General features: G+C 43.4%; 3 protein-coding genes across 3 annotated transcripts in view; all 3 read left to right on the top strand.

Annotated features, from left to right (window-relative positions):
- The window catches only part of LOC308293659 (extracellular calcium-sensing receptor-like), a gene marked incomplete at both ends in the record, with an annotated part of 30,358 nt that extends 18,843 nt beyond the window's left edge, over positions 1-11,515 (top strand). The window contains 5 exons of the mRNA XM_080736254.1: positions 3,851-4,120; positions 5,251-5,460; positions 8,624-8,851; positions 8,943-9,066; positions 10,611-11,515. Of these exons, the coding sequence (XP_080592380.1) occupies positions 3,851-4,120; positions 5,251-5,460; positions 8,624-8,851; positions 8,943-9,066; positions 10,611-11,515 (1,737 nt within the window). The remainder of the gene's footprint in view (positions 1-3,850; positions 4,121-5,250; positions 5,461-8,623; positions 8,852-8,942; positions 9,067-10,610) is intronic.
- Positions 11,516-17,870: 6,355 nt separating this feature from the next.
- On the top strand, positions 17,871-19,527 carry LOC308293658 (toll-like receptor 13; the record flags this gene model as incomplete). The annotated part of the gene is made up of 5 exons (XM_080736253.1): positions 17,871-17,889; positions 18,205-18,379; positions 18,644-18,846; positions 19,039-19,156; positions 19,311-19,527. 5 exons carry the CDS (start codon positions 17,871-17,873, stop codon positions 19,525-19,527), a joined length of 732 nt encoding a protein of 243 aa, XP_080592379.1.
- A 5,428-nt stretch (positions 19,528-24,955) lies between these two features.
- On the top strand, positions 24,956-53,529 carry LOC308293657 (cadherin-related family member 3-like; the record flags this gene model as incomplete). The annotated part of the gene is made up of 14 exons (XM_080736252.1): positions 24,956-25,337; positions 36,237-36,442; positions 38,012-38,168; positions 39,447-39,532; positions 40,310-40,407; positions 40,860-40,961; positions 41,430-41,569; positions 44,340-44,541; positions 46,440-46,605; positions 48,322-48,424; positions 49,475-49,576; positions 50,608-50,846; positions 51,703-51,871; positions 53,195-53,529. 14 exons carry the CDS (start codon positions 24,956-24,958, stop codon positions 53,527-53,529), a joined length of 2,487 nt encoding a protein of 828 aa, XP_080592378.1.
- Positions 53,530-72,089: the final 18,560 nt, after the last annotated feature.

Genomic DNA, 72,089 nt, shown 5'->3' with positions numbered 1-72,089 from the left:
TGGACTGTGTTCATGTCATATAGACAATACATTATGTTTTTTAAACAGAAGAGCGGAGCCACATCGTTAGGATAGGTAACTATTTTCTTACAAAGGTATTTTGAGCAGATTAGATGGATATGTACTGTACTTGCCCAGACAATATTTCAGTCAATGAGATATGGATAAATTAAACTGTAATAAATGGTTAAGAGGCAAGCCTGATAAACCAAGCCCCCGATTTTTCTGATGATTCCAAGTGATCTCTAAAGCTTGGGTGGTTACTGTACTGTATGTAGTTCTATGTGTTCTTACTGTAGTGTATGTAGTTCTATGTGTTCTTACTGTAGTGTATGTAGTTCTATGTGTTCTTACTGTAGTGTATGTAGTTCTATGTGTTCTTACTGTAGTGTATGTAGTTCTATGTGTTCTTACTGTAGTGTATGTAGTTCTATGTGTTCTTACTGTAGTGTATGTAGTTCTATGTGTTCTTTCCAAGACAGAAAGTTGGAGGATGAAACGTGACTATTTGGTGTGATATTCAGAATGTTTTAGGGATTATAATATTGTTACATTAAACCTTCTGTATGAATCACTGAGATACATACATATCATAATGTTAATAATAATAATCTTTATTGTCCCTGAAGAGAAATTTGTATTCACAAGTCTGTTCAAACACAAAAACAACACATGCCCATATAACAACACAAACATATCACAAAGACAGATCATCAGGTTCCCACTATGCACATAAACCCATACTAGCGAAGGGGGCGAGGCAGTTGGTTTAGCCCTGCAAGGCCCGAATTAATTTCTACTGGCCAAAAAAAATTAAAAAAATTCAGATGGTGTTGTAGGAGTCCTAATCACAGGAAAATGTAATTTAAAAAAATTAATAATGTTTTTGTAAGGTTTTATAGCCATAAATCAAAAAGCATAAATCATGCTCTAATTTGCATATTACAGGCATTTTACTACTGTTTTAGTGAGGAATAGCTTCATTTAAAAAGTGAGAGGTTGTTCGTCCAGACGCTGGAATTTCAACTTCTCTGGGAGGTGTCAATGTCAGCCCCTGTGGGGGGTATTTATATGCAAATATCGTGGCCAATGGCATTGTAATACTAAACAATAGGATTTAATGGTGATGTTAATGTGAAAAAAGAACAGGAAAACTAATTATAACATTTTTTTTAAAATGATTTAAAAAACGTTGCCAAAAAGCTACGCTGGGCCTTGCAGGGTTAGTGCAGCGATGGCTGAGGGGACAAAACTCCTGCTAAACCCAACCTTGTGCCACTTCAGGGTTCTGTATCATCACCCCAATGACATGAGGTGGAAGTAGCGATACAGAGGATGATCAGTGTCATTTATTATTGAGAGTGCTAAGCGTTAAAACAATGTTGAAATAGCCAACACAACACAGTAAAAGATGTTCACGCACAACACAACGCATGTCCTCTGTGTCACAACGTTTATTCAAGGTGTAATCATTGGTCAAAGGTCACTATTGTTGCAGGTGTAAAACTGGGTGAAATTAGTTTTTGTGCAGGTGAAAGGGAAGAAAATGAACCCTAACCCTAACCCTAACCCTAACACATTATCTACATACCGGTATTTACACACATTACCATACAGTATATCTATCTGATGAGGTAAGTACGTGAGGTAAGCAGGGGTCTGCATCATTTCCATACAGGGACAAATGTGTCCGTGGCAAATATGTGTCCTTGTCCGTGGCAGATTTGAGATTTTCTTTTTTTTAAACACCATTTAAATGATCTTATTTTGATCATAAAACCCAACTACTGAATGTCAAGTCTCCAGGTTTTCTTCAGAATATGTTTTTACTACGACACAATGGCATATCAGGAGTCCAAAGTAGTGGTTCTAAAATGTTTCATTTGCAAGGAAGGACCCCCCCTTAACTCAGAGAGGTCCATTTGGTTCCATTTGTACTCTCTGAGTTACAGACCTGCTAGTCATTCAGGGCTAGTTCTTTGTGTTTCTGATAATATTATTGTCCACTCATTTTGTAAGTCTGTGGCAAAATATATATATTTCCACCGCATGCAAGCCAACATGGTGATGATCACGGAGGTAAAACATAAGGCGTGTTAGAGAGAGGTAAATCTAGGGGTATCAGTGAGTGGTGTTTAGCAGAGAGGAGGTAAATCTAGGTGAGAGACAGTGATGTTGAGCTGAGTCACTGGTTTGAGCGAAGCGTGAAGGCCCATCCATACTCCATTGCAGGTGATAACTTAACTCACCAAAGGTGGTTAGAAAACTACAAGAGGACGTCACTGAGCCGCGCTGACAAGGGAGCCGCTGACGGAGACATACAGTATCTCTCTGTTTTTACTAACCGACATAAAGGACATCACCATCACCTTTTAGGTGACCTAAAGTGAAGTATGCGTGGGCCTTAAAGGACCACCTCACATCTGGAACAACCAGATCTTATTTTATTGTTGTTTGGGAGTTATTTTTTGTGTTCAATCTGTGTTTTTAGATATTTTAGTATTTCAGCATGCAACAACTGGTCATATGATGCAAAATGCATCATGGCCAGTTGTCCTAGAAGTGAGGTGGTCCTTTAAGAACAGCCTGGTCAGTCCTCACTCCTCTACCATGCTTTGTTTACAGGGCTAACTTATAATACATAATAATATACATGAAAAGCATTTTACAGAACAGATGTGTGTGTTTTCCAGGTCAGTTACTATGCCATGTGCTCCTGTCTGAGTGACCGGACCAAACACCCTTCCTTCTTCAGAACAGTCATAAGCAACACTGTCCAGGTGAACCTCTAAAGTAGTACAATATCATGTTCTACAGTATATCTTTGACTGGTAACAGTTATTACTGCTGGAGCCTAATGTCTCTGTTGACTGCATCACAAGAGAATCATAGATAGATCGATAGTTTAGATCAGAGTGGTCTAATCAGAGAGTTGTGCCATTGCGGGGTCAGAAACAGCGCTGGTCACGTGGTGGTTCATTGTCACTTTACCCCTCATAGACTTCAATGCATTCTGTAAACTTCCGGTTCATGGTGTGTCACTATACACCAATAGATGTGTGCGTAGAAGACCTGGCCCCATGAAGTGAACGGGAGTGATACGACTCTCTCTGAATGGCTCTGGTTTAGATCATATTATGTCAAACTCGAGGCCCGTGGGTCAAATCAGGCCTGTGAATGAATTATGTTTGGCCTGCGGGATGATATTTAATTACTATTTTAACTGGCCTGCTGGTATATTTGCATGCACCACCATAATAATGCAAGTTTACAGTTTACAGTTTAGGCATTTAGCAGACACTTTTAATCCAAAGTGACTTACAATAAGCAGATAATACATCACTATAATAAACAAGATAATATGTCAGAATATCAGCAACAATATAATATAACAAATGCATAGGAATAACAATCTAGAAAAAAACTAAAAACAATAACATAGGTAGGCCATGCACCTAATCAGTAAAAAAAATAAAAAAATAAAAACGTTTCTAAAACCCTAAAAAAATGCTAACTAGCTTCATGTATGGTCATTGAGTGTTTCAGTAGTGCTATGGGTTTAGGTGGAGTCTGAAGTCCCACAATGCACTGCGAGTGCATTGGTGCGTTGGTGCGTATCGAGGGCCTGCGAGCGCAATCCAGCATCTTCACAATTCATCAGCAGCGGAAGCGTATCGCCTGTGGTCAACTTTCAGCTACCCCAAAAATGTCTATAAACGAAAAGTGAACTCTGAAAACGGGGGTTTTCAAGCCAGTGGAAGGCCAGGTGGGAGGCAGAGTACATGTTTAGATAGACTATATGTGAATAACGTAGTTTAAGCACGTGTCCTTCCATTCTTCATCCAATCAGGTGCAGGCCATGCTCATGATAATGAGAAGGTTCGAGTGGACCTGGTTTGGACTGCTGTACCATGATGATGACTTTGGTCATGATGCCTTCCACATCTTCCAGTCTGAGCTGGCCCAGTCAGGCTGGGGCTGCCTGGCCTACGCTGAGCCTATTCCCCTGGACAGCAACCCGGCCGGACTGCAGAGGATCGTCTCTGTGATGAAGACTTCCACGGCTCGCGTGGTCGCCGTCATCGAAAACGGGATCCGTGCGATTAAACTCATGGACGAGGTTGGGGGTTATGAAATGAGTTATAACTGAAGTGAAGATATCTTTTTATTTTACATTAAAAAATAGGTTTCTATTTAATGGCATTTAGTATTCGGTTCAGATTACCGTGAATGCTCAGTAATTATGTGTTTTTTTAAACTCTCCACACAATAAGCAAATGATCAAACCATTCACACATCTCGTTGCTAAAACCAAATGTTATGTTAATTGCGACCGTAGGTCGCAAATTAGTATGAAAGCCACCAGGTCTTGTCTGTCACTCAAAATCCTGCTTTAATTTGTCACTCTTCTTCCTGTCACTCAAAATCCCTCATTAATTTGTCACTTTTCTGACATGACAATGACATCACAATATAGCTGACCTGTTCAGACATCACATCACCTCATCGCAGCTCAGCAAAAGGATATAGGATATAGCCCCTTATATGGAGATCCCTGATGTCATCAATATCATTCAGAAAAAGGATATAGAATATAGCCTCATATATGGAGATCCCTGGTGTCATCAATATCATCCCAGCTCTCAGCAGAAGGATATAGCTGACCTGTTCTGACATCACAATGATATGATGCTATATCCCGTAGCTGAGCTGGGATGAGGTGTCGTGATGTCTTAAATTCATTCTGTCTTGGCCATTCATTGGCCATTCAGCAGCCCTGGATGTCAGAACAGAAGGTGACAGGTGATGTGCATGTTGTTGCTAGGTGGTGAGGCAGAAGGTGATGTGCATGTTGTTGCTAGGTGGTGAGGCAGAAGGTGATGTGCATGTTGTTGCTAGGTGGTGAGGCAGAAGGTGACAGGTATGTGCATGTTGTTGCTAGGTGGTGAGACATAAGGTGACAGGTATGTGCATGTTGTTGCTAGGTGGTGAGGCAGAAGGTGACAGGTATGTGCATGTTGTTGCTAGGTGGTGAGACAGAAGGTGACAGGTATGTGCATGTTGTTGCTAGGTGGTGAGGCAGAAGGTGACAGGTATGTGCATGTTGTTGCTAGGTGGTGAGGCAGAAGGTGACAGGTATGTGCAATGTGCATGTTGTTGCTAGGTGGTGAGGCAGAAGGTGACAGGTATGTGCATGTTGTTGCTAGGTGGTGAGGCAGAAGGTGACAGGTATGTGCATGTTGTTGCTAGGTGGTGAGGCAGAAGGTGACAGGTCTACAGTGGGTCGCTGGTGTACAGTTCATAGAACACTCCAACGACCACAGTCCTGGTGCCTTCATCCCCTACCTGAGAGGCAGCCTGGGGGTCTCCATCCGGCGTGGAGACATTCCAGGCCTCAAGGACTTCCTGTTGAAAATACGACCCGGAAATGATCCCGACAACAGCCACGAGCATAACTTGGTGAGTGTTTTGATTACTTTGATGTTACAGCTTGTGTACAGATACATAAGAGATACTAGTACCAGTAATACTCCCTAATCGGGAGATAAGCGACGTCAGAAAGCAATCATAGCCAATCAGGAGGGAATATGGGAAATGGGACAGATACATGTTGATGACATGACTTTAGAAATACTGTGTACTGCTTTGTGTGATTTTAGGGCAAAATCTGTAGAAGCATTGTCCAAAAATGTGTTTTGCAAAAATCTGCCTGATGGTGGCGCTAGAAGAGGGCTATGTGAGAAATGAGGGGTGGAGTGAGTTGCCATCCAAGGATTGTGTGTGCAAATGTTGGCATGGATAGGAGCAATGGTGGCCGGAGATATGAGTCTGTGTACAGATACATAAGAGATACTACATAGTATAATTAAAGGGCAGTGCAACACCACACATACAGGTAACTGTAAACTGTTTTGTCAGCATACATAGCTTTACTTTGGCTAGTTGGTTTAAGCATGTGATTGTCCTGGAGAAGAACCTGGAGAAGAACCACAGTCTCTTGACATCATCTGAAAAAAAAAAAAAAAAAAAACTAATTGTTGGGGTGACTAAGATCTGTGATGATTCTGTGAGCTTTGCTCACACAACGTTCATCGTATTCAAGTATGATCACATGTTGGCTCCTTGGCTGTCTGTAGGATGCATTTAGTATTTAAGCTGAAATTCAAATTATAAGCCTTGCTTTTCTTTCTTCAGGTGAGGCAGTTTTGGGAGCACACATTTCAGTGTAAATTTGCACCCCTTCCATCAGAGTGGGTGGATGCTGGTGGAAGGGTGTGTTCTGGACAAGAGGACCTGGGAACAGCAGAAACTAAACTTCTGGATGTGTCTGACCTCAGGGGAGAATATAACGTGTACAAGGCTGTCTATGCTCTGGCCCATGCCGTCCATGATATGTCTCAATGTGTGCCAGGAAGAGGGCCTTTCACTGGGCACAGCTGTGCCAGTTTGAAGACAATACAGCCATGGCAGGTGTGATATTTATAAACAGTTCAGTAGAGTTTCCCGTTGGAATACTGACATACAAGGATGAAACTATTAATACGTTTCTTAAAATGATGTATATTTTACTTTTACTTCTCTTTTTATTTGTTTATTTGTATTTATTTATTATTGTATTGCATGTTATCTATCAATCCATCTTCAACCGCTTATCTAGAGTCGGATCGCAGGAGAGCTCCATCTATTCCCAAGCAACATTAGCCACTTCCGACTGCGGAATCCCAAGGTGCTCCATGACCGATTGTATATGCAATCGTATTCTTAATCGTATATACCGAGAGCTTTGCCTTCTGGCTCAGCTCACCTTTTGACTGCAATACCGCTCCTGCTGCTCCGATTCTCCTGCTGATGTTCCGCTCTGTCCTCCTCTCACTCATAAACAAGACCCCAAAATACTTAAACTTCTTCACCTGGGGAAAAGTGTTGTTCCCTGAAGTGGTGCCATCAGGACCACAAAAAAGAAGCAGTGATGCAAGCCTTAGCTCACCGAACTGAATCTCCATTCACCTCAAGATCCTGTCCATGAATATCACAAACAGGATATATGACAAGGCGCAGCCCAGGGGAGATCAACCCCCACTGAAAATCAATCTACCTTTATTATCCCAAGGGGGAAATTGTCCAGTTGTAGCATAGCATATATATTTACAAAGTTACAGAGAAGTAAGAAAAAAGATAGATAAGAGGAAAAGAAAAAAAATCACACTCGTGTGAACTGAGCGGTGGAGGCTGTGTGTGTGTGTGTGTGCGCGCGCGCGTGTGTGTGTGCCTGGCCTGAAACAGCGCCCCTCCCTTAACATGTGTGGTCAGAAAAGGTACTGCAGGCTACATACAGACACGGACGGACGCATACCCACACACACGGCCACGTATAGGAGACGGTGTGACCACCGCTCAAAAAGCAGTACAGTACCAATAAAGAGAAGGTGCATCAATAGAGGGGGCGAATAATATGTAAGTATATATACATAAAGTGACTTACAAAAAGAGACCGTGACAGTCAATGCTAGTTAGTGCAACAAGTATCTCACTGACATTGTTAAACAAAGCAGAATACTCAGAAACTACCAACACAACCTAATAGTGCAAAGTCAAAAATCAGTGCGAAAAAACTAACAAAAAAAGCAGCTCAGAGAAGAAGAAAAAACTATGGAGCGTGTCACCGCAAGACGCACATGAGCACTCTCCCTGGAAGGTCCTTAGGGGTCAAAGTCAATACAGTCAGTCTAGCTGATTTAGTGCCGAACACAGACACAATTCTCGCTTTGTGTTTAAAGATATTGGATGACCCTTAAAAAGTCCCCCTCTACCCATATTCCCACATCACCTCCCTCAGAACAAAGTTCATATGCCCTCTCCAAATCCACAATACTCCTGTATGCATACTCCAGCATCATTCCTCTTGAATCTGAGGTTCGACTATCAGCCACACCCTCCTTTCCAGTAACTTGGCGTAAAACATCCCATGAAGGCTGATTAATATGAAGCTCCTATAGTTGGCACACACCCTCTGGTCTGCATTTCTAAACAGTGGGACCACCCTGGTCTGCCACTTCTTTGGCACAGTCCCAGACTTCCACACGATGTTGAAAAGACGTGTAAACCAAGACAGGCCCTCAACAGCCAGAGCCTTCAGCATTTCTGGATGGATCACGTCAACCCCTGGGGCTTTGCCACTGGAGTTGCTTAACTGCCTCAGTGACTTCCTCCCGGGAGATTGACGCTGGTCCCCCATCATCGTCCGGCGGATGGGTGGATCTGATCTCATTGGGCTCAGGAGTTCCTAAAAGCTTTCCTTCCACCGCCCGACAACTCCAGTCAGCTCCATGTCTTCACATGTCCAGAACATACAGCCTCTAATCAGCTGATATGATTACAAAATCAATCATTGACCTTCGGCCTAAGATGTTATCCTTGCTCTGGTACCATGTACACTTATGAGTCTCTAGTCTCTATGTTTGAACATGGTGTTTGTTATTGTCAGTCCGTGTCTAGCAGAGAAGACCAATGACAATCCACCACAAAAGATAGTTTATGTGTAAATGCTGTTGAAATACTGCAAGCATGTAGTACTTATGTAAACAGCCCCTGTCTTCATAATTTTGTTCATCACCTTTTCTAGCTTGTGTATTACCTGCAAAAGGTCAACTTTACCACATCAGCTGGTGATCAAGTATCATTTGATGAGAACAGTGAAGCCTTGCCAGTCTGTGATGTCATGAACCTGGTGTGGCTCCCTGATGGAAGCACAAAGGTTCAGAAGGTTGGCTTGTACAAGAAGACAGAATCCGCAGGTGAAGAACTCATCCTGGATGAAGACAAAATCTTCTGGAACTTTGAAACCAACAAGGTGCACTTTGGCTTTCTACCTGATGTTGAGCTCATGATGTGAATGTAATTTGGTTTGGACTGTAACTGACCATTGTTACTTTCCTCTGTAGCCTCCTCGGTTAGTGTGCAGTGAGAGCTGTTCTCCTGGAACCCGTGTGGCCAGAAGAAAAGGAGAACCTGTCTGCTGCTTTGACTGCATTGCTTGTTCTGAGGGAGAGATCAGCAATGAGACTGGTAGGTTTACATTATGTAGTAATGTACAATATATTATTAGGGCCCGAGCACCACACAGTGATGTGAGGTGATATATGCCCTGATGAAGACCCCGAGAGGGTCGAAACATGTCGGCTTTTATTATGACTTGAAATAAAGTACACTGCTTTTACGTCCGTTCCCCTCCTTTTTATTTTTTGAGTGCTCGGATCCTCCTTCTCTTTCTTCAAGTTTTATCCCACTGATCCTGGTAGCACCCGCCACACGTTTTTAACCTTTGCTGGTACCTCCTGAGCACCTAGTTTTTCTTGTTCTCTGGACCCTATTGTAATTGTAAAGATTATTACTATTCTTCTTCCGCTGAATGATTCACATTTTTGAGGTGCCAAACGTACTCCAAAAGTTGCACAACTTTGCATGCACATCACAAGTGGCGAAAAATTACGTATATATATATTTTTTTAAAGGGAATGTGGTCTAATTGCTCAACAGCGCCCCCTACAACTTTTCAACGGTGCAGCCCCACAGCCCCACTATACGGTTTCACCGTACTACATGTACGAAAATCGGTACACACCTGTATCATGTATGGACTCACAAAAAAGTCTCTTGGCGCCACTTCCAAAACCAAATGGGAAGTCAGCCATTTTGACTTCTTTGTGGCGTTTTGACGCATTTTGGGCCGTTTTCACGTGTCACACTTTAACGAACTCCTCTTAGGGGGTTAATCGGATCAACTTCAAATTCGCTCAGCGTACACAAGACACCTTGACGATGAAAACAGGAAGTGCCCCCTCTTCTGATTGGTCGATACTTGATTGTTCCTTTTTTTGGCTATTACTCATCAACCGTTTGTCGTACAGACTTGTGGGTGGTGTCATTTGACTTGTTTCAGAGTCCTTCAGCTTGATTTGTTTAACTTAGCCCCGACCCCTGTTCTGATTGGCCGAAACTTTATTTGGCTTTATCTCGTCAACCGTTTGTCGTACAGACCTTTGGGTGGTGTCATTTGACTTGTTTCAAAGTTCTTCAACTTAATTGGGTTAACTTAGCCCCGCCCCGTCTTCTGATTGGCCGAAACTTTATTTGGCTTTATCTCGTCAACCATTTGTCGAACAGAATTGTGGGTGGTGTCATTTGACATGTTTCAGAGTCCTTCACCTAAATTGGTTTAACGTGGCCCCGCCCCCTCTTCTGATTGGCCAAAACTTTATTTGGCTTTATCTCGTCAACCGTTTGTCATACAGACTTTTGGGTGGTGTCATGTGACTTGTTTCAGAGTCCTTCAGCTTAATTGGTTTAACTTAGCGCCGCCCCATCTTCTGATTGGCCGATATTCAATAGTACCCGTAACTTTTCAACCGTTTGTCGTACAACCTTGTGGGTGGTGTCAGTTGACTTGTTTCCTTGTCCTTAATTGGTGTAACTTAGCCCTGCACCCTCTTCTGATTGGCTGCTGCCCATGGTGACCTTGGTAAAGCTGCGAGGGCCCGGTCATCGCTGCTTGCAGCTTTAATCTTTAGGTTGATTCTTGTCTGCCAATTTAACCTTCTCTTCTTTGTTAGACTCTACAGAGTGCACCAGTTGTCCAGAGGACTTCTGGTCCAGTCCCCAGCGTGACCACTGTGTCCCTAAGAAGGTGGAGTTCCTCTCCTACCACGAGCCCTTGGGAATCTCTTTGACAACAATCTCATTGACAGGCACACTTATCAGTGCCATTGTCCTGGGAATCTTCATCTATTATCGAGACACACCCATGGTGCGCGCCAACAACTCAGAACTCAGCTTCCAACTTCTAATGTCACTGAAACTATGTTTCTTGTGTTCTCTTCTGTTCATTGGACGTCCCAGACTGTGGACTTGTCAGCTGAGACATGCAGTGTTTGGGATCACGTTTGTTCTTTCTGTGAGTTGTATCTTGGTAAAGACTATGGTGGTGTTGGCCGTGTTCAAGGCCTCCAAACCTGGAGGTTCAGACATTATGAGGTTTTTCGGTGCAATACAGCAGAGAGGAACAGTTCTGGCTCTGACTTCCATTCAGGCAATTGTCTGTATCGTATGGCTGGTTTCGGCCTCACCAACTCCTCATAAAAACACTCAATACAAGAGTGATAAGATAGTCTATGAGTGTGCAGTGGGATCAACAGTTGGTTTTGCAGTGTTGTTGGGTTATATTGGTTTACTGGCTCTCCTCAGTTTCCTTTTAGCTTTTATGGCAAGGAATCTTCCAGACAACTTCAACGAAGCCAAGTTGATCACTTTCAGCATGTTGATCTTCTGTGCCGTGTGGATAGCCTTCATCCCAGCATATATCAGCTCTCCAGGCAAATATGCAGATGTAGTGGAGGTGTTTGCTATTTTAGCATCTAGTTTTGGCCTTTTGGTGGCGCTGTTTGGACCAAAGTGTTATATAATCCTTTTGAAACCTGAGAGAAACACTAAGAAGTCAATCATGGGTCGAGGTCAATGATAATAATATCTGTGTGTATTTTTATAACAATGTATTTATAACTATGGATATAATGCTAATCAGGTTGTTAGTAATATATTCAGTTTTTTTAAAGTAAATCAGAAATGCAAACATCTTTATCTTTATCTATAATCTTTATTAAAGGAAGTTGTTGAAAGATTGATTAGCCTTAAAGACGATATGTTTGGTGATTTTAGACCTACTGTAGATTAGAAAGAATTGCACCTCTTCATTCTCTGTGTGTGGGTCAAAGAACTACAGCTATGTAAGAGGTACATTATGTATAGATTTTAAATTGGCAAATATGCTGTTATAGCATTTTCCCAGCTTTGTGTGATATTTTTCATGGTCAAAAGACAATATTCTCTGCATGAAGATTTCAGTACAATCCATCAGACGTCTGTGGTTGATTCACAACGCTGCTGCTTGACTCTTTACTAATACCGAGAAACACATGCTACAGTTGGTCTATAACGCTTTAAATGGTTTGGGGCCAAAACATGTTTCTGATATTGTGCTGACGCTGATATCATAAACCAACAAGATCTCAGTTCATCTTGGATAACGATTCTGCTTTCTGTTCTAAAACCATAAATAAACGTCTTGAAGCAGCATTTAGTTTTTATTCACCATAAAACTGCTGCCACTCTCACACTTTTTTCTTTTAAAACACAAGACCTTTCTTGTTGCCACTGCTCAGAGGGAGGGATACACTGATTGATTGATTGCATATGTTAGCAGTTTGCAAATAGTCGGGGATCCACATGCCCAAAAGCTCAAGGAATAGGGTTGAACCTGTGATTTTCTGCCGCACTTTTTATTTCTGTTTTATCTATTAGTTTGGTCATTAAGGTCCACAGAATGAGAGGCCTGCTCTGCCGGAAACATCGCGAAAGAAAGTTACGGCCATTTGTATATTCACTGTCCCATTGATTCCACTAGAAATATTTAAAAAAGAAAATAAATCTGCTTTAAATAGCATGTGAGGGGTCAAACTAGGGGTTCTTCATCATTCTGAATCCATTGCAAGCATTTGTTTTGCATGAAAAACATTCCTTGGGCAAAATTTTGGCCCCCAAACACTGTGAAAAGTCATCACTTTTTTTCCACTTTTCACAGTTTTGGATGGCCAACATTTTGCCCAAGGAATGTTTTTCATGCAAAACAAATGCTTGCAATGGATTCGGAATGATGAAGAACCCCTAGTTTGACCCCTCACATGCTATTTAAAGCAGATTTATTTTCTTTTTTAAATATTTCTAGTGGAGTCAATGGGACAGTGAATATACAAATGGCCATAACTTTTTTTCGCGAAGTTTCCGGCAGAGCAGGCCTCTCATTCTGTGGACCTTAATGACCAAACTAATAGATAAAACAGAAATAAAAAGTGCGGCAGAACATCACAGGTCCTCTCCCATTATGAGGGACTGGATCCCCGGCTAAAAAGTATTATCAGGATTTTAAACCAAAGAAAGCTTGTTTCCATTGGGGTCCTTTGTACTCAATTCATCAAAAATACACAGGTATCAGAAAACAATCTAAATGAATGAATACATAAATAAGGACAAAGACACTTGAACAAAATGGCTATGGAATATGTTAGTCTGCAGAATCAGTAGTGTTGATGAGTGGATGTGTGTAAAGTATGTTGTTGTGTGATGGATACAAACAAACAAACCAAAGTGTGCAAGGAGAGAGAGAGAGAGAGAGAGAGAGAGAGAGAGAGAGAGAGAGAGGAATATAACTTATTTTAAAGCCTTGAGAGCACTGGGCCCAGGGCTACTCCAGACCACAGCACTGGGCCCAGGGCTGGGCCCAGTGCTGCTCCAGATCACAGCACTGGGACCAGGGCTGGGCCCAGTGCTGCTCCAGATCACAGCACTGGGCCCAGGGCTGGGCCCAGTGCTGCTCCAGACCACAGCACTGGGCCCAGGGCTGGGCCCAGTGCTGCTCCAGATCACAGCACTGGGCCCAGTGGGCCCAGTGCTGCTCCAGACCACAGCACTGGGCCCAGGGCTGCTCCAGACCACAGCACTGGGCCCACTGGGCCCAGTGCTGCTCCAGACCACAGCACTGGGCCCACTGGGCCCAGTGCTGCTCCAGATCACAGCACTGGGCCCACTGGGCCCAGGGCTGCTCCAGACCACAGCACTGGGCCCACTGGGCCCAGGGCTGCTCCAGACCACAGCACCGGGCCCAGGGCTGTAGTGATGTGTCACTACATGAGTGACACATCATGAGTGATTCATTCGCAATCACTCATGAAAGAACAAATCACAAGACAGAATCATGAACGATTCGTTCATTTCCTTAAAATGTAACACTTTCGCTCACCCCTCCCCTCCGCCTTCCCGCACACAGGACGACACACTCAGACAGTGGAGCAGAGTGAGATCAGCGAACATGCATTCATTTGCAATTTGAATTGAAAGAAAGAAGTATTGTTGATTTCTTGTGTTGTGTTGACGTGATTGTGTTTGTTCTTCCTGGACAAAAGACAGGTATAGTGACCAGTTAACACACCACATTTTACAAATATAAAAGTACTAAAGTAGATGCGCATGGGTCCAGCCTCCTTCACGATGATCAGTGGAGTGAAAGGACAGTAATGGTCGCCAGTTAGCTAACTTAGCGCCCTGTCGTTTAACTATGAAATTAAATAATTTCGACAATGGACAGCTAATGATCGTCAGATCGTTGCGGCAGCAGCGAGACTTAGAGCGAGACCCGGCAGGGAAGCGCCACTGAACGGCGAACGTGAACCAATCACTTGAACTGATCATTGCCATGAATGTGAACCAAATGATTCGTTCACTAAATGAACGGTTTTGCCCACCACTACAGTGATGCTACAGATCAGAGCTGATGAAAATGGTAAATGGTGCATTTATAGAGCGCTTTTATCCAAGGCGCTTTACATAGATTGTGCATTACATTCACCCATTCACGCACACATGCATACACCGGTGGCGGAGGAAACCATGCAAGGCACCAGCCTGCTCACCGGGAGCAATTAGGGCTTCAGAGTCTTGCTCAAGGACCCTTCGACATCAACTCAGGGGGAGCCCGGATTCGAACTGGGAACCCTTCGTGCTCTAATAACGGTTTCTCTACCCCTGAGCTATGCCGCCCACATGAAACAGCATCTCTCAACCAATCAGAAGGTCCCATCCCTTTTGAATGCTGGAATCTCACACTGTTTGTTTGGCCTGCCTAGTTTTATATCTCTTTTTGTTATTAGGACAACTCACACAGTTTTTACTGCTGCCTTTCAATATACTGTAGCAGATTTTGGCCTGGGGAGGGAAGGGCAAAGTGGAACTGTTTAAAGGACAAAGTATAAAACCAACAGGGCATGTGTTTATTACCCCTCTCTTATCAGACTTTATTACACTAATGAAGTCAGTTTCCAACAAACACACTCTCATTGTTACTTCCTGGTTCTCTTATCTCCACTCGGCCGAGCTGTGGACTTTCTAAAATGACCCTTCATTCTTCTCACAGAAACACGCTGGAAGGATGAGCTTTAGGAGTTCAGGTAGGATTCAATAATTACATTATGTTTGGTATGGAAATAATTTCCATGCTGCTCTGAAAATCATCCCGGAAACGACTCTTCCTCCTTGTGACCTTTCTGTTTATTTCTATCTATTCTATGATCTTTTTGCTGTAGTTTGTGAAATCAACCAATGAAATTGAACCAATGAACCAATTAAAAATCAACTCATTGAAATGTTTTCTCAGAGTAAAATGTAATAATACAACAGCAATATGAACATAGTTTGAGACACCAGTAACTGGTAATGCACATATATCATTAAAAAAAGAATCCTGTGTGTGTAAAGATATTAGACGTATCCAAGATAAACTTATATATCAACATGACCGTAAAACAAAATGTGGGTAGGTATGTGGGTATGTGGGTATGTATGTGGGTATGTGGGTATGTTTGTGGGTATGTGGGTATGTATGAGGGTATAGCTCAGGGGTAGAGAAACCGTTATTAGAGCACGAAGAGTTCCCAGTTTGAATCCGGGCTCCCCCTGAGTAAATGTCGAAGGGTCCTTGGGCAAGACTCTGAACCCTACATTGCTCCCGGTGAGCTGGTTGCTGCCTTGCATGGTTTCCTCCGCCACCGGTGTATGAATGTGTGCATGAATGGGTGAATGTAATGCACAATCTCTGTAAAGTGCTTTGGAAAAAAGCGCTATAGCAAGTAAGTACGCATAAGCAAGTGCGTGTGTGTGTGTGTGTGTGTGTGTGTGTGTGTGTGTGTGTGTGTGTGTGTGTGTGTGTGTGTGTGTGTGTGTGTGTGTGTGTGTGTGTCCTCTCGCTCTCTCTCTCTCTCTCGCTCGCCCCCCCAAAACACACACCGCCCCAACGCACACACTGTATAGCTTACAATTGTAATGGAGTAAGTACAGCATTTCCCTCTGAGATGTAGTGGAGTAGAAGTAAAAGGACTGAAAATGTAAGTACTCCAGTAAAGTAATACATACCTCACGATTACAGTATTTGAGTACATGTACTTAAATACTTTACACCACTGGGCATAGTTATACAGAGGATACATTTAGAAATAAGGTTTATGATTAAGTATAGCTTTTACTGAGTTATGTATAAAATAAATACCTGATGGTAACCTTTCCGAAGTCGCCGGATTTGACCCAGGGTGAGTGTGTTTTGGGGGAGAGTTCTTGTATTTGTTGCAAGTAGTTGCATTGGTGTGGAGTGGACTGACCTTTAAGATAAAATGAAAGGTTACATTACACTGTAACTGTTTTTTTTTTTTTTTTTGTATCCTCTTAGATCATCAATGCTGAACAGTGTTGTCACCAACCAGTGTCCACAGCAGAGTTACTCCACCAACGGTACCTGACAGTTGACCCTGAAGACAGCCATGATGCTACAGTCAGGAAGCTGGCATTGTTTCCCCTTCTTTATTCTGTTGTTCACGCTTCTTTTAAATCCCATTCTGGCTTATGTCCTGAAAAACTGCACTATTGTTTACTCTGACAATGTCACTGCCGGTGTTTCAGTGGATTGTTCACAACATAATATTGTCAGTGTACCAGACTACATTCCCAGAGACGTCATATCATTAACACTCAGTGTAAATTGGATAAAAGAGATAAACAGGACCGATTTTTATCATCTGTCAAATCTCAGAGAATTGGACGTCAGTATGAATTTAATAACTCATGTAGAGGACGGAGCTTTTGTCAATTTGGTGGAACTTAAAGTGCTCTATATGGGGTACAACCGCATAACAACACTGACAGATAACATGTTTCGGGGACTGTCTAAACTCTTGTTACTGAGCTTGGATGGAAACACATTTAAATTTGTCAACCCCCCTGCTGCCTTCCTGTCACTCACCAGCTTACAGGAACTAAGTGTAGACATGCAAATGTCCAATCAATTCACAGATATCATCACTGTTTTACCACACTTACAGGTTCTCGAAATGCCGATTATTGAGTTAGAGTCTTTTCAGATAAAAGATCTGCCATTTAACATGACCTCTAAACTCAGGACATTGAAATTTCGTGAACAATCAACAATGAAAAGGTTTAGCATCACAACAGCTGCATTTCCACATCTTGAGACAATTGACCTGAGATTCAGGAAAATCTACCTGAGAGGCGGCAAGGAGTGGGAGTGGGACATACCAGACAAGTATTTTCTCAGGAATATAACTAAATTGTATGTTCAAGATGGTATATCATTTAACTCCATTAGAAAGGCTCTACAGAGCCTCGATTCACTAGAATGCCTAGAGCTGATGGACTTGGAGAAGTGGATCAGACGAGGTCTCTTAAATATTGCCTGCAAAATACCCACACTAAGGGCACTCACCATCCGATCCGACCTTACTAGCGTGAGTGAAATCCCGTCATCTTGTACTCAGCTAACCAACCTGGATCTATCACTTAATAACCTGAATGAACTGCCTAAGGATTCAATAAAACAAATGAAACTACTCAGTGACCTGAACATCGCCTCCAATCACCTTTCCAAAGTGCCAGAAGATGTTAAGAATCTCTCCATGCTTCAAATCCTAGACCTGCATAACAATCGTATTTATGATTTAAGCTGCTCAGACTTCTTAAATTTAACCAGACTCACACACCTTCATCTGAATAACAACCACATCACGGAACTCAAACCATGTTTTTTTCAACATCTCACTGAGTTAAAGGTTCTAACTGTGAGTTACAATTCCATTTGGACCTTTGGTGACACATTCAAGACTGGTCCACAGAAACTAGAAATACTTGATTTAAATGGGAATCTTGTTTCAAGGCTCAACCAGAGAGGTTTTACAGGTTTGAAATCACTCAAGCAGTTAGACATGGAAATAGCTGTGGATGGTGTGTGGAACATCACCTATTTTGAAGGACTAGATGAACTTGAAACCCTTATGCTATTTTGTCATGACACCCCCTCACCTCCCCATGAGGTACTGAAGAGCATGACGAGCTTTACAATACAATTCACATATTCACAAGTATATGCTCCATTTGAATTCATGTCAAACCTGCTCTCAAATATGAAACATTTGGAACACTTTACTCTCAAGGATGTCTATGGTTATACTGAACTACCAGACCGAGACACATTTAAACATGCAACACGGCTGAAGACTCTTACAATAACAAACACAATTCTGCCATACCTGAATCCAGAGATATTTGACCCAATACAAGACCTAGAGGTTCTTAATCTCTCTGACAATGAATTTAAGTCCCTGGACTTCCTGAAACAAGCCAACCTGACTCGAGTCTTTTGGCTGGACCTGAGCCAGAATGAGTTGACAGTGATCAACAACGTCTCTGTGTTCGGTTTCCTTCCTGCTCTCAGGTATCTCAACATGGCCGACAACCCTTTCGCTTGCAATTGCTCTAATTATTTCTTACAGCAGTGGATGCTGAAGAACGAACAAACTCAGGTGCTTGGTGCTCACAGCTACACTTGCGGCTTTCCTCTGGCTAAAAAGGGAACCAGGTTTCTGGACTTTGACTATCATTCCTGTGAGCAGATGGACACTAGCTTCATCTGCTACATTTCCTCCGCTTGTTTGATTGTGCTGACTCTGTTCGCATCCTTAACCTACCATTTCCTGAGGTTGCATCTATTTTACGGCTACTACCTCTTCCTGGCCTACCATTATGATGCCAAGGAAAAGAAGAAGGGTACCTGTCAGCGCTACGATGCCTTCATCTCCTACAACGTTCACGATGAGCTCTGGGTTTGCAACGAAATGCTTCCAGTGCTGGAGGGAGAGCAGGGCTGGAGACTCTGTCTGCACCACCGAGACTTTGAACCGGGTACAAACCTGTCTCTGTCGCTCACTTATTCTGTATTGATCTGATTATGTGTCTCGCATTTCTTACACATCTGTCTGTCTGTCTGTCTGTCTGTCTGTCTGTCTGTCTGTCTGTCTGTCTGTCTGGCTCTTATATAAGACGCTAAACTGTTTTGAATATGGTTTGAATAACGTGTGTTTGTTTTGTTTCCAGGTAAACCCATCATAGAGAACATCACAAATGCCATCTATGGCAGCAGAAAGATCATCTGTGTGATCAGCCATCATTACCTGGAGAGTGAATGGTGCTCTAGAGAGTTCCAGATGGCCAGGTAGGGGCACCATTTCCCTGACATTTCACTGCATGTGAAAGCAGTTTGTAGCCTACTTCATGCACTCTCATGTGAAATTGTTGAAAATTGGTGTCTGATTTAATGTAAAAACAGTTAGATTTAGTCTAAAGCTCCTCTCCTCTCCTGTGTGCAGCTACCGTCTGTTTGATGAACAGAAGGACGTGTTGATCCTAGTCTTTCTGGAGGACATTCCAGCCCACCAGTTGTCTCCCTACCATCACATGAAGAGGCTGGTGAAGAGTCATACCTACCTGAGCTGGCCCCAGGCTCAACGGCACCCTGGACTGTTCTGGCAGAACCTACGCAGAGCTCTGGACACACCTGACACAGACCGAGGCTCCAATGAATAGGACCCCTATTGTATAAAACTCTGCAGATTAACTCCCTGAGTGCCAAAAACGTTTAAAACGTCTTTTTTAATGAGGGTTCCTGGTGCCAAAAACCTCTAAAACGTTTTTTTTTTTTTTTTTACTTATATAGGTGTATATATACAGGAAATGAGCGAAAACTTGATATAATATGATATGATATGATATGATATCATATCAATTTTGCACGTATTTCAAATATGTGACTAGGTCTGGTACTTTGTTCCTTATGTCTGCATTGGTCATTTTTCTTTTTTGTACAGAAGCTTTCATATGATGTACAGTGGGTGACAAAATTTAGCGTCGCCAAGTCTAAAATGACACCAGTAAATACCTCGCGATACCTAGAGGTACCTCTGTCAAACACGCCTCCAAATTCTTAGCCGCGCCCCCTAGAAATGTGATATTGTATTTCAACGTGTAGTGTGGCTGTTCAGCCACGGGGTGGCGATTCTTCAATTTGAGTCGGCTATGCGAGTCTATTACTTGTTGGTTACTTTAACTTGCATTGTGAGCTTGTAAATAGTTTCTTTTCTTTTCTGTGAGTTGCCTTGCTTAAATGGAGATTGTTTATATATATTGTTGAAATCAGAGCCAAATGAATCTACAACCCTCAAAATCAACTGAACTTAAAACTTAAAAGTATTTCTATTTCCACAGACCACAAATATAAAATAAACAACACCAGGGCTTTACACATAAATGATGTTGCATTATACTTAAAGTACCAAAAGTAAAATTACTCATTAGGCAGAATGTCCCATTTCAAGTTTTCAAATATATGGAAATCATTTGAAAATAGCCGATCTACAAGTTCCTCATTCGTGGGTTTGCATCTCACTGCAGGCAGTGATTATGTGTGACTGAGGCTACATTAGTTAAAATACATTATAAACTGTTCCTGTAGTCTCGAGTAAGTATTTCCATTTCCACAGACCACTAATATAAAATAAACAACACCAGGGCTGTACCTATAAATGATGTTGCATTATACTTAAAGTACCAAAAGTAAAATTACTCATTAGGCAGAATGTCCCACTGTCTGTCATTGTTTTGTTATGTAAGAAGCCTATACATTATGTCTCCACCTCAGTGGCTCACTATGCTAGGTGTTAGACTAGTGATCCATTTAGTTCCTCATTCGTGGGTTCAAATCTCACCACAGGCAGTGATTTTGTGTGACTGAGGCTAAATTAGTTCAAATACATTAAAAACTGTTCCTATAGTCTCAATTTTGAGAGAAAGAAACAGATTCTTATGTTATCTTGTTGGCTTAGTTTGACAGGGCTGAATTGATTAATGTAGGCCTATGTTTTTTGATAATATTCTAAATCTAAAGTAACTAGTAACTAAAGTTGTACAAATCCACTAGGCCACAGAGTCCACAGTATCACACCACATGTATTGATAATCCTATGATACTTTTTGTGGTCAAAATGTTACTTTTACTGAGAGAGAGAGAGAGAGAGAGAGAGAGAGAGAGAGAGAGAGAGAGAGAGAGAGAGGGGGGGGGGGGAGATTTGTAGTTTACTGTTATGTTATCATGTGTCTTTGTCTGCTTAGTTTGACAGAAAAGGAGAGAAGAGAGTTGGGGGGGAGGGGATTGCAGTGGAACACCTTTGTATATCAGATGGCCAAGCCAAAAACAGGTTATGCTAATGTCTGTCCCACATCCTGTTCTCACCGGCGGCCCTGAATTGAATTGACTTAAGGTACTTATTCTATAATGTTTCGTGAAACATGATTATAGATGTTTATAATTGAGAACTGGCTGTGGGACTAAAATGGATAATTATCAAGGTAACAGTTCACATGACAATGAGCTTATTATCAGCACTTAATAACAGTTCCACTTTTTCAGAGAGAGAGAGAGAGAGAGAGAGAGAGAGAGAGAGAGAGAGAGAGAGAGAGAGAGAGAGAGAGTTTGTTTTATTTTGAGAGTGTTACTCTCAACACCCTTATAGGTATCATCCCATCACACTGTTTCATCTGTGTCCATCTGACTCGTTTCTGCTGCTTCAGCTGCTTTACCATTATTTCCTATGTTTCCTTCTTGACTGACATCTTCTGTATTCTGATCATGTCCTTTCTCCTTAACCTGTCCCATTCTGCATCACACTCTGCCTGCTCTCTCTGCACAATTGTTGGTGGGGGTTGGGAGCTTAATTTCTTTGTGTCCTTGTCCACCTCGCAAAACCAGTTCCAGCCCATTCAGCCCACCACTTGAATGAATGTAAGGCTCTCTATCAACTCAGCTGGGCATGTGTCATATGGAAAAGCTCTGCTGTTCGCCTGTCTGTCTTTCTTTCCTTGTTGGTTTGAAAACATTTGTCTACTATGTTTTTCTTAGATTAGCCAACTAATTCTACCATTTCTTTGCATTTGATGTAATTGATGTTGGTGTAATGATGTATTACCTAAGTTCTAAGAATTACTTAAGTTACTATTACTTGATTTTATTAAACTATACATGCATGCACCAATTTAGCCTTATTTCATACCTAGGCAATTTGAAAGTAGAGATGAGTGGTGGTCATTACTTCACAGCATCTATATATCATTGATTACTGCACCTCTCAGTTCTCAATTATAAATATTTATAATCATGTACATGAAGCATTATAGTGTAAGTAGCTGAAGTCAACCAGATTGATACTGTGACAGTGACATCAACTCACTGTCAAGTCCATGCCTCAGTTCAGTAGGATGCTTGTATAGCAGACTGACATTTGCATAACTATAGGCTTGGCTACCTACAAAGCTATCTCTACACAAAGCAACACACACTTTATGGTGGCCGTAGCGGAGTGCACTTTAAAGAAGTCAGTCTGTCTGTCACTGCATAAAGTAATATATTTCATAATGTAGCAGCAGTTTGCACAGTTATGCCTGTAGCCCTGCAATATTGTAGGCCTAGGAATAAATGCCTCATATGTAAAACATATTTTTTATAGATAGATAGATAGATAATATGGACAAACATCCCACAGAGACCCTGCATGCAGAATTCTGTAGATCCATATTAAACATTCAAAGGAAAACACCAACCAATGCATGCAGGGCAGAATTAGGCCGTTACCCTTTAATTGTCAACATTAGGAAAATAACTGTAACATTTTGGTTGCATCTTAAATCAAGCCCTCAAGACACCCTGGGATTCCAGGCCTTGCAAGCCCAGGAGTTGAAACCTCAAAAGAGTCCCTTATGTCAACTGGTTAACAGTTTTATTGATCACTCTCAACCTCAGACCAGCACTGTTTTGCAGCCACTAATTAGAGTAAACCTAATTATTAAACAAACTAAAGATGCCTATCTCTATCTGGAACATTGGACCAATCAAACCAAAACCCAACACAGACTTAATTGCTATCTGGCCCTAAAACATGAATATAAACTGGCAGAGTATCTGTTTATGGTCAAAGATAAAAAGCGGAGACAGATACTGACCAAATACAGACTGAGTGACCACAGTCTGGCCATAGAGAAAGGACGGCACAAGAAGTCCTACCTGCCTCCAGAACAAAGAGTGTGTGGTCACTGTACAACCTCTGAGGTCGAGAATGAGATGCACTTTCTATTAAAATGTGGCAAATATAATAACATAAGAGCAGACTACTTTAAGAAATTTGAACTGTTAATTCCAAACTTCACAGTTCTAGATGACAATGACAAACAACACATTCTACTAGGAGAGGGACCTGCAGCACATTTAGCTGCACAATATGTGACTGCATGTCACAAACTGAGGGACACGTAAGCAAACAATACACTCATGTGAATATCTTGACAATGGACTATATCTTGACACACACACAGTTCAATTCTGTACATCTGAATCATTATGGCAGAATTTGTATATTTTATTGTATTCATTATGTTCTATATTATTTGTTTTGTCTTTTTTATTTTATTATCATTATTTTCCACTGCACTTGATGCTTTGGCAATATTGTAATTTGTTACAGTCATGCCAATAAAGCTATTTGAATTGAATTGAATTGAATTGAGTAGGCCTATAGTACAGGATTGAATTCCATTGCATTTTACTTGTAGGCCTACATATGACTACAATATTGTTGCTTTAATGGTGCACCCAATTTGCTTCGGCAATTTTATGCGGTGAGCTTGTAGATCAGCTATTTTTCACAACTTCTTAAACACTTGTTTTATAATTTATATGATTTCTTAGTTTCTTCTTCATGAAATTATTGGTAATGATTTGAATTTGTGTAGAACAAAAAATACCCAGTGTTTATTTTTAAATGGACCCTTACAAATACAAATGAGACATTTAATTAACATTTAATGAAAAAGTCCAATGCCAAAATGTATTTTTAAACACCATTTAAAGTATAATTACTCTATAGTATTCTTCTGTGGTTCTGTGGTTCATTACAATCCTCAACAAAATAGTTAAACTAATTGCTCTGCTATGCCATCTAGTGTCACTTAACTGTATTGCAGAAGATAAGCTGAAAGGACAGCCCCCTATTTTTAGACACACCCATCTCCAGAGAGACCGGTGGGTATTCAGAGGTACCTACAGCTACCTGTGGCGACGAAAATTTCTGTAAGGCACTGTATCATTTGTTGGAATTGGAGCATATTTGAAGAAGTTATGGACATTTTAAACTTGTTGCACCATAAACCCCAAAGTGCTTAAAAAGCCATTTGAATGCCAGGAACATTTTTGACACCTCTAGGTCGCCAGAAGTGGGTGTGACAATGGGAGGGACAATAGGTACTTACCTACACCCCTAAATCACTCCCCCCAAGTCAAACCACACCCACAGTGGTAGCTGTCAACTTCAAATTTACTTTTATTTACTACAATTATTTAAAACTACTATTTAGTTGCGACCGTAGGTCGCATTTACTACAGAAAGCTCCACCAGGTGTCCGTCAGTCAGTGAGTCAGTCAGTCAGTCAGTCAGTCAGTCAGTCACACTTTTGCCCTGCTCATACACCACAGTAAAGTTCAGCAGCCATGCAGGACGGTCACTTTTTTTCTCGCTCCGCAAATCCTCGCAGGAGTCGTCGTCACCGCTGCCGGAGTTACCGCGCGCAAGTAAACTACTCACCAGGGACAAAGGGATGGATATTTTTATCTTTTCTAACGTTTCTCGTATGGTTTACCGACTCATGCTTGAGTTCACCGTGGATCCCACATAACTTGGATACGATGGATTATGTGCAGGACAGAGAGGAATCACACAATGATTTTTATCTACACGGTGGGTCGGAATCCAAACACCTTGGCTACGGGAGAATGACTGTCTTTGGTACGCTGATAGCAACAAAGAAAAAAACCCCAATTGGCAGTAATATGGACAGAAGGTCCTGTATTTACTTTTTGCTACTACTTTGTGGAGACATAGAAGTGCACCCAGGGCCGATTGCAACCCGGCAGATGACTCGCAGACTCGCCGCCGTTCTCGCGGCCGCGGATGGTCTCTCCACGGTCGACTCATCACCATTGGCGACCAGGGAGGTTACCAACGTGGCCAACTCGGAGGAACCACGGATCTTCGAGGGAACACCCGACCCACGGAGCGCTCCGGACGACGGTGTGCCCACCCCCGCGCCGGCTTCACCACCCGACATCGTGGCTGCTGGTGCCCAGTTCGCGGCCGTCGAATCCCTGGAGATTACCATCGAGCAGGATCCCCCCCCGCTGGCCACGTCACCCCCCAGGGATCGAAACCAATCGTGGCTGTTGGCAAAGCTCGGCTTTGATTCAATCTGCGGCGACACCTCGCCCCCCCGCGCCGAGGAGAGAAGCTGGATATCCTGTTGCCTAGGGTCTCAGACATCAAAGGGTCTACCCCTCCCCCCCCCCCCCCCCCCTACCCCCACCACCACCAGAGACGGATGTGGACTCACACACAGGGGAAACCTCCCCCCCCCAGCCCTGATAATGGATATTTGGTCACCTCAGACATGAAAGAAACTTTTGTGAAAAGGGGACTGAAAATGACTCATCTCAACGTCAACAGTTTGAAACCCAAACTGGAACAAATCAAAGATATGTTTCTTGATGGTAAGGTACAAATTTTAACCTTCTCAGAAACTAAACTCGATGACTCATTCTCAGATGCTAGCATTGAAATAGCCAATTACACTGTCATTAGAAATGATAGGAACAGGAAGGGGGGAGGGGTTTGCATGTATATTCACAATGATTTAAATTTTATCACTCGCCCAGACCTACACCACAGCTCTCTTGAAACTGTATGGGTCGAGATAATTTTTGAACATGCTAAAAATATACTAATATGCGCTGTCTATAGACCCCCTGACCAGAATGACTTCTTTGAGCTGTTTGAAGAGAGCTTAGCAAAGGTGGACGGTACTGAGTACTACGCTCTGGGTGACTGGAATGTCGATGTTTTGCGTAAAGAAACACCCATGTTCAAGTCCTTTAATGGGTTATGTAATCAATATGGTCTCACTCAGCTCGTTACCGTACCTACCAGGGTAACGGAGCACTCCCAAACCCTCATAGATCTCATCGTAACCACAGACAAATCCAAAGTCACCGCTAGCGGGGCTATTGTATGCGGTCTTAGTGATCATTACATGATCTACTGTACGCGTAAAATACACAAACCCAAAGCTAGTGGCCACAAAACAGTTGTAGCTAGAAGCCTCAAAAACTACTCAAGTGAGGCATTAAATCGCATACTAGCGAATACAGACTTTTCTCCTGAACTGCAGTGTACAAATGTTGAAGGAGCATGGTGTGGTCTTAAAACCAAATTGACCAATGCTCTAGACATCGTGGCCCCCTTGAATACCACCAGGGTTAAAGCCCACCAAGAGCCATGGTATAACTCAGATATTTCCGAATCAGCTAAACTCAGAGACAAAAAGTACGATGAAAAACGTAAGTGCAGCAAAAAGCTTAGGAAAAAATTCAACCCTGATCTCAATATCCAAATCAAACATCTTACTGCTCAGTGCAAGAAACTCAGAAACCAGACGATCGCCCTATGTAGATCCGCCCAAAAAGACTACATCGACACCAAAATCGACGAATGCAAAAATAAACCACGAGACCTATGGAAGTTGCTTAACAACCAATTAGGCTTAAAATCCAAAAACATATGCCACAGCATAAACATCAAAACGGACGCTGCTCTCATTTCTGACAAATGTGAAGTGGCTACCCATCTTAACAAAACCTTTACCACCATGGCCCGTTCACTGGTTGAAAAACTGGTCGCCCCATCTGGGCGGTATGGTAAAAAATTTGTTAAGAAATTCTACAATAAACTGGGCGTCAGAAAAGACAGCTTTAAACTTGCCACAGTGACAACTGATGAAGTGTTTAAAAAACTGAGCGCCCTACCTCAGCACAAGGCCACTGGCCTTGATAAAATTCCAGCTAGATTTCTCAGAGATTCAGCCGCCACCATTGCTCCAATCATTACCCACATAATTAACCTTTCCATCGAACAGGGTCATGTCCCACAGGACTTCAAACTAGCAAAAGTAACCCCCCTGCATAAAAAAGGTAGCAAACTAGACCCTGGAAACTACCGTCCTGTTTCCATTCTTAGCTCCATATCCAAAGTCATGGAGAAAATAGTCTACGAACAGATTGCAAGATATCTCGATGAGAATAATCTGATTTACGAGTTCCAATCTGGATTCAGAAAATCTCATTCCACAGACACATGCCTTCTCTATTTGACTGACCAAATCAAACGCGAAGCGGATGACGGCAAATATAGTGGCATGGTCATGATGGACCTCCAGAAGGCATTTGATACCGTAAATCATTCTATTCTGATTGAGAAGCTAACAGCCATCGGTCTTGACAGCGCAGCAGTGAGTTGGATGCAGTCTTACCTGGTGGGGAGGGAACAGGTGGTGGAGATTAACGGTACCCTGTCCCCCCCCCTCCCAGTAAGCTGTGGTGTTCCTCAAGGTAGCATACTGGGGCCTCTGTTGTTCCTAATATACGTGAACGACATGGCATCTGCTTGTGACTGCAACCTGTTCCTGTTCGCGGATGACTCGGCTCTCCTAGTCTCGGGCAAGGACCACTTGCAGGTTGAGAAGACACTTAACTCTGAACTAAGTAAGATCTGCACATGGCTTAATGACAACAAACTATCAATTCACCTGGGAAAAACGGAGTCCATCCTCTTTGGAACAAATCATAACCTCAAAAAAGTCGATAACTTCACAATCAAAGTGGGTGACAAGGTCATAACACGAAAAAACGAAATCTCTTACTTAGGATGTACCCTTGAAGCTAATCTTTCCAGTGAAAAGATGACTTCTAAAGTAATAAATAAAATCAACCAACGAACTCGTTTCCTACAGAGGATCGCCCCGATGGTCAATTTCAACACACTGAAGACCATAGCTGGTGCAATAATCCAGCCCCTCTTTGACTACGGAGTCCACGTATGGTATCGTGACGCCCCACAAGCCCTGAAAACTAAACTCCAAACAGCCCAAAATAAACTAATTAGGGTCCTGCTTAGCCTTCCCTATCAGACTCACCTCACCGCTACTCACCAGTTAAGAGTGGGGTGGCTCAGAGTAGATGACAGAGTACAGCAGCTTGCAATGGGCCTGGTGTACAAGATACACAACACCACTATGATACCCAAGTACCTGTCAAAATACTTTTTAAACATTAAGGATGTCCATAATTACAACACCAGAGGCAGCGCCACAAATCACTTTCAACCCAGAGTCAAAACCAACAAAGGGTCAAACTCCTTTTTCTGCTATACAACCAAAATGTGGAACGCCTTACCGAAGGCTATAAAGGAGTTTGGATAACTTGCATCCTTTAAAATTGCCCTGAAAAACCACTTACAGGCAGCAGCCGTTCGCAACTGGTAAAAATGAACCTAGCCCAACCCTACCCTCCCCTGCCCCTTCTTTGTATATACTGTTTGTTTAAGAATTACTGTCTTCTTTTTTGTTTTTCTTCACATATCTACTGCATAGTACTGTGTTCTATCTGTCTGTCATTCAATGTTATATGAGATACTTCAATGGTTTCCAGTGGAAATAAGCTTAGGCTTTCAATGGATCTCCTTTTAGTAGACCTTGTACCAGTGAACTGTACCGTCATGAAACTGTACCTTTTCCTATGCAAACTTCTAATAAAGTCCTCAATCAATCAATCAAATATCTCGGCAACCGTTGCCCCCATCCATGCCAGCTTTTGCACACACACTCCTTGCCTGCCAAACTACAACCTCCAAGGACCCCCAGAGCTCCAGGGACCCCCAAGTCCCTGGGGGACCCCCAGGTGTAAAAAAATGTCCCTCCGTGACTCACGTCACACGTCACACTTTTGCCCTGCTCATATCTCCGCAACCGTTGCCCCGATCCATGCCACATTTTGCACACACACTCCTTACCTGCCAAACCTCCAACCTCCAAGGACCCCCAGCTCCAGGGACCCCCAGCTCCCTCGGGGACCCCCAAGTGTAAAAAATGAGCACGTGCAAAAATTACCAAATGACCACCCCAACGGGGCTGCTCACGGGGAATTCCTGGGGACCACCCACCCCTCGTGCTCCAGAACGGATGCAAAAGTGGTGACGCCCCCAGTGGAGGACCCCCTGCCACTGCAGCTCACATAAAATGCCGTAACTCGGGCTAGGAGCGTCCGGGAGAGCCGGGGCCGGTACCTATTCGTCCGCCAAGGCAACGCGGACACCCCACCCCTCATTTCTCACATGGCCCTCTTCTAGCGCCACCTACAGGCCGATTTTTAAAACACATTTTTGGACACTGCTCCTACCGTTTTTGCCCTAAAATCACGCAAATCGCTACACAGTATGTCTACACTCATCCCATCAACATGAATCTGTCCCATATAGCGCCACCTTCAGGCAGATTTTGAAAAACACATTTTTGGACACTGCTCCTACAGATTTTGCCCTAAAATCACAGAAATCACTACACAGCATGTCTACACTCATGTCATCAACATGGATCAGGAAGATTTTGGAAAAAAACATTTTTGCCCTATTTGTGGGCGATTAGGGAGTCTTACTGGTAGTAGACCTGTGGTAATATATTGTGCTATAGTGCTTGCAGCCATGTCAGAAATAGTGGCCAGTGGTCTTTTCTACCTCCTCCCCTCCTTATATGCTCATCCTGTCATTTTCTTCTTTTTGTAGTTTTAATTTTTCACTAAAATAGTGTATTACAAAATTACCTACATTTTATAATTAAGTAAAAGTATCACTCTGTTACAAGTAAAAGTCCAGAATTAAAAATGTACTTGAGTAAAAGTACAAAAGTATTGGTATCCAAATGTACTTAAAGTACCAAAAGTAAAAGTACAAAATGTTTGAAAATAGCAGATCTACAAGCTCACAACGCGTCGCATCGCAATGCGTTGTGAGCTTGTAGATCGGCTATTTTCAAATAGCCTTGGTATAACATAGGGCTAAAGTGGTTTATGTATGTTTTAAACTTTAGTTATGCTTTGTCGATTTTGATTCTAATAGTCCAAAACATACATTAACCACAAAGGCACAAAGTTCTATGGGGCACCAGTTTTCGTCAGTCCACGTTGCTCTAAGGGAATGCACGTGCGCAACACCTTAACTCGTGACCTATCGAAATTGGAAATTGGTTGCTAACTGTGCTATACATGTAACATCGTCAGTGTTTGTGTAACTTCAGTCAGAAGGATAATCTGACGGTTCTGACAGGCTTAACCGCCCGCGTTGTGAGCTTGTAGAAGGGCAACAATAGAGCAACAATTCCAGTTGTGTATACGATGCCTGCGTTTGCCTGCAGCTAGCGCTAGCTAACGTTAGCGTTAGCCGTTAGCCACTGCTAACTGCGTGAAGCTAACGCGTATCTCGCAGCTCGGCCACTAGTCTGTAGTATTTTTAGTTTAGTTTAGTTTAGTTTATTTGATCACTCACATTTTTACAAGTCATACATCCACTTAGTCATTGTTACATGTGGTCAAAAGTGTGCCCGAGAGCGACTCAGAGAGTCAGATCACGACGTATAAATCAAAAAATAAATCCTTCCAGAATACTGTCTTCTGCAAACCAATAACATTAGCGAGATGAAGTTAGTCACTGAGAGAGAGTGTTTACACACCAGATCCAGATGCACCACTGTATGGGCGGTGCTCAGAGCGTGAACACGAGTGAAACCTGAGGAACAATGGATTCCGTCGGCCAATCGAAACGCTATGCAAATCTAAAGAGCTGACTTTTCCGCCTCCAGAAACAGTCTGTAATCTCTCACAAAGTAAGGCAACTTTACTACACCAATGTTAACATTTGGCAACATTAACAAAGATATCTTATGGAATGAAAACCCTCTAATATATTCAAACTGTATTTATATAAAAAAAACGTAAAACAAAGACAAAACTAAATCACTCTTGTTTTCGCGTTTTCTGACTTTTAAAATTGCCGACATTAGGACGGTTTCACCAGCCTCGGACACATATGACATATTTCCTCTATTTTCCTTTTACACCAGATTACATTATAAACGTTTTGGCCTATATCTCCATAACCGTTTATCGGATTGTCTTACTTTTTTTTGCTATGTCGACAGAAAAAAATCGCCGACCCAACCATTCTATGTTTATAGCCCGGCCGTGCACGCTCGTGCACATTAGCCCTTTAGCCAAAATTAAACAAAATGGCTGGCATCAAGGCCCATTAAATAATGTAAAGTCAGGCAATCACTGAGTTAAACTTTCTCATAGTGTGGCGGAGAGAGTCGCAGCCCCAGCCTTGAAGCCTCAAAAAGTCTAGTATCTCCCTCGTTCCATAGGGATATCCCTTTGGAGTGATGGTTAAGATATTGGACTTTTGCGTGGGAGGCCCGGGTTCGAAGCCCGGGTGGGGAGGACCGATTCACCTCCGTTACAATTGCATAGATTGCTTCATAGACTTGTTTGACAGCACTATCATCAGTGTTGTGTAAATGTTTGTTTTATTTTCTGTTTACACATTAATCAAAATGTACAATTTAGACATTTAGCAGACGCTCTTAAAGGGATAGTTTGCTAGGATCGTTTTATTTTTATCGATTACCCATCCTATATATGCATGGAGATTTTAGTTTTTGTCACATTCCTAAGCTATGTTGATGAACAGCAGTGGTTCCCTATGGAAACCAAGAACCTAATACATTTAAACAGTATAAGAAAAAAAATAATAATAATAAAAAAAGAAGAGAAAAATAATATGTACATTTAAACTACCGGTATATACACATTATAAGATACCAGGTCTACTAAAGCAGTGGTTCTCAACTGGCCCCAAAATAATCATATTTTAATTGGGGACCCCCCAACCTCATGAGAGTTGGGGAATTACATTTTGTGATGACACGGTTTTATTGTGAAAATATCAGATATGCATGCTCACAACACCTCGCAACTCATGTAGATCTGATATTTTCACAATTTCTGCCGCTAATATTTGACACTTTGGCAAATGTTTAATTTGTCATTTTAGAGGTATTAAAAAAGTCCTTAAATTGTGACTTTAGAAATATGCAGATACCCTCTATACACTTAAACGTTATGTTGGTTTGTTTACTGTTGAGAGAGAAAACAATGTTGCACATTAAGCTAATCATCTGGGGACCCCAGCCCAGCCACAGGTTGAGAACCACTGTACTAAAGAACATGATATCTGTCTACATAACGTGCTATCAAAATCACATTGTAACCTTTTCTATGTTTGTTTCATGTGTATTTTCATAATTGAATCTCGTCCTCCTGCTCCTGTTCCCTCTACACCAAAGCTCTTTACAAAAAAAAAGAAAAAAAAAAAAGATCTGCAAGATCTCACAACGTGTTGTTAGCCTGCTCAGTGGTTCTCAACCCTTTCAGGCCATGAGCCCCCAAAATAATCATATTTGATCTGGAGACACCCCAAAATAATCATAATCATATTTGATCTGGAGACCCCCCAAAATAATCATAATCATATTTGATCTGGAGACCCCCCAAAATAATCATAATCATATTTGATCTGGAGACCCCCCAAAATAATCATAATCATATTTGATCTGGAGACCCCCCACCCTGACGAGCACTTGGAATTGTAGGAGTTGAGACTATACAGATAAATATTGTGAAAATACCTGATCTACAACTCAGTGTTATAGATCATCAGCCATTTTCAAAAATGTTGCCTCTCACTTTAGACAATTTGGCCATTGTCAAGACTTGATGATAGGGGTTTATAACATAGTCTGTTGATTACATGTGATATAGTAATGATCCTTTTTTTTTCTTTTTTTTCTTTTTTAGTTATTAGCTATTAAAAGTCCTTAAATTGCTGTTTTGCTGTGATCTGGGGACCCCCAAAAATTCACGTGGGAACCCCCTGGGGGCCCGACCCACAGGTTGAGAACCACTGCCCTCCTTGTTGACTTCCTTTGTAAAGTCCTAGTGCTCCACGTGTTCCTGTTTTTATGTTTTATTATTATTACTAAACAGTTGTAAATGTATAGTTTGTAGCTAAACAGGGAACTAGAAAAGAGAACTACAGTCTGTTGACTTTGCTTTATTACAGTAACTGTTACAGTAGACAGATGAGTCACCAGAGAACTGGGCCTGTTCTCTGTTTTACAATTTTCAACCCATTTCTCACCACATATTCTACACATCTTCAGATTATTAAAACAAAAACGTATTCATTGTTTTTGTCTATCCGTTCTGGTTATTATGTTGTTAAATTACAGTAAAATAACTATACAAAATGGTCACTTTAACAAGTTATTGTGGCACGTTTACTAACATGCCAAGTTTAGCTGCATTTGACCAACCATTCCAGGCTGCCATATATCCAGCCCAAGAAACATTAGAAACAGGGGGAAATAAAATATACTTCTTAAAATAAATGTATCATGCCTGTTGCTAAGGTATGGCAACATGACTGGTGTCTTGCACGCTCGCGAAGGCACCAGTCATGTTGCCATACCTTTGCTTTTGCTGAACGGACGCCACTGCTCTCTTCCAGACTTGTATAGCGATACACATTTTTATTGTTGCCTCACTCCTAAGCTTATAAGCCAATCATTTGATGACCAGCAGTGGTTCCCTGTTAGCCTCGTAAAACCACCCACTTCCAGAAAAACGCATTATTGTCACTTCTGGATTTACGGAAGTAGGTGGTTTTACGAGGCTATAGGTTCCCTATGGAGACACAAAGAGTCTCCTCAAATTATGGTCTTAGGAATGCGACAAGGACGAAAAGAATATCCGTGAATTCAAGTCTCCATGGGGTGAGTAATTGAAAGAATAAAACCACACCCAGGGTGAAGTGAGCAGTGTTATTTATGAGTTAATTTCATATAGAGTTCCTGCGAAGCTTGGCCAACGTGGGATGGGGCGGGACATAGGCTGCGTACAAACAGACAAAGCCAGATGTAGGAGCGATGCAGCACCGCTCAAAAGGTCATTTTGGGATGAAGTATCCCTTTAAAGGACAACTTTAGTTTTTTACAACAAGGGTTCATATTTTAGATTGTAATTAAAGAATATAAAAGATGAGTGTTAAAATCATTTCATTTACTTCTTTCTATTGTTTTAGAGATTCTTAGTGGTTGGGGGCATGCGTACAAGTGGCTAAATATGTCATTTTACACAGAATAAGCCCATTCCCAAGATACAACGCAACCTGTCCTTTCATGGTTGGATGTGACTTATGGGGGCTAGAAGTGTTACTGTAAATAGCAATAAAGAAACTGCTGGCTTATTGTGTCTAAAAAGACATATTTAGCCACTTGTACGCATGCCCCCATGCGTACGCATGCCCCACATTTTAGCACGGTAAACGACGTGATAAAACAATAGAACGAAGCGAATGAAAACATTTTAACACTCACTTTTTCTTTTCTCTGATTACAATCTAAAATATGAACCCTTGTTGTAAAAAAACAAAGTTTTCCTTTAAATAGCTAGCAACTCTGTTGCTACGATGATTCAACTAATACACAGAGAGCTTATCAGACTTAAGAGATGAACATGCTGTACATGGTATGGTTTCTATCAACAGAAGCCTCTTAGCAACATTGATAACAGTGTGTCTTCATAGGACCGTCTACTGTACTGTATGTTGTTGTACATGTTCAGTCTATCGCTCTGCTTTCTGCTGAAGATTGAAGAACAGACAGGAGGAGAATGGCTGCACACAGAGTCCATCTGCTGTTGGTTCTGTGCTCCTGGATGATACAAGGTGAGGACTACAGCTGATGGATTCATGGTGTACTTTGTTACTTAATAATAATCATATTTATTAATCATATTTGAACTGGGGACCCCGCTCCCCACCTTGCATCTGGAATCGTAAGAGTTGAGGCATTACATTTTGTTTGACTATCGGTTCTACAGATACCGTAAATATTGTGAAATTAAAGTCAAGCTCACGGTGAGCTTGTAGATTGTCTATTTTCAAAATGTTTACCTCTTTCTTATAGAATTTAGCCAATGTTTGACCAGTTAGTTTGTTGATTACTTTTGATAAAGTAATGGTCTTTCTTGTCTTGTCACTTCACTGTCATCTGGGGGACCCCAAAAAATGATGTGGGGTCCCCCCTGGGGTCCTGAGCCACAGGTTGAGAACCACTGCTTTAAAGTACTTTGTGTACTTGTTGGAAACTAAATTAATCCTATCGTCCCCATTCTGGGCATGTCAATAGCACAACATTCTCCCAAAAAAGCCACCTTATGACCTTGTAGATCGTCTAGTTTTGGTGTAGAGGGGTAAAAAAGGGGGACGGTACATATTGAAATTTAGAGGAGAAGTAAATAAAAAAGAAAAGGAAAACTAAAGAAAATAACAGGGAATAAGGAAAATAGCAGATCTACAAGACATGTTGAGGTTTTATTTTCCCTATATTTTAAACAGTCATATTCTATGTTTGGAAATTGTATAGTGGAGTCAGTACAATATTTGTAGCTGAGTGATTTTTTTTTTAATCAAAAGATTTACTTACATTAGGCCTAAAGGAGTAGTTCACCCCCAAAATGACTTTTTTTCCCCTATTGATTACTCACCCCATGGAGACATGAATTCATGGCTATTTCTTTGTTTTTGTCACATTCCTAAGCCAATAAAGCCCCCATTCCTACCGGAATCAATGGGAGTACATTTCTTATAATCAAATTATTGGCTTAGGAATGTGACAAAAACAAAAAAATATCCATGCATTCAAGTCTCCATGGTGTGTGTAATCAATAGGAAAAAAGTCATTTTGGGGGTAAACTACTCCTTAACAGTACTCAAGTAAATGTACTTAACAACTGTCGATATAGAAACACTCAACAAGGTAAGAATTTCTTTTCTTTGAATTCTTTAATTCACAGCAGCAGCAGTCATGCTTGCATGAACGAGTCACCCTTAGTTATATGGTGTTTACAATTCACACAATTGTTTGTTATACAGAACGTTACCTGATACATGAGGTAATATGAATTAAGTTAAGAAAGGAATTATACAAACATGGCCCCTATTAGAAGGACAATATCAGCCACTAGAACCAAGGACAGGTGTTTTCAATTAATCTAATATGGTTAAAATGGGGTTTTATAAAATGGGGGCATGTCTGATGAAATGAATATCAAAATATCAAAAAACTCAATCAAGCAACTTGAGTAACAGTAATCAAGTACACGTTCTCAGTTCCATTCCTGTCCACCGCTGGTTTTCCAGACATCCTTGCAGAGCTGAGTCTTCCGGGTCTTCCGGCCACAGTGAGCCTGTCAGAGAACAGTCCCGCCGGCACTCCGGTCCACGTGTTCCAGGTGACCCTGCTGACCCCGGGGGTCTCCGTGGAAACGGGCTTCCCTGCCATCATCAACCCTGACCCTCTGACCACCGCCTTCACCGTGTCCATGAGAAACTCCTCCCACGCACTGGTGAGCTCTGTGCAGTACTATCTCTATCTGACCACTGGTGAGCTCTGTACAGTACTATCTATCTGACCACTGGTGAGCTCTGTACAGTACTATATCTATCTGACCACTGGTGAGCTCTGTGCAGTACTATCTCTATCTGACCACTGGTGAGCTCTGTACAGTACTATCTATCTGACCACTGGTGAGCTCTGTACAGTACTATATCTATCTGACCACTGGTGAGCTCTGTGCAGTACTATCTATCTGACCACTGGTGAGCTCTGTACAGTACTATATCTATCTGACCACTGGTGAGCTCTGTGCAGTATTATCTATCTGACCACTGGTGAGCTCTGTACAGTACTATATCTATCTGACCACTGGTGAGCTCTGTGCAGTACTATCTATCTGACCACTGGTGAGCTCTGTACAGTACTACCTATCTGACCACTGGTGAGCTCTGTGCAGTACTACCTATCTGACCACTGGTGAGCTCTGTACAGTACTATCTATCTGACAACTGGTGAGCTCTGTACAGTACTATCTATCTGACAACTGGTGAGCTCTGTACAGTACTATATCTATCTGACCACTGGTGAGCTCTGTACAGTACTATATCTATCTGACCACTGGTTAGCTCTGTACAGTACTATCTATCTGACCACTGGTGAGCTCTGTGCAGTACTATATCTATCTGACCACTGGTGAGCTCTGTACAGTACTAAATCTATCTGACCACTGGTGAGCTCTGTACAGTACTATATCTATCTGACCACTGGTGAGCTCTGTACAGTACTATCTATCTGACCACTGGTGAGCTCTGTACAGTACTATATCTATCTGACCACTGGTGAGCTCTGTACAGTACTATATCTATCTGACCACTGGTGAGCTCTGTGCAGTACTATCTATCTGACCACTGGTGAGCTCTGTACAGTACTATATCTATCTGACCACTGGTGAGCTCTGTACAGTACTATATCTATCTGACTACTGGTGAGCTCTGTGCAGTACTATATCTATCTGACCACTGGTGAGCTCTGTACAGTACTATATCTATCTGACCACTGGTGAGCTCTGTGCAGTACTATATCTATCTGACCACTGGTGAGCTCTGTGCAGTACTATAAATATCTGACCACTGGTGAGCTCTGTGCAGTACTATATCTATCTGACCACTGGTGAGCTCTGTGCAGTACTATATCTATCTGACCACTGGTGAGCTCTGTGCAGTACTATCTATCTGTGTCCATGAGAAACTCCTCCCACGCACTGGTGAGCTCTGTACAGTACTATCTATCTGACCACTGGTGAGCTCTGTACAGTACTATCTATCTGACCACTGGTGAGCTCTGTGCAGTACTATCTACAGTTTCATAAAGATTCATAAATAAATATATGGGTGAAATTAAACTTGATTGCCGTTACTTTGACTTAGCATGTTGTTCGTGTCAAGTCAACCGAGAGCAGACACTTAAAAATAAGAGTGTGTGTGTGTGTGTGTGTGTGTGTGTGTGTGTGTGTGTGTGTGTGTGTGTGTGTGTGTGTGTGTGTGTGTGTGTGTGTGTGTGTGTGTGTGTGTGTCCTCAGGTGTCAGTGACAGGAGGCTCAGAGCTGGACTTCGAGTCGGTCCAGAAGCGCTTGGTGTTGCGTGTGGTGGCGGTGGACAGCGGAGGGGACGGTGTCCTGGAGACCCTCACCGTGGTCCTCACCGATCAGGACGAACCGCCTGAGTTTCACCACCAAGGTTTCTATACTCACACAAAGCTCTACAGCTGCACCTCAATTAGACTGGCATCCATTCCTAGGGATGGATATCGTCTGCGATACTTTTAATGGTATCGATAGCATGGCGTCGATACTATCGGGTATCGGTTCACGTAAAAACGAACGATACCTTGTTTCGATACTCTGGAACGCACCCCTAGCCGGTCGCATCTGTAACAGTTGGGCTACTGAGAGTTTAATGACTGCTTTAGTAGGAAACCTCGAATCTCCAAGTTTCTCCAATGTGTATGTTTTTTTTTTTTTGTAAAATAAGGCTCTACTTTATCATACAAAACGAGTGAAAATAGCAGATCTACAAGCACACAACACCTGGCACTGCGAGACGTTGTGTACTTGCAGATCAGCTATTTTCACTAGTTTAACACATTTTTAAAAAGGTAAATAGAAAACGGAATGGTTTTGGACATACAATGTTTCCACCCGACAACAACAATATTACGACACTGCTGAACAAACACTTGTTACTGAGCAATGATTACTATCAAAATATAGAGCAATTCAATATTTAAAACAAAGTTTAACAAACATGTTGCAAAGTGTAGATGTTGTACAATAGCATCACAATACTAGTTTATACTGTATGTTTCCATCTGTGTGGCAGGGCAGTGTTAACCCATTCATAACAGGTCCACCTTATTGTGTATCATTATTTTATGCTTTAACTATTGAAAAATAGCAGATATACAAGCTCGCAGCGCTGCACCAAGTGCCACGCTGTGAGCTTGTAGATCTGTTATTTTTGAAAAAAAACTTGAAAATTGGAATTTTGACCCGATTCTATAAGTGTCTTTTGAATCCTTCTAAGACTTTTTGAAAAACCTATGTTTCTATGTCAGCAATCTGGCCGGCCATCGTCAAAGAAAAGGTCCTTTTCACTTAACTGGAGCTCAGTTAGTCTGTTCTTGAGAGACTACTATGTCAGTGGTTCTCAAACCTTTTCATGTGAAGGACCCCCAAACTGATATTTATTTGGCCATGGACCCCCATCTCAAAATATTTGGTTCCAGGGACCCCCAGGAACAAAATTTGAGTTACAAATGTTCGCTTTGAAAATACATATAGTCAAAGATTTGCACACATTTTCACGACTTTTTCAAAAATAGCAGATCTACAAGCTCGCAGCACGGCACTCGGTGCCGCGCTGTGAACTTGTATATCTGCTATTTTTCACTGGTTAAAGCATTCAATAATTCTGGGCCTAAATATATTTCATATCATGTATATTTTATTGTTGCAGAGACAACGCTTTACGTTGTAGAGAAATCTGCACCAGGACAGATCTACTACCCCACAGTGTCTGACCCGGAGGATGACCCTCTGACTGTAATACTGGACCTCATCATTCCATCACACTGTCTCTGACTTTAAGACTCTTCTTTATAACACGTGCATGCAATTTGTCAGTTCCATAATGTTGTGTGTGTGTGTGTGTGTGTGTGTGTGTGTGTGTGTGTGTGTGTGTGTGTGTGTGTGTGTGTGTGTGTGTGTGTGTGTGCGCGCGTGCGTGTTTGTGTGCGCGCGCGTGAATCATTGACTGTTATGGTCACTTTGATTTGGGCACTGTATTATATTGATAGTTGTGCTTTAGGACACTTTATGTATATATATTTATTTATATATATATATATATACATATATATATATATATTATTCGTTCCCTTTCTTGTTGTACGTTGCTTTTACTGTACTTACTGTACTCTGTACTCTGTTCTTGTTCTATCTATCTATCTATCTATCTATCTATCTATCTATCTATCTATCTATCATAACAGACTTGTAGATTCTCAATACTCATATTTGGAAGCCTGGGCCATGTACTGTACATTAACATGTACTGTAGGCTACATAAACTGACCACGTGGCCTAACAATCGCTGACATGACAAAGAGCCAGGCTAAACAACTGGCTATAGATATTGCTCTGTTTCAGCAGTTATAGTCAGCTTGCCTGTGCGGAGGAGAAAGTGTATCAAGACCGCATGAACTATCAACCCTGTTAAATGGGTTTCCCTGTAAATGAATTAATTGTAAGTTGTGGATTCAAAAAAAGAATCATAATGTGTGTGTGTGTGTGTGTGTTTGTGTGTGTGTGTGTTTACAGTTCAGCCTGGCCCCTCCCACACCTGGCTTTGACATAGACTCAGCATCAGGAGTCATTTTCACCACCAAGCAGTTTTACTACCAGACAGACCCTACCAGGTAGGCCTACTGTATTACTAAAGCATATGTGGTGGGTCTAAGTTATTTTCCTAAAACCCATAAGTACGTTTTCACTCGCTTACCATGCCACGTTAACAGTGCTTTTTCTGCCCATAGATTTCTTTTCCGTATGAAATATACACATAATGTGGTTAACATAGCATTTGTACACTCTCATACAATACATACAGTAAACACAGCAAGGGACCGTTTGGTTTGGTCCCTAAATAGCAATACTTTAACTGGGGACCCACTGGGACCTCCTCAAGGACCTCTGGGGGTGCCCGGACCGCCATGTTGCAAACCAGTGTGATAAAGAACAACGCTCTCTGGTCCACACTGTCTGTCTGTCTGTGTGTGTGTCTGTCTTTCTGTCTGTGTGTCTGTCTGTGTACGTCTGTCTGTCTGTCTGTGTGTCTGTCTGTCTGTCTGTGTGTCTGTCTGTTCCACAGTTACATAGTGAACATCAGTGTGAGTGATGGAAACCACACCGTGTGGAGAATACTGACTGTTCACATCCTGAACAAACACGACAACAAACCTACCTTCTTAAAGTGAGCATCTCTTAATAGAGTTCTATTTCAAGTGTTATCACTGTGTACTATAAGGTCAGCCTTATGCAGCTGTGTTGCTTACATCACTGTGTACTATAAGGTCAGACCTTTTTTCTTTTTTTTGCTGTGTTTTAACCTGAATTGAGAAACAATCAATTAAATCAGCCTAATTATGATGCTATTTAAAACCCAGTATGCATATTCTGGGAGAACTTTCACAGACACTATATTTTCAGCAAAGATATTTAATGTCTAGACTAGAGAAAACAGAAAATAGACTAGTATGGAGCCCCCAACTTCTGGGGTTTAAATGTTAAGTGGTTGAAGTCAAGTCACCTTTATTTGTAGCCCTTTTTACGAGTCATTGTAAAGTCAAGAAAAACAAGAAACAAGAAATTGTGTGTGTTTGCGTGCCGCGTGCGTGCGTGTGTGTGTGTGTGTGTGTGTGTGCTTGCGTGCGTTGTGCAGTAAAATCACCTCCTTCGTCATTCCTGAGGAGTTGACTCCAGGGTTCATCGTAGCAAACATCACAGCTGTGGTTTCTGATCTGGACGACGGAGTCATCCTGTACAGCATCTCTGATAACAACTATCTGACTGTAGACACATGTGAGTCTGAACTGTTCTATCTCTGATAACAACTACCTGACTGTAGACACATGTGAGTCTGAACTGTTCTATATCTGATAACAACTACCTGACTGTAGACACATGTGAGTCTGAACTGTTAAACATCTCTGATAACAACTACCTGACTGTAGACACATGTGAGTCTGAACTGTTAAACATCTCTGATAACAACTATCTGACTGTAGACACATGTGAGTCTGAACTGTTCTATATGTGATAACAACTACCTGACTGTAGACACATGTGAGTCTGAACTGTTCTATATCTGATAACAACTACCTGACTGTAGACACATGTGAGTATGAACTGTTCTATATCTGATAACAACTATCTGACTGTAGACACATGTGAGTATGAACTGTTCTATATGTGATAACAACTACCTGACTGTAGACACATGTGAGTCTGAACTGTTCTATATCTGATAACAACTATCTGACTGTAGACACATGTGAGTCTGAACTGTTCTATATCTGATAACAACTATCTGACTGTAGACACATGTGAGTATGAACTGTTCTATATCTGATAACAACTACCTGACTGTAGACACATGTGAGTATGAACTGTTCTATATCTGATAACAACTACCTGACTGTAGACACATGTGAGTATGAACTGTTCTATATCTGATAACAACTACCTGACTGTAGACACATGTGAGTCTGAACTGTTCTATCTCTGATAACAACTACCTGACTGTAGACACATGTGAGTCTGAACTGTTCTATCTCTGATAACAACTACCTGACTGTAGACACATGTGAGTCTGAACTGTTCTATCTCTGATAACAACTACCTGACTGTAGACACATGTGAGTCTGAACTGTTCTATCTCTGATAACAACTACCTGACTGTAGACACATGTGAGTCTGAACTGTTCTATCTCTGATAACAACTACCTGACTGTAGACACATGTGAGTATGAACTGTTCTATATGTGATAACAACTACCTGACTGTAGACACATGTGAGTCTGAACTGTTCTATATCTGATAACAACTACCTGACTGTAGACACATGTGAGTCTGAACTGTTCTATATCTGATAACAACTACCTGACTGTAGACACATGTGAGTCTGAACTGTTCTATCTCTGATAACAACTACCTGACTGTAGACACATGTGAGTCTGAACTGTTCTATCTCTGATAACAACTACCTGACTGTAGACACATGTGAGTCTGAACTGTTCTATATCTGATAACAACTACCTGACTGTAGACACATGTGAGTCTGAACTGTTCTATCTCTGATAACAACTACCTGACTGTAGACACATGTGAGTCTGAACTGTTCTATCTCTGATAACAACTACCTGACTGTAGACACATGTGAGTATGAACTGTTCTATATGTGATAACAACTACCTGACTGTAGACACATGTGAGTCTGAACTGTTCTATCTCTGATAACAACTACCTGACTGTAGACACATGTGAGTCTGAACTGTTCTATCTCTGATAACAACTATCTGACTGTAGACACATGTGAGTCTGAACTGTTCTATCTCTGATAACAACTATCTGACTGTAGACACATGTGAGTCTGAACTGTTCACTATCACTGTCTGTCTGTTCCCGCATAACCTCTGGGTATGATGATGATGTCACGCTCATACCCTCTATATCACACAAGATCTATATACATACATTGTGTACAGCAGTGATTCCCAAAGGTTTTAGCTTGAGACACAAAAGACAATTTGAATTGTCTCACAGATAGGGATGGATATCGTTCACCTTTGAATAGATACGATACCTTTTTCGATACCTGGGAATCGATACGATACCCTTTTCGATACCATTTTCGATACTTTTTATTTAAGTTTAACTGCTCTACCGCAGCAGTAGAGCAGAGGTGATGATGATGATCACACAGTGTGGCATAGCGGAGAGTATAGACGTTGGATAATCATCATAATAATAAACATTATAGGCTATTTTCCACAGTAACGAGTGTAGCCTACTAAAGCAGTCATTAAACTCTCAGTAGCCCAACTGTTAAAGATGCGACCGGCCAGGGGTGCCTTCCAGAGTATCGAAACAAGGTATCGTTCGTTTTTACGTGAACAGATACCCGATAGTATCGACGTCATGCAATCGATACCATTAAATGTATCGCAGACGATACCCATCCCTACTCACAGAGCGTCGCATGCATGACTGAAAAACCAAAGTAGATGAAAACCAAAGTAGGCCTAATACTTGTTACTGTCAGATAGAAACCTCGTATCTCCAAGTTTCCAATGTTTTTGGTAAATTAAAGCACTACTTCATCATACAAAAGTGTCACACAAGTAGTGAAAATAGCCGATCTACGAGTACACAACGCCTCGCGGTGTGAGGTGTTGTGTGCTTGTAGATCGGCTATTTTCACTATTTTAAATCGTTTAATAAGAATAACAAAAAAAGGACAGTTTTGGACATACAAGGTTTCCACCCCACACAGACGACTTTTAAGCAGTAAAGTGGCAAGTGTGGTAAAATCTTGATATTTCTAAGTCCCATTTGTTCAACTAATCGTTAGGGGGTTAGGTTTTAGGGTTAGGTTTAGGCATAGTTTTACTGAGGTTAGGGTTATAGGTTTAGGCATAGTGGTTAACATTCACCAGGTTAGCATTTCACCAGGTTAGCATTAACCAGCGCCAGCAGGTTAGCATTTCACCAGGTTAGCATTCACCAGCGTCTAACGACTATTGGGACGTTGAACAAATGTTACGTTGAAATATCCCTTGCTGTGTTCCAGACACCGGGGTCCTGTCCATCTCCGGCAGGATGGACCGTGACTCCGCCCCCCTCAGGGACCACCCCACGGTGACGCTGACGGTGACGGCCACCCTGACACCCTGCGAGCCCCCCCTCCCCCCCCTCTCCAACACCCTGGAGCTGCAGGTCACCGTCACCGACCTCAACGACAACCCCCCTGTCTGTGAGCCCGCTGCCAGCTGGTGAGTGTCATACACTCCAGACTGCACTCAACACCACCCCCTGGCGGTAGTGGTGTTGTAGTGAAGTCTGGCCCCTCACATTAAATAAGCTTTTTCCACTCGCCCGATGAAAGGGCTAGCCAATCAGGGCTGTAGGCTTGGGGCACGTGGTGGGTGGTGGCCTGGTTCAGAACCATTCAGCCAATCAGGCGAGTCTGTGTGTATACAAACACATCCCCCCACTCTAATTGCAGACATCAAACAGGTCGTAGTCTTTGATGCTTTCATTGACTAACAAGCTATTGACACTTGTATGGCTCAATCAATTACCGCGGTTCACTACCCCTTTGAAGTTCAAAGGGAGCAATTAAGAGCTCTGGCTAACTTCACCAGGCTTTAGCTCTCTCCCTGCAATCCCAGACACTCTTCCCAAAACGAAGTGTCTGATAGAGGCTGGCACCGACCTCTCCAGATAAATGATGGAGAGTTGGTAACCAAATGGACCCTTATTGATCTTTAACACTCGTGTGACTGGCCCAGGAGAGCAACTCCTCCCTTGCTGCCAGCGGGGGTTCTATTGTCTTCCAAATGTGAATTAGCATTTCAATTGACCTCTCAAATGGGGAGCGCAAAATGTGTGAAATTCTCTCCTTGCTTCTGGGAGGGGGAGGAATGGGTGAGACCTGTCTTTATGACTGATAACTAACAGTCAGAGTGGTATAATGGTATATTATTTCATACTTAAGAAACGTTTCAGAAGGGGGAATAAAAAACGACAACATACTGTCTTGAGTATTTAGGAAAAGTCATAGAAGGGGAAATTTCTGAGACCTTCACAGGGAGAGTTATTGCACTTTGACCTGTTAGTCACCCGTGTGTTAACTCTTGAGAACGTAAAATGGAACGGTTCATTTGGTTTCATTTTACGCTCTCAAGATGTTTAACTGTTGTTAAACATCTGTATTACTTAATATTCCTTAATTACTTAAGTCTACACAATTAGAGTGTAGAAGAATTGTTATTTTGGTCAACGTTTGCCTGTTTTCTCTCCTATTGGTACCACATCAATACACCATGAAATTGTGGACTAAAATCTTATCCAACGACAACAAAATATTCTAAATTTTGGCCTTGAGAGGCTAAATGTCATCAAATGGTGGTTCAGTGGCTCAAATGCCCAATAAATGATGGTTCTTGATATGAAAAGGGTTGAGAACAGCTGTTATAGAGCACTGAAGTTTGCCACTGCTGCCACTAGAGGGCACTGTCCCCCTGGGCCGGGTTATTTGTTGTATTAGAATCCCCATAATAAGGCAAGGCTTTGGTTCCCCCCACCCAAGAGACATGTTACTGTATGTAATGTCTCCCAGAGTAGTGAAAATAGCAGATCTACAAAAATAGCTTGTAGACCTTCATTTCTGCTTAAAAGTTACATTTGTGGAATTTATGGCCTTTGTTTTAATTGTTTTAATTTTAGCTATGAAATCGTTTGAATTGACTTTTTTAATGTCAAAAATCTTAAGACGGAGAAACACAAATGAATCTTATAAGATTGCATCATATAAAAACTGTATTTCCGAATTAACCCATTTAGTCCTGAAAAGTCCTTAAAAACAGCTTCTAAATCCTAGGTTTTCAGGAAATGTTACATTTTGTATTCCAAAAAAGTCCTGTTGCTATAGAACATCCAAAATGACACAGATGCTTTCCCAATTTTAAACATAACAACAACATATACTGTAGGCCTATGACTGGCTTTCCAAGTCTGAATGGCATAAACGGCAATAGGCCGTAATAATTTCCATTTTTTGTTTAAATTACATTTTGTGTGTGTGTGTGTGTGTGTGTGTGCGCGCGTGTGCGTGTGCGTGTGCGTGTGCGTGTGCGTGCGTGCGTGCGTGCGTGTGTTTACATGTCAGGGTGGAGGTTCTGGAGACAGCGGAGGTGGGGTCTGTGGTCACCATGGTAACGTGTACAGACAACGACGTGGAGGCCAGCTTCACCCAGTATGAGCTGACTGGACTGACCTGTCTGGACTGCACCATGAACTTTGACCTGGACCCCAAAACACCCAATCACATCCTGGTAAATCAATCAATCAATCAATCAATCAAGTCTATCTGGGAGTCAGTTTAACCACTTTAACCCTACAATATACTTATAGATCGGCTATGTGTGAACACTTTTGACTAATCTTAAAAAAAAAAAAAAAAAAAAAAAAAAGTTTTAGTGTCACGGGTAGGGATGGGATGATACGTGATATTATCGTTTATCGTGATAAAAACACGATATATCACGATGTACGTGATATCGTCCTCCGTCATGCACTGGGATCAATTCACCTTTTATTTGCCGAGCTGCATATCTGGTACCACTTAAACCCCCTGTTGGTAAAACATACTTATAATATACGTACTTGACACAGTCTTTTTTTCCCTCTCTCTTTGCCAAAAAAATAGCCGATCTACAAGCTCACAAAAGCTGCTATTTTTTGGTAAATGTTCGGCCTCAGGATAATGGATGTTGAGGATATTTTTATTATCGCGATAATATCGTAAATCGCGATTTCTTTGGTCACAATAATCGTGATATGACATTTTCATATGGTCCCATCCCTAGTCACGGTGTGAGGCAGAGGTGGAGGACCCAGAAGCAGAACACGGCAGGCCGATCGAGTCCAGTATTTATTAACATTAAACAGCAAACACAGGGAAGTAGACTGGGACACAGGCTTTAGGGTGACCACCTGTCCCGCGAGATTCCGAAATGTCACCGTCTGTCACGCGTCCTGCAAAACGGCACTAATGTCCCGCGAATCAAGACATGGAAAAAAAAAAAATAGGGGGTGGGGGGATGGAGGGGGATTTGTTTTCACAATATGTGACGCTCATGTGAAGCATAGGTCTTCATTCTCTCATACCGTTGGATGCACCAAGACAAGATCAGTCTCTCTCTCCCTCTCGCTAGTCGCCAAGCTGTCCAGAGTGAAGAACTATTCACCACAAATTTTAGGTGTAAAGCTATCCACCTAAAGTGAGAAAATAAGTGGAGGCCATCATAGTCAGTCACGGTGAAGTCCTATCACTGTGACTGACTGGTCTAGATCGACCAATCAGTGAACGGGGTGATGGGTTGATCTGTCTGAAAGTAAAAATAGAGAGACGAGTCGGGACTCGCGGTGGAAAGCTCTTCACCGCGAGTAATGACGCAATGTTGTAGTTTTATGACTTAAAAAAGACTACACCGCGGTGGATAGCTTACCACCGCGGTGCCGACTATGATAGGGGCTTTACAGGCTTACAGCAGGATAAACAAAGGCAGGAACACACAGTAACACTGACTCTAACCCGACAAGGAAAGGAAACACTGAACACAGGGAGGTTTAAATAGACACTGACTAACAATGATTGGCTGAAAGACTAACAAGACACAGGTGGTGAACATAACTAATCACAGTGAGGTGTGACAAGACAGGCAACAGTAACAAGGCAAAACAGGAAACACTGGGACATCACTACACAATAAAGGTACACCAGGGTCAGTACATGACAAATAGAATGTTTTTGAAGACTTTTTGAATATATATTATATATATCTTTTAACACAAATTGACCCTTACAGTACTAGATGGAGGTGCTGGCACAAAATATTCTCTGAAGGGGGTACGCAGCCAAATAGGCCTACATATGAATGTGGGGGTCCTTGACATGTAAATCTTTTGAGAAACACTGCAGTAGATTTTAGTCCAAAAAAGGTTTCAAATCTACATTAACCCCGTCCTGTCCACCACCTCCTCCACAGCTTACAGCTGACCTGGACTTTGAGCTTGAAGACAACCTCCTGGAGAAACATGAATACAGACTGATGGTCACAGCTAGGGACAAGAACCACACCTCTCTGACAGGTGCACACATGTTGTTTGTTGTTGTACGTGTTAAAGGGGAACTAGGCAAGTCTGTCACATTCCCCTCTTTCCCTCCCCTCTATGACAAGCATCAAACAGGTAGTTGTTAAACCCCAGGACAACGATCCACTCGTCCAAGACTCTTCACCCTCCTGGTTCCCAAACTGTGGAATAAAAACGACAGACTCACTCCCTAGTTTCCACCGTGGTCTGAAGACTCACCTCTTCAGACTCCACCTCGTCCCATAGCACTTACCGTACCACTTGCCTACCCTCAATGACCATACACGTAATATTAGATAGCATGTTTTGTATAATGTTTTAACTGAATAAGGTGCTTGGTCTACCCAAGTTCTTAGATTACTATTTCTATGCATGTGATGTATTGATGTTTATGTATTACCTTGCTATTGTAATTTGCATCTGTGCCATGTTAGATTTTACAGCAACATAAGTTTCAGTACAGCCATGTGTTGACATTTAAAAATAAATTGTACTTTGTAATTTCTGCTAAGTATTTTTTTTAAAGTAAGCACTTTTTAACACTCAGGACGCCACCATTCACTTACACTTTATTTTGAAGAGCCCCGGAAGCTCTGTGCGTGTGCACGTGGGTGTACACTGACGATCCAGGAAGGAGATCTGTTTGTTTACAAACGGTCGCGAAAACTAAAATCCTAACCGGGGCCGACCATCACGGCATATTGTCGCCGTGAAGACAAGCTGATCTCGGCCTCCTCGGCGTTATTTGCACCTTATTTCGAGATAAAGACGTTTTTATGTTTCAGTATAGAATAGGAGTCAATGGATAATGGCCGCTCTCGGTTGCTTCTGGCTGCGTTGCGTCATGACGTATGCAGTTTTTTCTTTCACCAGCACCCGTAGCAAGCGTCTGAGATGCGGGTTACCATGGAAACCTTATCTCGTCTGTGAACGTGTTTGGCTACCGAGAGCAGCCAATTAATGAATACTTTTACACTCAGATCTGTACTCTCCTGTCCAGAGAGTGGCGCTGTTTCATAATTCACACGCTCTCATCGCTCCCCACAGGAAGTGCGTTTGTCTTTGTGACGGTGACTGCAGTGAACGAGTTCCCTCCTGTCTTCAGTCCTTCGTCCTCGTATTTCTTCAGCGTGTCTGAGCTTCTTGACCGTACGTAGGTTCTAAAGCCTGACCGATATGTACAATAAATAACATTAAGCTCATTTTCCTACTTATATTGATCCCAAAAGACTGTCCATGGGGTCTATTAGGCAGAAATACCCCTGTTGTCCAGTTTCCTTAGCAGAACCCAGCAGCTGTCATAGCACAGAGTGGAGCCCATAAGCCTATCGCTTTTACGCTATTTGTTGTGGTCAAAAGTGATAAGCTATGAGGGCTGCTGGGCTCTGCTGGGGAAACTGGACAACAGGGGCATTTCTGCCTAATAGACCCCATGGACAGTCATTTGGGATATAAGTAGGAAAATGAGCCTAGGTGTTATTTAGGGCGAAGTTGTCCTAGTCGGGGGCGTTAGGGAGATGACATGGTAATGTTGTACTAATTAGTCTAAAAGCGCCAACATTTTTCACAGATGTAGCTCAGGACATGCTCTAATGATTTAGCTAGGTCGCCCGAGTCTGTGACATTCGGGGTCGCCACAGCGGCCAAATCAAGTTGGGCTCCCATCGACTTTCAATACAGGAGGAAAATACCCAGAAAAACGCTTTTTTTCTGGGTATTTAAGTAGGATGTGAGGGGTCTAACTAGGGGTTTGTCATGATGCTGAATCCATTGCAAGCATTTGTTTTGCACAAAAAACATTCCTTGGGTTATAAATGGGCCCAGAAAACGATGGTTTAGTGATGAAAAGTGATGAATCATCACTTTTCAGAGTTTTGTGGGTGTTTTCTGGAGCTGTGGAGACCCCGAAGGTCGCCGACTCGGGCGCCCTAGCTAAATCATTAGAGCATGCCCTGAGCTACATCTGTGCAAAATTTGGCACTTTTAGACTGATTAGCGCGAAATATCCCTAACGCCCCCGACTATCCTTTAAGTACCAGGTCTTATGACTTAACTTAAGACCTGGAGGCATGGCCAAACAGCATTTCCCACACTTGACACTTCAAGGTCTTACGTTAAGTCATAAGACTTAAGCCAATCAAAATGGGTATCTAAGTGTCTTGTGTGGTTTGTCCAATCAGGTGGAGCTGTGATCGGGTCCGTCTCGGCCACAGATGCAGACCTCCCTCCCACTCCCATCACTTACTCCCTGGTGTCAGCAGGGGGCGGCGCCGCGTCCTCCAACATCTTCTTCATGGACCCCGAGCGGGGGGGCATCAGCCTGCTGACCCGCCCCGACTACGAGACCACCCGCTCCTACAGGCTGCTGGTCAGGGCCACGGACGGAGACCCGCACAGACCAATGTCTGCTACCGCTACGGTGAAATACTGACACCTACTGGCTCATTATGAACATACACACAGACCACTGTCTGCTACCGCTACGGTGAAATACTGACACCTACTGGCTCATTATGAACATACACACAGACCGCTGTCTGCTACCGCTACGGTGTAACAGTGACTCCTACTGACCACTATCTGCTACTGTTACTGTTTATGTTTACCGTAATGAAGGCACTTACTCTCACATCATACGGGCAGTTGACAGGTTGCCATAGTTACTCATTGAATGTTGAATCTCCATATATGGAGATAAACTACGTATCTCACAAAGTCTGACCTCACAATCCGCATATTCTGACCTGGACAACCTATAACTCCATATATGGAGACATCAGTATGACATCACACAGTACACAAAGCATTAAGACTGGCATTATCTACCGACAGGTCAGATGCAAGCAGCTCTCGAGGAGAGTCTGGATATCTGGCCTTTCAACCCAGATATCTCTGCCTTATAAAAGGATCCTCAAATCCATTACCCATTAGCATTAGGGTTGACATCTCGGTTAAGTTCTTACCAGATACCACTGAGGAGAGGGTATATCACTCTTTAGTGTGAATGCAGCCTTAAATTCTACATCACAGAGGTGTGTTTATGTTTATATTTCAGGTTACAGTCAACATCACAGAGGTGTGTTTATGTTTATGTTTCAGGTTACAGTCAACATCATAGAGGTGTGTTTATGTTTATATTTCAGGTTACAGTCAACATCACGGAGGTGTGTTTATGGTTATATTTCAGGTTACAGTCAACATCACAGAGGTGTGTTTATGTTTATGTTTCAGGTTACAGTCAACATCACAGAGGTGTGTTTATGTTTATATTTCAGGTTACAGTCAACATCACAGAGGCCAACGACGAGCCTCCGCTGTGCGGACCCAACCTGACCACCCTGGTGGTGCCTAAAGGTCAGAGGTCAGGCACTAACGTCCAGGGCTTCATGCTGTCCTGCACAGACAAGGACTCGCCCCCCCAATCCTTCATCTACACCATCTCTGGTAAGGGCACCGCCAAATATGGTCATGTCACTGCCGTGTATGGTCGGGTCAATGCGACTGTCATCTGTGTTCACAGACACCTGTTACAGACAGACAGACTAGTGAGAACCAAAAGCTAATATAGTCACACATATAGCCTATCAAAACCAAAAACTAAAAGGATATTTTGAAGCGGATCTACAGTGTATGCACAGGCTACACATGTCACCAACACCATATAAACACCCATTAACAAATCTCAACAGGATTTTTACACATTCCAAAGCTGTTGCACACTAAAACCCTACGGTGGTTAAAGGGGAAGACCACCCATTTTCAATATTGAAATGTCATTAACTCATACTCTGCGATCCCCGTCGAAACCGGAGATTTCCCGCTGTACCTCTCTGCGATGCCCGTCGTTCCCGGAAATTTAATTAGCTTTAATCATTATGAAACGATTAAAAATATGATCGCTGTATATAGCCGTTTCGTAGACTTTAGGCCCGCCCCCTAACTGTATCCGGTCGTATTTCCCGTTTGGACCGGATCTAGGCTTCCATATCCGGTCTGACGTCCAGTCGCAGCTCCGTTCGCATAGCTTTTCATTGTAAACAAGTGAGCTGACTGCATGGCCATAGAATGGTATTTTTTCACACGTTTTTTTTAAATTTATTTTGTAGCTGTAGTAGATTCCTCTACCCGGGTAGATTCCTCTACCCGCCTGGCATATGATCTGCGCACATACCGTCTGCTATGTGCGCGAACGTGTCCACGTGTTACCATAGCGCACAGCTGGCTTTTTTCAATGATTTTTCATGTAAACACTGGCGGATAAGCAGGGATACAGCGTGGCAACGGATATGTCTATTTCAATGGGGTTTTTTTTATTCGAAAGCTGTCACCGAGTCTACAAGTCTACTAGATGAGTCGCGCACAGATTGTGCATGGCAGCAAAATTGTTAATATACCTTAGAGGAGTTGTGTGGAAATAGAAAAAAGTGATTTTGGGGTTTGTATTGTAAAGTACAACTTGATGACATCACACCGTTGTACTTTACAATACAAACCCCAAAATCAGAAGGAGTAGTTCACCCCCAAAATGACTTTTTTGTATTGATTACCCATGCCTTGAGTTCAATAATATGTATTGCTTTTTATCGCATTCGTAAGACACGACTTTAATCAAATGTTTTTTCTAAGGAATGCGACTAATACAAAAAAAAAATATTATTGAACTCAAGTCTCCATGGCGTGAGTAATCAATACAAAAAAAAGTCATTTTGGGGGTGAACTACTCCTTTACGTCTCAGACGAGTTGTTGTACGTCCTCTCGTCCTCCAGGGGGCAGCAACCTCAACAACCACTTTGTGTTCTCCCCGTCGGCCGGCACCAACGTGAGCAGACTGCTGCTGAACGAGCCCTTCGACTTCGACAGCGGCGTGGACACCGTGTGGCGCTACAGCCTGACCGTGCTGGTCTCTGACGGGAACCTGGGGGCCAGGGGGGCCAGGGGGCCCCGGAGGGCCCGCTCCGTGGTCCCTCCGGGGACCCCCGGGCGCCGTGCCGCCGGGGCGCAGACGGGCACGGTCCTCATCAACATCCAGGTGTTTGACCCGGACCTTGTCACAGTCGTCACCACAACCACTGTAAGTCCAGCAGCAGCGGACACCAGCTGAGTACATTTACTGAAAGTACATTTCAGTATAATTGCGACCGTCAGATCGCAGTTACTATCAAAACCTTGACCAGCTGTCCGTCCGTCAGTCAGTCTGTATCTCACACGTCACACGTCACACTTTTGCCCTGCTCATATCTCCGCAACCGTTGCCCCGATCCATGCCAAATTTTGCACACATACTCCTTGACTGCCAAATCCCAACCTCCACAATTCAATCAATTCTCACATGGCCCTCTTCTAGCGCCACCATGGGCCGATTCTTGCAAAACACATTTTTGGACACTGCTCCTACAGATTTTTACCTAAAATCACACAAATTGCTACACACTTGCTCTACACTCATGCCATCAACATGGATCTGTCCCATTTAGCGCCACCTTCAGGCAGATTTTTTCAAACACATTTTCTGACACTACTCCTACAGATTTTGCCCTAAAATCACGCAAATCTGTACACAGTATGTCTACACTCATGTCATCAACATGGATCTGTCCCATATAGCGCCACCATCAAGGCCGATTTTTTCAAACACATTTTTGGACACTCCTACACATTTTGCCCTAAAATCACGCTGCGACCTGACGGTCGCTTATCTCCCGTTGCTTATCTCCCGATTAGGGAGTCTTACTGGTTAGATATAAAAATATATATTTTCTTGACACATCATCAAATGTTTTATGGTCACGATTCACCAGGAGCAATGGATTGGTTACAGGCTTAAAATAATTAATATATGACTAATTAATCTCTATGGGAAAAACAAATGGGCTTTATAGCTGTGGAATCACAAAATGTCCGCCACTGCTATATGCTTTATTCATGGGTTTCATTTGTAGTCCTACAGCGGCCATGTTGAGGACCAACACAGGTGTTCTGTATGGCGTAGAACATTAGTGCTGTGCCAATCAGACACATTGAAACACCTGTGTTGGTCCTCAACATGGCCGTTTAGGACTACAAATGAAACCCATGAATTGTTCGTCTGTGGGAGCGTGTGACCTACGTCACACTAACAATGTCTCCTCTGTAGTCTGGCATGACCTGCGTCATGCTAACAATGTCTCCTCTGTAGTCTGGCATGACCTGCGTCATGCTAACAATGTCTCCTCTGTAGTCTGGCATGACCTGCGTCATGCTAACAATGTCTCCTCTGTAGTCTGGCATGACCTGCGTCATGCTAACAATGTCTCCTCTGTAGTCTGGCATGACCTGCGTCATGCTAACAATGTTTCCTCTACGCCTGATTTGGAATCACACATGAGTTCTGGGTGGAGCCTTTTGTTTTCACGCCCGTCGGCAGGTTAGTTACTCACCAGCGTTAGTTTCAGTGAGGTTAGGTTTAGGGTTAGGGTTAGGCATAGTTTTACTGAGGTTAAGGTTAGGGTTAGAGTTAGGGTTAGGGTAAGATTTAGGTGGTCGCACCTCCGCGCGGTCCAAGCGAACAAAAAGGAGCGCTCCCTAGCTCCAGTTCAGCCAATCAAAAAGCTTCCATGGGCGGGGTTTGCCCAGAACTCATGTGCGTTTCCACATAACGCTTCCTCTACAGCCTCGTGTGACCTACATCACGCTAACAGAATGTTTCCTACGTCACGCTAACAGAATGTTTCCTACGTCACGCTAACAGAATGTTTCCTACGTCACGCTAACAGAATGTTTCCTACGTCACGCTAACAGAATGTTTCCTACGTCACGCTGACAGAATGTTTCCTACGTCACGCTAACAGAATGTTTCCTACGTCACGCTAACAGAATGTTTCCTACGTCACGCTAACAGAATGTTTCCTACGTCACGCTAACAGAATGTTTCCTACGTCACGCTAACAGAATGTTTCCTACGTCACGCTAACAGAATGTTTCCTACGTCACGCTAACAGAATGTTTCCTACGTCACGCTAACAGAATGTTTCCTACGTCACGCTAACAGAATGTTTCCTACGTCACGCTAACAGAATGTTTCCTACGTCACGCTAACAGAATGTTTCCTACGTCACGCTAACAGAATGTTTCCTACGTCACGCTAACAGAATGTTTCCTACGTCACGCTAACAGAATGTTTCCTACGTCACGCTAACAGAATGTTTCCTACGTCACGCTAACAGAATGTTTCCTACGTCACGCTAACAGAATGTTTCCTACGTCACGCTAACAGAATGTTTCCTACGTCACGCTAACAGAATGTTTCCTACGTCACGCTAACAGAATGTTTCCTACGTCACGCTAACAGAATGTTTCCTACATCACGCTAACAGAATGTTTCCTACATCACGCTAACAGAATGTTTCCTACATCACGCTAACAGAATGTTTCCTACGTCACGCTAACAGAATGTTTCCTACGTCACGCTAACAGAATGTTTCCTACGTCACGCTAACAGAATGTTTCCTACATCACGCTAACAGAATGTTTCCTACATCACGCTAACAGAATGTTTCCTACGTCACGCTAACAGAATGTTTCCTACGTCACGCTAACAGAATGTTTCCTACGTCACGCTAACAGAATGTTTCCTACGTCATGCTAACAGAATGTTTCCTACGTCACGCTAACAGAATGTTTCCTACGTCACGCTAACAGAATGTTTCCTACGTCACGCTAACAGAATGTTTCCTCTACAGCCCCGTGTGACCTACGTCACGCTGACAGAGAACACGTTCAACATGGAGGACTGGTACGTGTGGTTCATCATGGCTCTGGGTCTCATGCTGCTGCTCCCCCTACTGGTCTACCTGCTGTACTGCTGCTTTCGCTGGCTCTCCAGGCTGGACCTCAGCTGCTGTGTGCCCAGGACCAGACTGTGAGTTTAAATACAATGATCTTCTTGTTGCCAGGCAGAAACCTTGTACACGTTTTTCATGTTTCTTTTCATAAATGAATGCTTGTTGTTATGACATAACAAGTAATGAACTGCAAGCTTGTAAATCTGCTATGTTCACATATAACACATGAAATGACGCCATCACAACATGAGAGCTGCATCGGTTTCCTGTCAAATGTTCTTTTCTTACTCTTTTGCGTGAACGTTGTTTGCGTTGCATGTGAGAGCGAGACACGCTGTTTCCACGGCCCATAACTTGAGAACGGGTGTTCGAAATGACTCTCTTTTTCCCCTGCTGAAGCACAGAGATAACCTCTGTCTTTGCCAACGATTAAGGGACCGAACGTACTGGAGATAAATATTCACTACTTGAAAACTTAAGAAAAATAAAAATAAAACTGAAAATCGCTGGCAGTGAGGGCTTGCTGGATTAATTATTCTTGGCAGAGAATGAGCTGAGTCACTTTACCACTGCTCCACTCCGGTTCTGGTTTTCCATTAGACATTTTCCATTCTTTTTTGCTTCTCCTCTGTTAACGTTCCAAATGAACTGAGGAGAAATCGACAAATAAAGTGATTATGAATCTCTGGATTGTGTTTTGGAAGGTTGTTGACTCTTCATTGTTTTGTTTTTGACAGCCTCACAGAAGAAGAACCTGGTGAGAATTAACCCTCTTTGCCTTCACACACATTCATAAAAACATGAGATGGGCTATCCTATGAAGAGGCTCGTCCTAGGGTTAGGGTTAGGGCTATCCTATGAAAAGGCTCGTCCTATCTCACAGCCTGTGTTTCCGTCTCTTTTACAGAACCTGTGAAGTCAGACGTCTTCCTGGTAAGAACTCATTCATGTGTGTTTGCTAGGACGATTAGAATTACCCACCGGTTATCCCATGTTGAAAGCCACAATCTTAACCACTAGTCTAAAGGGGAGTTCTCCCCCTTGGTTAGGTCTTAACTACTAGTCTAAAGGGGAGTTCTCCCCCTTGGTTAGGTCTTAACTACTAGTCTAAAGGGGAGTTCTCCCCCTTGGTTAGGGTCTTAACTACTAGTCTAAAGGGGAGTTCTCCCCCTTGGTTAGGGTCTTAACTACTAGTCTAAAGGGGAGTTCTCCCCCTTGGTTAGGTCTTAACTACTAGTCTAAAGGGGAGTTCTCCCCCTTGGTTAGGGTCTTAACTACTAGTCTAAAGGGGAGTTCTCCCCCTTGGTTAGGGGAGATTTTAGGCTTTTTACTCATCAACCAGAGGTTCTGACTCACACTACTTCTACATTCACAATATAATGTGATGTCACTTCTGTTTCAGGAAGTGACAAAGATCAACACAGTGTTTGATGGAGAGGAGGTGGACCCAGGTATATAAATAAATACAAAATACACTATATATATACAGTATATTTATTTATTTTGGGTTGTTTGATTCTCAACCTCTTAAACCCTGTACAGCGTATACTTGACCGGGGTCCCCCAGGGCTCGATATTTGGCCTCCTACTCTTTCCAAGAGGCTTGGACTCCTCATGCATAGAAGGAAGCATGAGGTCAGTCCGTCAGTAGCGCCCAGGATTACATTAGACAATTGACACCGGGTGACAAAGAAAAAGGGTTACAAAAATTGTGGGATAAAAAAAGAGCTAAACAGTAATGAGTGTGTGCGTGCATGTGTGTGCCTGTGTGTGTGTGTGTGTCAGTGTCCAACAGGGTGTATGAGTACAACAGTAGTGTGTGTGTGTGTGTGTGTCAGTGTCCAACAGGGTGTATGAGTACAACAGTAATGTGTGTGTCAGTGTCCAACAGGGTGTATCAGTACCACAGTAATGTGTGTGTGTGTGTCAGTGTCCAACAGGGTGTATCAGTACCACAGTAATGTGTGTGTGTGTCAGTGTCCAACAGGGTGTATCAGTAGGCTACAACAGTAATGTGTGTGTCAGTGTCCAACAGGGTGTATCAGTACCACAGTAATGTGTGTGTGTGTCAGTGTCCAACAGGGTGTATCAGTACCACAGTAATGTGTGTGTGTGTCAGTGTCCAACAGGGTGTATCAGTACCACAGTAATGTGTGTGTGTGTGTGTGTCAGTGTCCAACAGGGTGTATGAGTACAACAGTAATGTGTGTGTCAGTGTCCAACAGGGTGTATCAGTACCACAGTAATGTGTGTGTGTGTGTCAGTGTCCAACAGGGTGTATCAGTACCACAGTAATGTGTGTGTGTGTCAGTGTCCAACAGGGTGTATCAGTAGGCTACAACAGTAATGTGTGTGTCAGTGTCCAACAGGGTGTATCAGTACCACAGTAATGTGTGTGTGTGTCAGTGTCCAACAGGGTGTATCAGTACCACAGTAATGTGTGTGTGTGTCAGTGTCCAACAGGGTGTATCAGTACCACAGTAATGTGTGTGTGTGTCAGTGTCCAACAGGGTGTATCAGTAGGCTACAACAGTAATGTGTGTGTCAGTGTCTAACAGGGTGTATCAGTACAACAGTAATGTGTGTGTGTGTCAGTGTCCAACAGGTTGTATGAGTACAACAGTAAGTCTGGTGCCCGGCGCTGGAAAGACCACAGTGCTGCTGTTGCTCCCACCCTGCCTGGTGGCAGCGCACTGATGACATCATCACACAGCGCCCTGATGACATCACCGCAGGACACAGGCCCCGCCCAGCCGCGAAGCAGGAGCGGGGGAGTGGCCGCCAACACGATTGGACGCTCTGATCACATGGTCGCCTCAGACGCGTGAACCGGCGTGACGTTGGTTTCATGCAGTGTTGATTTTGACAGAAAATTCTGTTTTATAGTCTGTCTTCACCATTTAGTTTGAGTTTTTAGTCTTAGTCGGAGTCAACAAAATTAACACTGGTTTCATGATCAATTCATGTATTATTATACTGCTGTCTATGTGACCATAACATCAAACACTTCTCCTCCTATAAGTATTACTATCTAGAAGTGCACATCTGATCTGAGCTGGCACATGCATATAACAACCCTACTGTATGCGCAAAGATACATCAGCGCCTACACTTTCTTCAAAGACTTAGGCTTTTCAGAGTCATAGTACAGTATGTGAATATTACAGTATTTTGACTTTCTACAGTATAGAATCCATCCTGAGGTATGGTATGCATGTATTACACACAGAGTACGAACTTCTGCCATCTTGGCAGGAGATATAGGACCCCAGGAAGGATGCAAGTATAATAGATAAAGTATCAGCACTGATTTGTTCTGATTTGTCAATCAAGAGGCCTAATCAAGGTGCTAGATGACACTAGATGCACTTTATCACGGGAGTGGGTGACATCTTTCCTGTGTTTTTATGTTGTTGTGTTCCTTGGTGTTTTTCTTCCCTTTTTTTGTTAAAGATGGGGTGCCATGATTGTCCCCCCTATAAAACATGATTATCTACTATTATGATTATACTAGGAGGAAGATTTTCTTTAAAAAAGTGTACAGATAGAGTTAAAATTATGTTTTTATGTGGCCACACCCACCCATTGGTATGCGTGGTTGTCATGGTGGGTGGTGACCCAGCTGAAGTTAGAAACACCCACGTGTGTTGGGTGAATGGTAAAAGGGGAGGGGTTGATTCTATGATGTAATAAGTATCTGTATTTTTGGACTTTTGACCCACAAGGTGGCAGCCTCCAGCTAAAAACCACATACAAAGAGAATACATAATTGCTCATTACAACCACACCAGTGGGTCTAATGAAGTACTGTCAAACCTCCTAGACACATGAAAACCAGAACAAGTACAAAACTATGGCACCGCCTCTTTAAGTGTCTATATGTATGCAGCTGCGGCCCTATCTCCAAGACAAATTTCAAAATAAACACTGGTTTGATTGTCTCTTGTTATAGCTGATGTTTTCTTTTAACCTAGGGTGTTCTTTTGTATGTATAGTGTTGCCTACAGGCCAATATTTGGGGAAAGTTTGTAAACATTTTGTGATTATGAGAAGTAGAGACACATCTGAAGGTGGAAAAGTAGATGGTCAGCAATGCAGAAGCATTATTGATTTTTGTATTATGGTTTAGAAAATTTAGCAACTGCTGGACACAGAGTTAGCAGAATTGCGAGCATATGCACGGACAAACTATTTGGCTGGTATGCACCCACACCAGTGGGTCTAATGAAGTACTGTCAAACCTCCTAGACACATGAAAACCAGAACAAGTACAAAACTATGGCACCGCCTCTTTAAGTGTCTATATCAGGGGTCCTCAAATACAAATCTTGAAGGTCCAGAAATATTTTTTTGAAACAGGTCCGGGTCCGAAAAAAAAGGCGAAGGCGAAATAAGGCGGATACATTAATACAGTATGTACTGTATGTATGTATGTTTATTATAATCATTAGAATTGTTTATTTTAATTATTATTATTATTATTTGGAACTTTGGAAATCTCAGTTGGAACTGTTACCCCTGCTACCCGATGCTGGATAAGCGGTTGAAGATGGATGGATGGATGAATGGATAATTATTTATGCATGTAGAGTAGGCTACATTATTTACATTTATTGTGTAGCAATAAAACACTGGCTTATAGTTTAATTATTGGAAACTAAAGAGCATAAATGCAATATTAGGCTTGTCGTTCAGAATGGAAAATAAAGTGAAACTTAGCGTGAGGGGGAGAGGATTACTTGACATTCAGTTGACACACGTACTGCACAAGCCAGACTGTGCTGTTGCCTATGTCAAATGGCCAGTCAAATCAGGGTCAACGAGTCATAGTTATTAACCTAACACAGCCTAGGATAGCTGGCAATAATATGCGACGACACATCACATTGTTAAAGACGCATGATCACGCATCGCGAGTTTCGCGACCATTTCTCGTCTAATGCAAGCAGTTGGAGCCTTACATCGTGGATATTAATGTGTTGCTGTTGTCCTCTCCAATTGAACAGCCAAAGGTAGAAGATCTCTAAGTTATTAATCCAGTGGGAGCAATGGTTTCCAAGAGGTTTTAGCAACTTTTTCAGGCAGCGAGCGGCATGAGTGTGTGGAGAGGGGAGGGGAGGGGGGAGCAGCATGGAGAGCAGACTGCTTCGGAGGGAAGGAAAACCTTTGATCTACAAGCCCACAGCACGTTGCACCCGCGACGCTTTGTGGGCTTGCAAATTGGCGTAGGGGACGGGGTGTGTCTTGTGAGCCTGTGTATGTGTTTGAGCGAATGAGCACATACACACCCACGCACACACAAACACAAATCACACACAGTCAGTCCGATCGTCAGATACAACTGTGCGGAGATTTCTCAGAAATGTGCCGCGGTCCGGACGGAGGTGCGCCTGGGTCCGGACATGGACCGCGGTCCGCCTATTGAGGACCCCTGGTCTATATGTATGCAGTTGCGGCCCTATCTCCAAGACAAATTTCAAAATAAACACTGGTTTGATTGTCTCTTGTTATAGCTGATGTTTTCTTTTAACCTAGGGTGTTCTTTTTGTATGTATAGTGTTGTTATGTGTATTGACACAAGATGGAACGTAAGGAGTTTCTCAATAAGCAACATCTGTAAAGTTGCATAAATATTGGTGTTGGTGCTGCTACAGTACATACTGTACGTTTGAATTCTGGAGTGATGGGACGTTATCTCGTTGGATGTAACATCTCAGTGATGGGACATTATCTCATTGGGTGTAACATCTCAGTGATGGGACATTATCTCATTGGGTGTAACATCTCAGTGATGGGACATTATCTCATTGGGTGTAACATCTCAGTGATGGGACGTTATCTCATTGGGTGTAACATCTCAGTGATGGGACATTATCTCATTGGGTGTAACATCTCAGTGATGGGACGTTATCTCGTTGGGTGTAACATCTCAGTGATGGGACGTTATCTCATTGGGTGTAACATCTCAGTGATGGGACATTATCTCATTGGGTGTAACATCTCAGTGATGGGACATTATCTCATTGGGTGTAACATCTCAGTGATGGGACATTATCTCATTGGGTGTAACATCTCAGTGATGGGACATTATCTCATTGGGTGTAACATCTCAGAGAACAGTTTTAATGCAACCAGAATTGCTCACAGGAAGAAGAGTTGTGACTCGTTTAAAATGGTTGGTTTTCCCCTGTGAAAGTGAAAGAATGATACAGCCTAAAACCAACAGCCTTGTGTTCTTACATCAATCAAACTAAACCGGTGTACTTTTGACATAACTTGTGCCTTAGGCCTTAAACCATTTATACCTATTTGTTATAAAACATAAACAATAGTAATAATGTTGGTATATAGTGTAAGGTTTTCCGGTGGTGGAGAACCTTACAGTCAGAATGGTGAACAGCAAGGAGTGGAATGATGAACCAGGTGGAACACTGGTTACAAGACAATCCAATCCACTTCATTTATGGAGCACATTTTACAACTCAAGGTTTACAAAGTGCTGCACAGAAAATCAAAAGCTAAATACGCTGTATAGAAACACGCTAAAACACAGGAAAAAAAAACTACAAAATCACATGGTAAAAAAAGCACATCTCTGAAAAATAAAAGACGCAGCAGTGTCAGCAGTCAGAGAAACAAATCAAAGAACAAATATGTTTAAATCAAAGGTTTTATGGTCAGGATTAACCAGGACTAGACTCACATCTAGAGATCGTTGCAGCAGTGATCCAACTGATATGGCCGTATATGGAGATCTGTATGTATGCGTCAGTCCTTGCACACTTGCCCACATGTCCCTAGTGCCCAGTTGTCCAGGTGCCCACCTCTCCAAGTGCCCACATGTCCCTAGTGCCCAGTTGTCCAGGTGCCCACCTCTCCAAGTGCCCACATGTCCCTAGTGCCCAGTTGTCCAGGTGCCCACCTCTCCAAGTGCTCACATGTCCCTAGTGCCCAGTTGTCCAGGTGCCCACCTCTCCAAGTGCCCACATGTCCCTAGTGCCCAGTTGTCCAGGTGCCCACCTCTCCAAGTGCCCACATGTCCCTAGTGCCCAGTTGTCCAGGTGCCCACCTCTCAAAGTGCCCACATGTCCCTAGTGCCCAGTTGTCCATCCAGGTGCCCACCTCTCCAAGTGCCCACATGTCCCTAGTGCCCAGTTGTCCAGGTGCCCACCTCTCCAAGTGCCCACATGTCTCTATAGTGCCCAGTTGTCCAGGTGCCCACCTCTCCAAGTGCCCACATGTCCCTAGTGCCCAGTTGTCCAGGTGCCCACCTCTCCAAGTGCCCACATGTCTCTATAGTGCCCAGTTGTCCAGGTGCCCACCTCTCCAAGTGCCCACATGTCCCTATAGTGCCCAGTTGTCCAGGTGCCCACCTCCCAGAGTGCCCACATGTCCCTAGTGCCCAGTTGTCCAGGTGCCCACCTCCCAGAGTGCCCACATGTCCCTAGTGCCCAGGTGTCTGTCTGTCCGTCCGTCCATCCATCCACCCTCTAAAGCCCTTATTCAGAGTCTGCGGTGAAGAGCTATCCACCACAGATTTTAGGTGGAAAGCTTTCCACCTCAAGTCAGAAAATAAGTGAAGGCCATCATAGTCAGTCATGGTGGAGTCCTATTCACCGTGACTGACTGGTCTAGATCGACCAATCAGTGAACGGGGTGAAGAGCCGATCTGTCAAAACAGAGAGATGTGTCAGGACTCGCGGTGGAAAGCTCTTCACCGCGAGGAATGACGCAACGTTGTAGTTTTATGACTCAAAAAGACTACACCGCGGTGGATAGCTCTTCACCGCGGTACCGACTCTGATCGAGGCTTTATCCATCCATGGATGGATGCATTCATCTCTAATTAAAAAAAAAAAAAAAAAAGACACAGCCCTGACTGTTTGGGGCCCCAGGCAGCCACCTAGGCCCGGCCCTGCACCGCCCACAGGCCAATATTTGGGGAAAGTTTGGAAACATTTTGTGATTATGAGAAGTAGAGACACATCTGAAGGTGGAAAAGTAGATGGTCAGCAAGGCAGAAGCATTATTGATTTTTGTATTATGGTTTAGAAAATTTAGCAACTGCTGGACACAGAGTTAGCAGAATTGCGAGCATATGCACGGACAAACTATTTGGCTGGTATGCACCCACACCAGTGGGTCTAATGAAGTACTATCAAACCTCCTAGACACATGAAAACCAGAACAAGTACAAAACTATGGCACCGCCTCTTTAAGTGTCTATATGTATGCAGCTGCGGCCCTATCTCCAAGACAAATTTCAAAATAAACACTGGTTTGATTGTCTCTTGTTATAGCTGATGTTTTCTTTTAACCTAGGGTGTTCTTTTGTATGTATAGTGTTGCCTACAGGCCAATATTTGGGGAAAGTTTGTAAACATTTTGTGATTATGAGAAGTAGAGACACATCTGAAGGTGGAAAAGTAGATGGTCAGCAAGGCAGAAGCATTATTGATTTTTGTATTATGTTTTGTAGACAATTGAGCAACTGCTGGACGCAGTTAGCAGAATTGCGAGCATATGCACGGACAAACTATTTGTCCGGTACGCATTCTGATTAGGTAGTGAGATCCTGGATGGCTTGATTCTATCCTTAACATATTTTTGTAAAGGTCTATGGGAAAATGATTGGCCAATTTTTTTGTGGAATCAGTAAACCACACACACACTGCTATTCCCTATAACAGCATATTGGTGCAACAGGTCTGCTATTTTTGAAAAATCCTGAAAAGTTAGCAAGTCTTTGAATATTTTGACCCAATTCTATAATTTTTTTCTAAATCCTTCTTCTAAGTCAGTGGTTCTCAAACCTTTGTCAAGGACCCCCAAAATTACATGTATTTCACCACGGACCCCCACCTCAAAATATGTTGTTCCAGGGACCATCCCAGAAGCAAATATTTGAGTTACAAATGTTCGCTTTTAAATATATATACATATATATATATATATATTTTTACAAATAACAGATCTACAAGTGCACATCATAACATCTACAAGTGTAGAGAAAAGGTTCCCCCCCTTCTGTGTTGCCTAGAACTGGAAGATTGATTTTGGGGTTTGTATTGTAAAGTACAACTTGATGACATCACACATTGTACTTTACAATACAAACCCCCAAATCAATCTGCCAGTTCTAGGCAACACAGAAGGGGGTGAACTTTTTTTCTATTTCCACACAACTCCTCTAAGTTATATTAATGACATAGTTCAATACTGACAATGGGTGGTCTTCCCCTTTAAAGTTGTTACAGGTCTTAAAGCTATACTGTGTAAGTTGCTCAACTAGTGGTCAGTAGCGGTACAGCAAACCGCGGTCGCGTCTGCTTTTTTTGACCGTTTTTCGCCACGGACCGGGCCTTCAGACCACCGCGTCCACCTCGCCACGCATCCGTAGAGGTCTCTCGTGTCCCTCTGCGGACCGGCGTTGGGGAGTTACAGGCTAGACTACTAGACCAGCGTAAACAACACTGCTGTTGAAGCAGGCTACTTCCTGAAGAGACGCAAGATGCGCTGTGATTGGCCGGCAGTGTATGATCTGGGCTGTGATTGTCCGGCAGGGAGACACGTGTACAGAATGATGCAGATGACGTAATTTTGCCGGGAAAAACAGTTCCGGTCACGGCCACAAGGGCTCAGTAGAACACATATAAAGAAAAGGCTTTTGGGGCTGAAATTAACAGAGTGGGTGTTCTAAAACTTTAGCGATTTAATAGTTAGGACAATTTTAAGATTTGTTTTATTAAAAAAGTTACATAGTATAGCTTTAAAGGTGTATTCAGTGATAATGAAAGTGGCCGGGGGTCATCTTTCCCTTACTGGCCTTACAGCGTGGAAATGTTTCGTTTTTTATAGATTTTTTACACCATTATAATGTTCTCGTTTTGATCATTAGACCCAATCACTGAATATCGCTAGGCCTACGTCTCCAGCTTCAGGATATGTATGATACTGATTTACTACGAGACTGTGGCATTTTATGAGTTCAGTAGTTTACAATCTAGGCATTTAGCAGACGTTCTTAATTCAGAGCGACTGTGGTTTTCAAAACCTTTATTTTGACCATCATAACTAAACATCATAACATAACTACGGCCATACTCTACCCTGATTGGTCGAGGACTGGCTGGCCACCTCTGAAAACTGAATCTATCTATGCTCGTAACACGAGCCATGGTGGAAGTCCTTATATGGTCAGCACACATTCTAGTGAGGAGAATGAATGGAAAATGTACCAATTATATTTTTATTTGAATGAAATACAATCACTGAATATACCTTTAAACAGACTACAAAAACAGCGTTAAACCCGCATTGACTACAAAATGATGCAGTCACCACCACCGCCACCCCCTCGATTCGCTTGAGCCTCCCAACACCGTCGGTCGGCCTCCACCCGCTGTCTCTCCGCCTCCACCCGCTGTCTCTCCGCCTCCTCCCGCTGTCTCTCCGCCTCCTTCAGGCGTCGCTCCGCCTCCTGCCTGTCGCGCTGCCTGCTCTCCTCCAGGGCCATCTGCTGCACCTGCTGCTGCTGTGCCTGCTCCGCCGCCTGGTCCAGTTCAATGTGTTATAGGGTTATAACTAACCCTAACCCTAACCCTAACCCTAACCCTAACCCACCTGCTGCTGCTGTGCCTGCTCCGCCGCCTGGTCCAGTTCAATATGTTATAGGGTTATAACTAACCCTAACCCTAACCCTAACCCTAACCCTAACCCACCTGCTGCTGCTGTGCCTGCTCCGCCGCCTGGTCCAGTTCAACATGTTATAGGGTTATAACTAACCCTAACCCTAACCCTAACCCACCTGCTGCTGCTGTGCCTGCTCCGCCGCCTGGTCCAGTTCAACATGTTATAGGGTTATAACTAACCCTAACCCTAACCCTAACCCTAACCCACCTGCTGCTGCTGTGCCTGCTCCGCCGCCTGGTCCAGTTCAATATGTTATAGGGTTATAACTAACCCTAACCCTAACCCTAACCCACCTGCTGCTGCTGTGCCTGCTCCGCCGCCTGGTCCAGTTCAATATGTTATAGGGTTATAACTAACCCTAACCCTAACCCTAACCCTAACCCACCTGCTGCTGCTGTGCCTGCTCCGCCGCCTGGTCCAGTTCAACATGTTATAGGGTTATAACTAACCCTAACCCTAACCCTAACCCTAACCCTAACCCACCTGCTGCTGCTGTGCCTGCTCCGCCGCCTGGTCCAGTTCAATATGTTATAGGGTTATAACTAACCCTAACCCTAACCCTAACCCTAACCCACCTGCTGCTGCTGTGCCTGCTCCGCCGCCTGGTCCAGTTCAACATGTTATAGGGTTATAACTAACCCTAACCCTAACCCTAACCCTAACCCTAACCCACCTGCTGCTGCTGTGCCTGCTCCGCCGCCTGGTCCAGTTCAACATGTTATAGGGTTATAACTAACCCTAACCCTAACCCACCTGCTGCTGCTGTGCCTGCTCCGCCGCCTGGTCCAGTTCAACATGTTATAGGGTTATAACTAACCCTAACCCTAACCCTAACCCTAACCCTAACCCTAACCCACCTGCTGCTGCTGTGCCTGCTCCGCCGCCTGGTCCAGTTCAATATGTTATAGGGTTATAACTAACCCTAACCCTAACCCACCTGCTGCTGCTGTGCCTGCTCCGCCGCCTGGTCCAGTTCAATATGTTATAGGGTTATAACTAACCCTAACCCTAACCCTAACCCTAACCCACCTGCTGCTGCTGTGCCTGCTCCGCCACCTGGTCCAGTTCAACATGTTATAGGGTTATAACTAACCCTAACCCTAACCCTAACCCTAACCCTAACCCTAACCCACCTGCTGCTGCTGTGCCTGCTCCGCCGCCTGGTCCAGTTCAATATGTTATAGGGTTATAACTAACCCTAACCCTAACCCTAACCCTAACCCTAACCCTAACCCACCTGCTGCTGCTGTGCCTGCTCCGCCGCCTGGTCCAGTTCAATATGTTATAGGGTTATAACTAACCCTAACCCTAACCCTAACCCTAACCCTAACCCACCTGCTGCTGCTGTGCCTGCTCCGCCGCCTGGTCCAGTTCAATATGTTATAGGGTTATAACTAACCCTAACCCTAACCCTAACCCTAACCCTAACCCTAACCCACCTGCTGCTGCTGTGCCTGCTCCGCCGCCTGGTCCAGTTCAATATGTTATAGGGTTATAACTAACCCTAACCCTAACCCTAACCCTAACCCTAACCCACCTGCTGCTGCTGTGCCTGCTCCGCCGCCTGGTCCAGTTCAATATGTTATAGGGTTATAACTAACCCTAACCCTAACCCTAACCCTAACCCACCTGCTGCTGCTGTGCCTGCTCCGCCGCCTGGTCCAGTTCAACATGTTATAGGGTTATAACTAACCCTAACCCTAACCCTAACCCTAACCCTAACCCTAACCCACCTGCTGCTGCTGTGCCTGCTCCGCCGCCTGGTCCAGTTCAACATGTTATAGGGTTATAACTAACCCTAACCCTAACCCACCTGCTGCTGCTGTGCCTGCTCCGCCGCCTGGTCCAGTTCAACATGTTATAGGGTTATAACTAACCCTAACCCTAACCCTAACCCTAACCCTAACCCACCTGCTGCTGCTGTGCCTGCTCCGCCGCCTGGTCCAGTTCAATATGTTATAGGGTTATAACTAACCCTAACCCTAACCCACCTGCTGCTGCTGTGCCTGCTCCGCCGCCTGGTCCAGTTCAATATGTTATAGGGTTATAACTAACCCTAACCCTAACCCTAACCCTAACCCACCTGCTGCTGCTGTGCCTGCTCCGCCACCTGGTCCAGTTCAACATGTTATAGGGTTATAACTAACCCTAACCCTAACCCTAACCCTAACCCTAACCCTAACCCTAACCCACCTGCTGCTGCTGTGCCTGCTCCGCCGCCTGGTCCAGTTCAATATGTTATAGGGTTATAACTAACCCTAACCCTAACCCTAACCCTAACCCTAACCCACCTGCTGCTGCTGTGCCTGCTCCGCCGCCTGGTCCAGTTCAATATGTTATAGGGTTATAACTAACCCTAACCCTAACCCTAACCCTAACCCTAACCCACCTGCTGCTGCTGTGCCTGCTCCGCCGCCTGGTCCAGTTCAATATGTTATAGGGTTATAACTAACCCTAACCCTAACCCTAACCCTAACCCTAACCCTAACCCACCTGCTGCTGCTGTGCCTGCTCCGCCGCCTGGTCCAGTTCAATATGTTATAGGGTTATAACTAACCCTAACCCTAACCCTAACCCTAACCCTAACCCACCTGCTGCTGCTGTGCCTGCTCCGCCGCCTGGTCCAGTTCAATATGTTATAGGGTTATAACTAACCCTAACCCTAACCCTAACCCTAACCCACCTGCTGCTGCTGTGCCTGCTCCGCCGCCTGGTCCAGTTCAACATGTTATAGGGTTATAACTAACCCTAACCCTAACCCTAACCCTAACCCTAACCCTAACCCACCTGCTGCTGCTGTGCCTGCTCCGCCGCCTGGTCCAGTTCAACATGTTATAGGGTTATAACTAACCCTAACCCTAACCCACCTGCTGCTGCTGTGCCTGCTCCGCCGCCTGGTCCAGTTCAACATGTTATAGGGTTATAACTAACCCTAACCCTAACCCTAACCCTAACCCTAACCCTAACCCACCTGCTGCTGCTGTGCCTGCTCCGCCGCCTGGTCCAGTTCAATATGTTATAGGGTTATAACTAACCCTAACCCTAACCCACCTGCTGCTGCTGTGCCTGCTCCGCCGCCTGGTCCAGTTCAATATGTTATAGGGTTATAACTAACCCTAACCCTAACCCTAACCCTAACCCACCTGCTGCTGCTGTGCCTGCTCCGCCACCTGGTCCAGTTCAACATGTTATAGGGTTATAACTAACCCTAACCCTAACCCTAACCCTAACCCTAACCCTAACCCACCTGCTGCTGCTGTGCCTGCTCCGCCGCCTGGTCCAGTTCAATATGTTATAGGGTTATAACTAACCCTAACCCTAACCCTAACCCTAACCCTAACCCACCTGCTGCTGCTGTGCCTGCTCCGCCGCCTGGTCCAGTTCAATATGTTATAGGGTTATAACTAACCCTAACCCTAACCCTAACCCTAACCCACCTGCTGCTGCTGTGCCTGCTCCGCCGCCTGGTCCAGTTCAACATGTTATAGGGTTATAACTAACCCTAACCCTAACCCTAACCCTAACCCTAACCCTAACCCACCTGCTGCTGCTGTGCCTGCTCCGCCGCCTGGTCCAGTTCAACATGTTATAGGGTTATAACTAACCCTAACCCTAACCCACCTGCTGCTGCTGTGCCTGCTCCGCCGCCTGGTCCAGTTCAACATGTTATAGGGTTATAACTAACCCTAACCCTAACCCTAACCCTAACCCTAACCCTAACCCACCTGCTGCTGCTGTGCCTGCTCCGCCGCCTGGTCCAGTTCAATATGTTATAGGGTTATAACTAACCCTAACCCTAACCCACCTGCTGCTGCTGTGCCTGCTCCGCCGCCTGGTCCAGTTCAATATGTTATAGGGTTATAACTAACCCTAACCCTAACCCTAACCCTAACCCACCTGCTGCTGCTGTGCCTGCTCCGCCACCTGGTCCAGTTCAACATGTTATAGGGTTATAACTAACCCTAACCCTAACCCTAACCCTAACCCTAACCCTAACCCACCTGCTGCTGCTGTGCCTGCTCCGCCGCCTGGTCCAGTTCAATATGTTATAGGGTTATAACTAACCCTAACCCTAACCCTAACCCTAACCCTAACCCACCTGCTGCTGCTGTGCCTGCTCCGCCGCCTGGTCCAGTTCAATATGTTATAGGGTTATAACTAACCCTAACCCTAACCCTAACCCTAACCCTAACCCACCTGCTGCTGCTGTGCCTGCTCCGCCGCCTGGTCCAGTTCAATATGTTATAGGGTTATAACTAACCCTAACCCTAACCCTAACCCTAACCCTAACCCTAACCCTAACCCACCTGCTGCTGCTGTGCCTGCTCCGCCGCCTGGTCCAGTTCAATATGTTATAGGGTTATAACTAACCCTAACCCTAACCCTAACCCTAACCCTAACCCACCTGCTGCTGCTGTGCCTGCTCCGCCGCCTGGTCCAGTTCAATATGTTATAGGGTTATTATAACTAACCCTAACCCTAACCCTAACCCACCTGCTGCTGCTGTGCCTGCTCCGCCGCCTGGTCCAGTTCAATATGTTATAGGGTTATAACTAACCCTAACCCTAACCCTAACCCTAACCCTAACCCACCTGCTGCTGCTGTGCCTGCTCCGCCGCCTGGTCCAGTTCAATATGTTATAGGGTTATAACTAACCCTAACCCTAACCCTAACCCTAACCCTAACCCTAACCCTAACCCACCTGCTGCTGCTGTGCCTGCTCCGCCGCCTGGTCCAGTTCAATATGTTATAGGGTTATAACTAACCCTAACCCTAACCCTAACCCTAACCCACCTGCTGCTGCTGTGCCTGCTCCGCCGCCTGGTCCAGTTCAATATGTTATAGGGTTATAACTAACCCTAACCCTAACCCACCTGCTGCTGCTGTGCCTGCTCCGCCGCCTGGTCCAGTTCAATATGTCCAACAGTCAGGGTTCCCACCATATTTTTACCAATTCATTTCCAAAACTTTTCCAAAACCTTTCCAGCATATTTAACCCAATTTCTAGGACTATAGAACAATAATTCAGCTCAATAACGGGTCGCTTACTCCTATGCGCAATGCCCAAAGACTGGTAGTGTATGCCAGTGGTTCTCAAACGTTTCAGGCCGTGGACCCCGAAATAATCCCTGACGAGCACTAAGAGTTG

Source organism: Nannobrachium achirus (assembly GCF_963921795.1).
Source record: "Nannobrachium achirus genome assembly, chromosome: 11".
Classification (NCBI taxonomy): domain Eukaryota; kingdom Metazoa; phylum Chordata; class Actinopteri; order Myctophiformes; family Myctophidae; genus Nannobrachium; species Nannobrachium achirus.
Note: the sequence above shows the minus strand (reverse complement) of the source record. Positions and strands in the feature narration are given on the sequence as shown.